The sequence below is a fragment of the Heterodontus francisci genome, chromosome 8 (assembly GCF_036365525.1).
Source record: "Heterodontus francisci isolate sHetFra1 chromosome 8, sHetFra1.hap1, whole genome shotgun sequence".
Lineage (NCBI taxonomy): Eukaryota > Metazoa > Chordata > Chondrichthyes > Heterodontiformes > Heterodontidae > Heterodontus > Heterodontus francisci.
The window spans coordinates 17,730,274-17,802,362 of NC_090378.1; the positions used below are offsets into that span (position 1 = coordinate 17,730,274).

The 72,089-nt window shown below is 42.9% G+C and overlaps 1 protein-coding gene across 2 annotated transcripts; it reads left to right on the forward strand.

Annotated features, from left to right (window-relative positions):
- Positions 1 to 8,404: 8,404 nt before the first annotated feature.
- Positions 8,405 to 50,119, forward strand: LOC137372668 (endophilin-B1-like). 2 transcript variants are annotated; one of them, XM_068036710.1, is made up of 10 exons: positions 8,405 to 8,525; positions 22,018 to 22,159; positions 30,219 to 30,347; positions 31,216 to 31,349; positions 32,103 to 32,195; positions 42,426 to 42,449; positions 44,208 to 44,297; positions 44,532 to 44,632; positions 47,060 to 47,291; positions 49,542 to 50,119. In XM_068036710.1, the coding sequence occupies exons 1-10, from the start codon at positions 8,463 to 8,465 to the stop codon at positions 49,647 to 49,649; spliced, it is 1,116 nt and encodes a 371-aa protein (XP_067892811.1). In that variant the 5' UTR covers positions 8,405 to 8,462; the 3' UTR covers positions 49,650 to 50,119. The 2 variants fall into 2 exon arrangements, with proteins under 2 accessions (XP_067892811.1, XP_067892812.1); XM_068036711.1 differs by lacking the exon at positions 42,426 to 42,449.
- Positions 50,120 to 72,089: the final 21,970 nt, after the last annotated feature.

A 72,089-nucleotide genomic window follows, 5' to 3' on the forward strand; every position in this document is an offset into this window, starting at 1 on the left:
GGTACAAATTGGAAGATTATGCGCTGCATGAAAGAACCTAACTAGCAATCCTTAAAGGGTCTGCTGGCAGTTGCTTATAAACAGCTGAGGATGGATTTAATCTTTATTTTCGTGAAGTCAGGGGCACCCATAAATACTCTCTGGCCTGTTGCAAACCCATGTGAGACCCTCCCGGACCTGCCAGCTGGATCAATGTGGAAGCCCGATGATTTCCCACACCCCGCAAACAACAGTAGCAGTGGGGTGCCGAATTGGCACTCATAACTTGCCAGAGGCATTTAAATGAGAACCAAACCAAAAATGGTTCGGTTGCCAGCTTTGGATGGGCAGCATGGCCACACTGCAGATTTTGTGTTCATTTTGGGCCGAGGTTGAAGATTGTCTCCAGCATCACAAACCACAGAATCAGGGGGGAGTTTTATGCACTTCCCCACAGCAGGTTTGGAGGCAGGGAGAGCATATAATCGGGTGTGATGGTGGCAGTAGTGGGGGGGGGAGGGGGGCCAATTGAGGTCCTTTGCTGGGCAATTAATCCCCAATTAAGGGCCTCTTCCTGCCGCAGCTGCAATTAGCCATGCACTTAGTGCCTGAAAGTGGGACCCAGCATCAGGAAAGAGGGACCCGCTGAGAACCACCCCCTGCCCTTACTGCTGACCCCCTCAGCCTCCTCACTGCAATCCTACCCCTGGAGACCCCTCCCACCCTGACCTACCTGTGGTTTGGATCCAGCGATGCTCCTCACCCTCCAGTAGATGTACCTCCAGCAGCAGCCACCGCCTCTGTGGTGGCCGGCAGCTGTCCAAGGGCAGGACTTCTGGCAACAGGATCCTTTATCCTGTGGAAAGCCCGCCGCTGTCCACTTAAATGTCTGATTGGCTCGAGATTCGGCAGGCCTTCTGGAGAAGAGGCAAAGTGGGGATCTCAGCTTCACTTTTTCCACACGTCGACACCCCAATTGCCAGAATAAAATTCCCTCGAGTCTCCTAAAGGTTACCGCAAAAGATTTCACGGGAGAATTTCAATCAATAAGATCACTAGAGCAGTAATCTCATTGTATGATAACAACAACAAATTAAATTTATATAGCGCCTTTAACGAAATAAAATGACCCACAGTGCTTCACAGAGCATTATAAAACAAAGTATGACACTGAGCCACAAAGAGAGATATTAGGTCAGATGACCAAAAAGTTTGGTCAAACAGGTAGGTTTTAAGGAGTATCTTAAAGGAGGAAAGCGAGGTGGAGAGGCAGAGAGGTTTAGGGAGGGAATTCCAGAGCTTACGGCCTAGGCAACTGAAGGCACAGCTATCAATGGTGGAGCGATTAAAATCAGGGATACTCTAGAGGCCAGAATTAGAGGAGCACAGATACCTCGGAGGGTTGTGGGGCTGGAGGAGATTACAGAGATAGGGAGGGGCAAGGCCACGGAGGGATTCGAAAACAAGGATGAGAATTTAAATATCAAGACATTGCTTTACCGGGTGCCAATGTAGGTCAGCAAGCACAGGAGTGATAGGTGAACAGGACTTGTTGCGAGTTAAGACACAGGCAGCAGAGTTTTGGATGACCTCAAATTTATGGAGGGTAGAATTTGGGAGACCAGCCAGGAGTGTGTTGGAATAGTCAAGTCTAGAGGTAACACAGGCATGAATAAGGGTTTCAGCAGCAGATGAGTTGAGACAGGGTGAAGTCGGACAATGTTATGTGGGTGGAAATTGCAGGATTAAATTCCCCATGATGTTGCCTATAACTGGTTGAGGAACAGAATCTTTTAATTATTATATGATGATGGAGTTGGCAGGTGGATTGCAGAAACTTGCTTCCAGCACCACCTACTGGGCAGGTCCTGCAACTATATTGTTACATGCAGCTGTTTACATGCAAGATTTCTATGCCTAGTGTTTACACTGGTATCATAGCATTCATTCAGCACAATAGGAAGTAATTTGGCCCATTGTGTCATGCTGGCTCTTCGAAAGAGCTATCCAGTTAGTCCCAATTACCCTGTTCTTTCCCCATAACCCTGTAAATCTTTACCCTATGATAAACATTGTCTAAAAATATGATTAGAAATTATGACTACACAAAGTTGAAAGGAAAGTGAATGCATACACAAGATTAATTTAGTTACACTCACAATTTTTAAAAATCTTTTAATGTAAGTTTTGAGGTGAGTGGTGGGGTTTCTGTTGGGGCTAAGTTGCAAATTTACAAACTCAGCTCCTGAGCTATTGATTCCAGCTGTCTTTGCAACTGTCTGAGACTGAACCAGTCTGGTCGCAACCTTGGTGCCAATTTTTGACCCCAAGATGAGTTTCCAACCACATCACTAAGAATGGCTACTTACACCTACATAACATCATAGAGTCATTTACAGCATAGAAGGAGGCATTCAGCCCATCTAGTCCACGTCAGCTTTCCGCAGAGCAATCCAGTCAGCCCCACTCCCCCACTCGATCCCCGTAGCCCTTCAAGTTAATTTCCTTCAAGTGTCCATCTAATTTCCTTTTGAAATCATTCATCATCTCCGCTTCCACCACCAGGTCATTACAACTCACTGCCCCCTGTATTTCTTGCCCAAAACCTTAAATCCTTGTACGATCAGTTAATGGGAACAGTTTCTCCTTATGTCATGGAAACCACACCTGTCAAATGAAACATATTAATTTTGTCATATTGAACATTAATTTTAAACTGTTACTGAACTGGAAAAATTAGCTTGGTTTGAAATACCACTGAAACATGACTGCTTATTTTGCATTCTAAAAGACAGTTGAAAAAAAAGACAATGGGAACTGCTCACTGATTCAATTAATAGAGATTGTTCTGGGCATTGGTGATCCAAATCTTGTCTGTATAAGAGATAGCACTACACCTCCCCCAAGAGCATTGAAAGCCACAAACCGCAGGAGCGGTTGTTCCAAATAAGTCACAAAACTATTCTGCTGGCCAACTTGGAGTTTTGAATTGTACTCATAGAACAGTTGGAAAAGAGACTGCAATTTAAAGACAACAGAGAAGGAAGGTCTCTCCCTCTCCCTCTCTCATGAAGTTCCAGGGGGGGTCCACTGAAGCCACCCAAACATCAAGAGAGAAGACTCCTGCAACTAAACAAGTTTGAAAGTGTGCACTGGGCCCCAACGAGAACTGCAAGACAACTACAGTCCAAGACTTTACATCAAACCCAAAAGCTAGGAACTGAACTCCAGCTATTACTTTAAACCTTTCTCCTTCTTTTTCTTCCTCTCCCTCTATTTGCATGTGTGTTTATCGCGTATACATGCGAACGTGGCCGCGTTGCATATTTCTAGTAATTTTAACCGAATTAGAGTTTTAAGGTTAATAAACTTACACCTTTCTTGTTTAATTCTAAGAAAACCTGTCTGGTTGATTTCTTGCCATTACAATCAGAGAACGGTGAACAAGGATTCACTGAGGGAAAACTTAAAACACGGTGTTTTAAAAGTTAAACCCTGTTACGGCCAAATCAGGCAAAGCCTGAGAGGGATCCCCTAGACCCCTTTCTCACGTGGTCATAACATTTGTCTAACTTATCTAAGCCTGTCATAACCTTATACACCTCTATCAAATCTCCCCTCAATCTTCTTTGCTCCAAGGACAAAAACTCCAGCTTTTCCAACCTAACCCTGGAACCATTTTGGTTCCTCTGCACCCTTTCAAGGACCCTCACATCTTTCCTAAAGTATGGTGACCAGAACTGGATGCAATATTCCAGTTGCAGCCTAACCAGAGCTTTATAAAGGTTCAAGGTAACTTCCCTGCTTTTGTACTCAATGCCTCTATTTATGAAGCACAAGATGCATTGCAATATGTCCTGTCACCTTCGAAGATCAATGCACATGCAACCCCAGATCCCTTTGTTTCTGACCGCTCTTTAGAACTGTGGCATTAAGTCTATATTGTCTCAACCTACCCCTTCTGCCAAAATGCTTCACTTCACATTTGTCTGTTCTAAATTCGATCTGCCACTTGTCTGCCCATTCTGATAGCCTATCTATGTCCTGTTACAGACTGTTCATATCATCCTCAGTTTGCAACTCCACACGTTTGGTACATACATATGAACATACAAACATACGCATTAGGGGCAGGAGTAGGCCACTCAGCCCCTCGAGCCTGCTCCGCCATTCAATAAGATCATGGCTGATCTGATTGTAACCTCAACTCTACATTCCCGCCTACCCGCAATAACCTTTCACCCCTTGTTTATCAAAAATCTATCTAACTCTGCCTTAAAAATATTCAAAGACTCTGCTTCCACTGCTTTTTGAGGTAGAGAGTTCCAAAGACTCACGACCCTCTGAGAGAAAAAAAAATTCTCCTTGCCTCTGTCTTAAATGTGCAACCCCTTATTTTTAAATAGTGATCCCTAGTTCTAGATTCTCCCAAAAGAGGAAACATCCTATCCACATCCAAACTGTCATGACCCCTCAGGATCTTATATGTTTCAATCAAGAAACCTCTTACTCTTCTAAACGCCAATGGATACAAGCCTAGACTGTCCAACCTTTCCTCGTAAGACAATCTACCCATTCCAGGTATTAGTCTAGTAAACCTTCTCTGAACTGCTTCCAACACATTTACATCCTTCCTTAAAGACGGAGACCAATACTGTACACAGTACTCCAGATGTGGTCTCACCAATGCACTGTATACTGAAACATGACCTCCCTACTTTTGGATTCAATTCTCCTTGCAATAAATGATAACATGCTATTAGCTTTCCTAGTTATGAACTGTACCTGCAAACTAACCTTTTGCAATTCATGCACTAGGACACCCAGATCCCTCTGCATCTCTGAGCTATGCAATCTCGCACCATTTAGATATTATGCTTCTTCTTTATTCTTCCTGCCAAAATGGACAATTTCACATTTTCCCACATTATTCTCCATCCTTGGACCAAACATGGACAAAAGAGTTGAACTCCAGAGGTGAGTTGAGAGTTACTGCCCTTGACATCAAGGAGGCCTAGTAAAACTGGAGTCCATGGGAATCGGGGTGGGGGGGAACTCTTTGCTGGTTGTAGTCATACCTACCACAAAGGTTGTGGTTGTTGGAGGTCAATCATCTCAGTCCCAGGACATCACCACAGGAGTTCCTCAGGGCAGTGTCCCAGGCCCAACCATCTTCAGCTGCTTCATCAATGACCTTCCCTCCATTATAAAGTCAGAAGTGGGATGTTCGCTGATAATTGCACAATGTTCAGCACCATTCGCGACTCCTCAGATACTGAAGCAGCTCATGTCCATATGCAGCAAGACCTGGACAACATCCAGGCTTAGGCTGATAAGTGGGAAGTAATATTTGCGCCACACAAGTGTCAGGCAATGACCATCACAAACAAGAGAATGTAACCATCTCCCCCTGACGTTCAATGACATTACCATCACTGAATCCCCCATTATCAACATCCTAGGGGTCACCATTGACCAGAAACTGAACTGGTCCAGCTACATAAATGCTGTGGCTACAAGAGCAGATCAGAGGCTGGGAATTCTGCAGTGAGTAACTCATCCCCTGTCTCCTCATAGTCTGTCCATCATCTACAAGACACAAGTCACGAGTGTGATGAAATACTCTCCACTTGCCTGGATGAGTGCAGCTCCTACAACACTCAGGAAAGTCGACACCATCCAGGACAAAGCAGTCACATTGGCACCACATTCACTACCTTCAACATTCACTCTGTTCACCGCTGACGTAGTGGCAGCAGTGTGTACCATATACAAGATGCACTACAGCAACGCACCAAGGCTCCTTTGACAGCACCTTCCAAACCTGCGAACTCTACCACCTAGAAGGACAAGGGCAGCAGATGCATGGAAACACCACCCACCTGCAAGTTCCCCTCCATACCACACACCATCCTGGCTTGGAACTATATCGCCGTTCCTTCACAGTCGCTGGGTCAAAATCCTGGAACTCCCATCCTAACAGCACTGTGGGTGTACCTACCTCACATGAACTGCAGCGGTTCAAGAAGGCATCTCACCACCACCTTCTCAAGGGCAATTAGGGATGGGCAATAAATGCAAGCCTATCCAGCGATGCCCACATCCCAGAAAGAAATAAAAAAATTGCCCGATCTTTGCCCACTCACTGAACCTATCTATATACCTTTGTAGCCTCCCTATGTCCTCTTCACAACTTATTTTCCTACCTATCTGTGTCATCAGCAAATTTTGGAATTCTACTTTGTATTCAATAATTCAAGTCATTCATATATAGCAAAAAAAGCAGTGGTCCTTGCACGGACCCTTGGGGAACACCACTGTCAACCATCCTCCAGTCTGAAAAACAACCATTTACCACAACTTGCTGCATTCTGTTCTTAAGCCAATTTTTTATCCAGTTGGACACTGACCTTCCTATTCCATGAGCCTCAATTTTGTTAACCAGCCTTCTATGCGATACTTTATCAAGTGCTTTCTTAAAATCCATATAGACAACATCCACGGTATTCTCTTCTTCTCTGTTACATTATCAAAATATGCAACTAGATTAGTGAAGCATGATCTGCCTTTTCCAAATCCGTGCTGGCTCTCCAAGTGCCTGTTGATTTTTTTCCCCCACATTTGCCACTCACTATTCCTCTGGCACTTCCTTCATCTCTAACCAAGATTATGGAAAGCCCTTCCACTATCTCCACCCCACTTCCCTTAGCAACCTGGACTTGACTAATGAAATGCACTCCTGTCCAATCTCCCACATTCTACCCTCCATAAACTTGAGGTCATCCAAAACTCTGCTGCCCGTATCCTAACTTATATTGTGCCAGTCATTTGCAGTGCTCGCTGACCTACATTGGCTCCCGGTTAAGCTACGCACCAATTTTAAAATTTGAATAGAAACCTAATATAAAAGCAATGAAGCTCAAAGTAAGCTCGAGGAACAGCACCTCATCTTTCGACTGGGCACTTCACAGCCTTCTGGACTCAACAGGGTGGACATTGAAAGAATGTTTCCCCTTGTGTGAAAGACTAAAATTAGTGGGACAGTTTAAAAATAAGATGAGGAGACTTTTTTTTCTCTCTGAAGTTCGTGAGTCTCTCTTCCCCGCAAAGCGGTGGAGACATCATTGAACGTTTTTAAGGCAGAGGTAGACAAATTCTTGACAAACAAGGGAGTCAAAGGGTTTCAGCGGTAGACAGGAAAGTGGAGTTGCATCCCAAACAGATCAGCCATAGTCTTATAAAATGGCGGAGCAGGCTCCAAGGGCGAATGACCTACTCCTACTCCATATTTCCAGCTGCCGCTTGTCCTCAGTACCTTGCTCTATGGCAGCGAGGCCTGGACAACGTATGTCAGCCGAGAGCGACGTCTCAAGTCATTCCATCTTCGCTGCCTCCGGAGAATCCTTGGCATCAGGTGGCAGGACCGTATCTCCAACACAGAAGTCCTCGAGGCGGCCAACATCCCCAGCTTATACACACTACTGAGTCAGCGGCGCTTGAGATGGCTTGGCCATGTGAGCCGCACGGAAGATGGCAGGATCCCCAAAGACACATTGTACCGGCCGTCCATGTCTCCACTTTAAAAACGTCTGCAAATGCGACATGAAATCCTGTGACATTGATCACAAGTCGTGGGAGTCAGTTGCCAGCGATCGCCAGAGCTGGCGGGCAGCCATAAAGGCGGGGCTAAAGTGTGGCGAGTCGAAGAGACTTAGCAGTTGGCAGGAAAAAAGACAGAAGCGCAAGGAGAGAGCCAACTGTGTAACAGCCCCGACAAACAAATTTTTCTGCAGCACCTGTGGAAGAGTCTGTCACTCTAATATTGCCCTTTATAGCCACTCCAGGCGCTGCTCCACAAACCACTGACCACCTCCAGTGCTCTCTCGAGACAAGGAGGCCAAAGAAGAAGATTCCGTATTTCCAGCTGCCGCTTGTTTGACTGGCATGCTAATTGATTTGCGAGTCTGGGCCCTGATCGGTTGTGCCGGCGTGCATGTCCAGCCACTGATTGGTTGTACCAGTGTTTTTTTTCATTCATGGTATGTGGGCATCGCTGGCAATGCCAGCATTTATTGCCCATTCCTAATTGTTCTTGAGTCCAGATGTTGATTGGCCGTGCCAATGTGGGAGTCTGGACTCTGGTTGGTTGCCACTGTGTGTGCGTCCGGGCGCTGATTGGTTGTACCTGTGTGCGAGTTTGGGCGCTGATTAAATACACTGCAGTGAGTGTCCGGGCGCTGATTGGTTGCGCTGGTGTAGGACTCCGGGCGCTGATTGGTTACGATGGTGAGGGGGGCCGGGCGCTGATTGGTTACGATGGTGCGAGTCGGGGTGCTGATTGGTTACGATGCGGAGTGGACCCGGGTGCTGATTGGTTACGATGGTATGTGGTCTGGGCGCTGATTGGCTGTGTGTTAGAAGGGCGGGGCTGAGTCGGCTGGGCTCGAACTGCTGCCGCTGCTTCCAATATCGGTTGCGTCGCAATGGACTTCAACGTGAAGAAACTGGCGGCCGATGCTGGCACATTCCTCAGTCGCGCCGTTCAGGTAAAAGCGCGGCGGTGACTTTACAAGTGACGTCTTTGGGACCGGGAACAAGCCCGGACCAGCGGGTCGATGATAACCGGTGACCCCAGCAGGCAGAGTCAAGGGGGCGAGAGGCTTGACAGGCCCAGGGCGGCAGGAAGCCAGAGCCCAGGGCCTCTTACTCCCGGATCATTGCCTGTGAAGTGGGAAATAATAATAAAAAGGCCCCATTGAGCATGTCGGTACTAGGCGGCGCCCAGAGCTCAGCAGCCTGGGGTGGGGTGTGGTAGAGCCTGCTCAATCTGCCATGGGGATTCCCTTTTCCAGTTCCTGGGGTTGTGGAAATGAGGCAATCTTTACAACACCAGATTACTTTCACTTCGAAGACAGGCAACTGTATTTGAGACAGTAAAAAAAATCCCCACACACTGGAGGCACTTCAAATACAAAACAGAAATAGCTGTTATGTCGGGAAGGACAGGTTCAGGGATGTAGTCACTTTGTCAGACCTCTGAAGAAGCATCCACACCTGAAACATTCACCTGTCTTTTCTTTTTGTCTTTTCATAATGGTTAGTGAGTTCCTATTTCCAGCATTTTGAACTTGTAGTTTTCCAGTATTTATAGTTTTTATCCTTTTAAATTTTCTTCAGGGTGCAGTTGGATGTCATTATGGGAGAGTTTTGACACTTGAGTTTTTGATGGACTGAATGACCTTTTCTCATCCTGGACTACTTCTCATTTAAAACTCATGCCTCTAAATTGCTTGTCAAAAGCAGGGGCTTTTGTGTGTCTAATGATAGCGAAAGTGCACACTCACACCAAAGTTGCTGGTTAATACACAGCAGGTCTGTCAGCATTTCTAAAGAAGAGGAAGCATTTCCAGAATTCAGTTGTATTATTGCAAAGAATCTCCATTTAAAAAAAAAAAGTGAAGATGATACATTTGCATCAGTAGGGATTATAGCACATGATTGTAGCTTAATATGTTACATTGTGTAGGATGTACCCGTTGGGGTAGAAATTAACCTGGGCCCATATTTGGGTGAGAGCTGCTGCTCTGAGCCAGTCTGAAAGATCTGAAATGGGACCTCAGGCCTCATCTAAATATTCAGGGCAAAGTACTGACCTGTGCTTCCGCAGGCAGCTCACCCATCTCCAGATCGAATTTTGAGCCCTTTGCCTTGTCGACAGCCCCCCTCGAGTAAGTTCCCAGAATGGTTTAGAGCAGGGATCTGCGGGAACAGGACTGTAAATTTGAGAGGAGCATTGCTGCTCCTGGCTGCACAAAAAGGTTATTTGTTTTAAAAAGTCAAATAAACCTATGATTGGTGGTCATTGAAGAAATCTGGGTAGGCAGGTCTGATACCTGCACTGTTCATCAGTTACTAATTTTGTAAAGGATTTGTTTAATAGTTTTATGTCTCCTAATTAATACCTTCAGGGTGTCTAAATGTCAGTTTTAGGCAGCTGCCTCGGACCCGAACAAAAATGAGCCCCTCAGATTTTGCACTGAAACACTGTCTGTGCTAATGGGGGCGGGTCATCCTGTTGGTAAATTAGTATGTTTTACATCTGAGAAACTGGTGCAGTGCAAATCCATCTCTCTCCCATCACCTGTACAAAATTAAATTACTGGAAAGCGGGCTTAGATGTGAGATTCGTTTTGATCTGCTTTCACATGTAGTTGGCTCCTGAACTTCATAAAATCACAAATAGAACATTTGCCAAATTTTCTACTGGCTTTGTGAAAGGGTACTGTTATAGTAGCTCTTTGAATAAAAAATGACATGCATTTATATAGCGCCTTTCATGACCACCAGATGTTTCAAAGTGTTTTACAGCCAATGAAGTACTTTTTGAAGTGTCGTCACTTATAATCTAGGAAATGCGGTAGCCAGTTTGCGCACAGTAAACGCTCTCAAACAGCAATGCGGTAATGACCAGGTAGTTTGTTTTAGCGATGTTGACTGAGGGATAAATATTGGCCAGGACACTAGGGATCACTCCCCTGCTCCTCTTTGAAATAGTGCCATGGGATCGTTTATGCCCAGCTAAGGGAGCAGATGGGGTCTCCGTTTAACATTTCATCCAAAAGACAGTACCTCCAATAGTGCAGCACTCCCTCAGTACTGCACAGGAGTATCAGCCTTGATTTTTCTGCTTAAGTCCTGGAAGTTAGACTTGAACGCATAAACCTCTGACTCAGAAGCGAAAGTGTTACCAACTAAGCCAAGACTGTCGCACACTAATTAGAAAAGTTAAATCCAGAACATTTATTTAAAACTTATCCTGAGAATAGACACGTTCAGGCTAGTTAAAAGTAAATGCAAGAATGGTATCAGGAAATTTTTCAGAGAGTAATCAACATTTGGAGTAGACTTTGGAGTACAGAAGCGAGGGCAGAAACCTCGATGCATAGTTTGTGATTGAGTAGGTGGGGGATGTCTGTAGGTTTACTGTATTGCTACCTTCATTTGTATCTGTGTGAAGATCTTGGAAATGGTGCAATACCTCCAGCTGGCTGTTTTGCAGTAAATAGTGTGATATGTATGCAAATTAGATTGTCAGTCGGAGGTGTCTCCCCTCCTCTCAAAAGTGATAACTTGTGTACAGTTGTGTGGCTTTTCGGAGTCATTGGGTACCTCACTTAAGTGGGCTTCCTTCTTGAAACTAGACAATGAAAATCAGAAATATAAACAGAAAATGCTGGTAATACTCAGCAGTTCTGGCAGCATCTGTGGTGAGAGAAACAGTTAACGTTTCATACCTGAAATGTTAACTGTTTCTCTCTCCACAGATGCTGCCAGACCTGCTAAGTATTTCTACCACTTCATGTTTTCATTTCAGATTTCCAGCATCTGCAGTGTCTTGATCTTATTTGGGTGAAAATGAGTAGGTTTGTCGACCATCACAGATGAGTTTGATTGTTTCCTTAACTGATGCGCTCTCACTTTTTTGCAAGGTATGTTAAAGTCAAGGGAAGGAGTCTGCTGTTTTTGTTAAGTGCACCTTAGGAGGGGAGGATCTTTAAACACGTAGGTTAACACAACATTCACTGCTAGCTGCATAAAGATAAATGCAGGACAATCAGAATGAGTGATGCATAGCCTTCACCTGGAATTGAGGAACTACTAGGTGTGCGAAGGACCCTCAGATACTCATGACCTGCAATGTCCAAACCACCTCAGATGATGGGAAATAAACCAAACCCTCATTCCCTGTGGTCCAACTGAACTTTGTAGGCCACAGTTTAATAGCTTCAAGCCTTATACTTGTTCCCAGTGTATGTTCAGCCAACAACAAAGTATCCCCATTGCTCCCCAATCATCCCTAGAGAATAAAGATAATTCCCAGCTTTTTTTTCTACCACAAACCATGTTAAATTCCCATCCCCTCACCACCAACAAGTACCTCATGGATTTCTTTGTCACTAAGAATAAGACCACTGTTCAACTGCCTCTGCTCTTTCCCAACCAAGCCAGTCATCCCCAACAGCCTTCCCCTGCCTTAGCCAGGAATCAGCACCCCTCTTCCATATCTCCCATTGCCCCCTCTGAATTATTCTTGTTCATGAGATCCTCCTCCTGCTCCCTTGACTACATACCAACTAAACTGATGACTACCCAACTTCCCTTCCTGGCCCCGGCAAGCTCATTGTAAATCGCTTCCCCTCTTTCAAAACTATTGTCATCACTCCACTCATCACTGCCACCTCAGTAACTGGCTGTGCATTATTCCACCTCATCGACCATGACCTTTTTGCATCCTTTGACATGTTCGAACACACTGTCTTCTTGCAATGCCTCTTCAATGTTGTGCTGCTCAATATTGTTTGGTTCTACTCTCAGGTATACATTTATCAACAGAATATCTCCAGCAATGGTTTCCCTTCCTGCCCCTGAAATATTACTTTCAAAGCCTATCAGGATCTCCATCCTTGATCGCCACCTCTTCCTCATCTACCTGCAGCCCCTTCCCAGCCTCCTCCACAGATTGGGTCAGCCTCCTCCACAGATTGGGTCAGCCTCCTCCACATATTGGGTCAGCCTCCACACGCATCCTGCAAATGCCCAGTATTACCTCTCCACCATCTCTCTTAATTTCTCCCCTACCTCTGTGTCGTGAGACTGGTGTTCCATCCTGTCCTGATGAGTCACAATTCCCTTCAGCTAAATATTGATAAGTAAATACAGGCAGGACCAAAACCATTGTCTTCAGTCTCTACCACAAGCTCCATACCCTTGCCATCAATCCCATTCATCTCCCGAGCAACTGCCTCAGGCTGTACCAGACTGTTCGCAATCTTGGCATCCTATTCATCCCTGAGCTCAGTTTCTGACCCTGTATTCTATCCATCACAAAGACTGTCTACTTCCACCTCAGCCTCTGACTAATCGCTGTTGAAACACTGATCCATTTTTTGCCACCTCCAGACTCAACTATTCCTGTCCAGTCTCGATCCTCAGTCCTCCATAAACCTCTGCTTATCCAGAACTCTGCTTCTCTCACCCTGCCCCACATAAGCCCTGCTCACCTGTGTTGGCTCTTGGTCCTCCAATGCTTCAAATTTAAAATTCACATTCTTATTGTTTAATCCCTTTGTGGTTTTGACCCTCCTCTAGCCCTACACAACGCCTACCCCAAATTCTCTGTTCCCTGGTCTCTTGTGCACGTCCTCCCTCCACCATGGCAGCTGAGCATTGAGCCACCTTGTACCCACACACTGGAATTCCTTCCCTAAATTCCCACTGTCTTTCCGCCTCCTGCTCTTTCTTTAATACGCGCTAAAAACTGCCTGTCACCCCCTCCTCAAACCTCCTTTGAGTTGGCATGTTTTTCTTGCCCTTCTCTGTAGCGCCTCGGGGTGTGGTCTATGTTTATAAATGCAAGGTGTTGCACCATGGCATTCTGCGAGCAGCATGTATTAAAATGCATAATAACTTCATAAGGCAAGACATGTTTTGAAAATTTAATATCAATAAAATAAGATGGCTCTCAGAATTAGGAACAGAAAATATGCTGTCCTATCTAACTTGTTGACTCATAGAATTAACTGCTGTTTTTTCTTTTGAAATGCTGATGGAGCAGCTGTATATTTCTAGCATTTTCTGATTTTATTTCAGATTGTCAGAACGCACTTTTCTCTCTGCTTGTTGGTTGTTAAGCGTGCTTCTGCTTGGTTATGTTGGTTCAATTTTTAACAAGCTCTGTTGAAATTGTAGGGTGTGGTGAGCTTTGCACTTGTGGTTTATGACACAATCTAAATTTTTGTGTTTGCTTTGCATTCATGGTTGAAACCAGACATCTGTTAATTCTCTGTATACTGCATCTAATGTTCAAGCTTCAGTGTGTCATTCATTCTTTAACCTATCCAAGTTATGCTGTTAACACAAGGGAAGCTTGACCAGGGTTATCAGCTTGTTCAGTTTGTGGCATTTTTCTTAGATCCTGCGCAGTTCCCCAGAATGTGTCCAGGCAACTTACTCCCACTTTTTGTCCAAAGTCACTGCTGTCAGTGGAAGGTTCTGTATGTGATTTTTAATGATTTATTTCCCCAGATGGCCTATTTTGTGTGCAACATGGAAGCAAATAGGTTTCTAACCATGCTGCTGAGTGGTACATTGCGTTAAGCTGCATAATTGGACTGAGTAGCTATTTATGTAATACATTTTACTGTTGTGGCATGATATGAATATTTTAGCTCATTTTTCCTCTTTGCTATAGCAGCTTCCCGTGGAACTAAATATTTGGTGAGAAGAATATCAGTTAGTCCTACACACTCAAACTGAGTCTTGGAGTTTTGCTACTGTGCGATTAATCAAAGGACTTGGGCACATGGCAACAGAGTCCAGTGAGAGTATGTTGAACTATGGAATGTAATCATCATCCCATCACTGCTAAAATGCTATTCTCAGTGTAACAGTCTACTGTCTACAGTCAAGCTGTGATTCTGCAATTTTTAAATCTAGCAGACAGGCTTGAAATGCAGCAATATCCTTTCCTTGTTGAATCAACATATTAATTTAAAGTTGAGAGTACCTTGGTGGCTAATGTGAATCTGAGTCTTTACCTTTGAAAATACTTTGACGGGGAATTTTATGCTCTTCCCCCAGGGCGGGTTTGAAGGCGAGGAGAGCATAAAATTGGGAGGGATGGTGGCAGGGGGTTTCCCGTCTCTGTCAAAATTTAGTCCGGAGCAGGAATTCGGCCCCTATTAAGGGCCTCTTCCGATCGCAGCCACAATTAACCATGCAACAGACGACCCAGTCCCCACCCGGGAAGCACGGCATAGAAAACCGTGCGGGCTGCTTCCAGGTCCATTGGTGGCGGTGGGGGAGGGGGGGGTCATTTCAAGGCACAGTGCCTGAACAAGGGACCTGGCACGGGAAGGGAGGAGGCCCACTGAGAGCCACCCCTGCCCATGCTGCCAACCCATCCCGCCTGAGGCCTGGTTCCAGCGACGCTCCTCAGCCTCTGGTAGTTGCTCCTCCAACAGCAGCCACAATCTCTGCGGTGGCGCTGCAGTTGCCGGCCTCTGATTGACTGGCTGCTCTCCAACGACGGGACTTCTGGTGATGGGTTCTTTGATCCTGTCGAAGACCTGCTGCTGTCCACTTAAGTGCCTGATTGGTACTAGATTCAGTGAGCCTTCCGGAGACGAGGCGATGCGGGGATCTCCGCGCCGCTTTTTCCAGACATCGAGACTTCTCCCACCAGGATAAAATTCCCCCCTTTATGTGGAACTGCTTGATTTTCTGTGAATAAAGGGAAAAGTGCAATTTTTCTGATGAAAGGTCATGGACCTGAAGCATTATCTCTGTTTCTCTCTCCACAGATGCTGCCTGACCTCCTGACTATTTCCAACGTTTTCTGTTTTTATCTAGATTTTCAGCCTCCACAGAATTTTGAATTTCTTTAGGGAGAATTTTTCTTTTTGTGTAACTATCTACTTGCCTTCCATGCTCATTCGATATACCCTTTTTTCTACCTATCTTACACTTTTTTTTGTCCTTTGACTCACTATATTTTCCCCTCCTTTTTAAATTCAGTTACATTTCCCAGGGCTGGGTTCCCAGTTGTGATGTGAAGGGTGAGGGAATTCTGACCTGGTAATTTTTGGCAGAGCAAAATGATTTGGATTTGGCAAAGGAGAGAAACTAACATAGAACCTTGGTGTGTGGCTGCGTCTGGTGGGGGGGTGGGGGGGGTGATGGGGGCAAGGAAATATGGGTTTGGCTAAATGAGTGATAGGAGGCTATGCAAGAGATTTTATTTGAAAATCACGCCCAAAAATTAAATAAATTAAAATAAGAAGCTAGGTTAAGAGAAATGGGATCGATGAACTGAGTAAAATCTTGGAAGAAGTTCTGAAATTGCTTGGGCTCTAATTGATCTTTTGATTTTCAATTTGGATAACATCGACTAAACTGTTTTGGTGAAAAGGCCCCACAGTGTCATATTTTAGCATGAATTGTGTATGATGATACAAATTGCTATTGCTCTTGTGAAATCATTCGCAGATGGGTAGTTTTCATAGTAGTTGAGGATACACAACCTATTACAGTTTATACTTAAATAGCTGCTTAGCCCAGATGTCTCTTCAGCAGAAAAATACTTCAGATCACAGACAGCCTTCGAACAATATCTCTATTCAGTTAGCAGCGGCTGTCTCCTAATTTCACCAGTCAGTAAATCACAAGATATATGGGCAAGCTGTACTGTTAACTCTTTCGCCTAACAAGGTAATTCTGCTCAAATACTCCAGGGTACATATGTGAACATGAGAGACAATAGAAACATAAAATTAAATTAGAATATGAGACATCCTATCATTAAAAAGTTATATAATCTTCTGGTACAGTGACTGAATGTTTCAGAAACATGGGTTGCTACCACTATTTATCCTCTCCACCAAATGATGTCTTTTTCTACATGTACTTGGAACCTTAATTTTTGTTGGCCTTCACTTTCTTCACCCATTTATTTTTCTACTTACTACTTTCTGCCAGTATTTCTGCCCTATTTTGTAACTTCTGTGTCACTTATTCCTGCCAATTGTTCTGTCCTAGTGGTATAGATAGACTTTTTGGTATTTTACTGATGTAGCATTTACTCTGCTCAGATGAGATTGTTGCAAAAGAATTTAATGGCAACAGGATATGAGATTAACACTGACATCCAGCATTGGGCTTTCAAATATCTATGGGCAGGAAACCTCGAGCATCCTTGAAATCCATTACATTATATCAGTGTTGAGTCATTAATGGTTCTCTATTGAGTTTACCATGGTGGCAAATGTTATCATCACAATAGGCCATTACGATAATAACTGACCTGCCAACTTTCCTGGTGTGACATACAGGAAGTGCACGTTAGACTAGAGATGAAAATTGCCTTCTGACATAGTTATTTGCAATTTTAAAATGCATTATGCTTTCAAACCTCTTTACCCTCCCTCCCATTTGCCGTTATTTTTCCTTTCTGGAGTTTCTCAGTATGTCAAATCACAGCAACAAAGAAGGATTTATACAGAATGTAGTTCACGTCAGTCTTGTTCTGGTGAAAGTAATAGGTATAAAATGTTGACAAACTTTAAAGTGTTTATTTTTCAAAGGAAAGGCAGTGTTTTTCTGTAATTGCTACATCTGGGTATGCAGAATTTTATGATCAGTTTTATTTTCATAGCCATAATGGAGGGAAAGGAGAAAAGATTGTTTCTATGTCTGATGATGCTCACTAGCCTATTTAAAAATTGCTTTTTCTTATATTCATTCATGGGATGTGGGCTTCGCTGGCAAGTCCAGTATTTATTGCCCATCCCATGCTTTGGATGTTTGCTATCAGCTGGAAGTTTTAGCAAGTTAGATGAATTCTGTGGACCTTAAATTGATGATTCTGTGAATTTTGACAAGGTTTTTTTTATTAAGCCTTGTTGCATAATGCTGATATTAGTGTTAAGTATTGTTTTGATCCAATGACCTTCATGCATCTGTCGCCTGTGTGCAGATTCATGACTAGGGGCTCCTAGGTTCACAGCCCTTACCCGGTCGCCAATTCTCCATCGCCATAAATTTTTTAACGTGGGAACCTTGGGGTGCTGTCATTGTCCACACGATCTTGATGGGTTGGTGGTCATATTTCAGTGATGTGCTGAAGCATGATGACCCAGACCACCTTGCCTTTGCAGCCGCCTTCCACCTTTGCAGCCCATGAGACACACCGTCTTCCTTCATCTGTTGTGCCATTGAGGACTTTTTCAAGCCGCCTTCAAAACCTGGACCCGGGTCAAGCAAGGCTGTGTGATAGCCCCCATGCTATTTACAATCCACCTGACAGTGTCTTTTCACCTCATCAAAGATCAGCTGCCTTCTGGTGTGAGTATTAAATACTGCCTAGATGGAAAGTTCTTTAACCTCAGTCGCTTCCATGCCAAAACTAAACTGACCCCAATAGACAGACATGATCTACAGTTTACGGATGACTGCAGTGTCGTTGCCTGCTCTGCGTCAGATTTGCAAGCCACTCTCAATCTCTTCAATTCAGCAAACAAGAGACTCTGCCTGTCCTTGAGTGTTGCCAAAACAAAACTCAAATACCAACCCACACACCTAGTCAAATATTCCACCTCCCATATATGTTGAAGGAGAGACTCTGGACGATATTGAGCACTTCCTATACCTTGGCAGCCATCTCTCTCAAAACGCCACCATTGACGAGGAGATCCAACACTGGATCAGCTGTGCCAACTCAGCCTTTTACAAACTACAACAGTGGGTGTTTGACAACAAAGACCTCCGCAAGTTCTCAGAAGTCCTAGAATACAGAGCAATTGTCGTCACCACGTTCCTGTACTGCAGTGAGCCCTGAATATGTATCAGAGACACAAGAGCACGAGAGAAATTCCATCAGCAATGCTTCCGCTGCATCCTCTGGATTCAATGGGAGGACCGTCAAACAAATGCTAGTGTCCTTGAAACAAGCTGCACAACCATTCAGGCAAAACTCCTGTAAAATCAATTTCAGTGGACTGGACACTGTGTCCGGATGACCAAAAACAGTTGCCCCCACCAGGTCCTGTTTTCTCAATGCTCAAAGGGGAGGACAAAGAAAATGCTTCAAAGACACTCTGAAGTTCTCTTTGAAACATGGCAGCATTGACATTGATGACTGGGAGGAACCTGCTACCAGTTGTTCAAAATGGCGACAACGTCCATCAAGCTGCATCGTGCCTCGAGTCCAAATGCCTTAATGATGAGGCAGAGCAGCGGCCCTGTTACCACAATGGAAGCACGCCACGGAAAACTGTGCAGGCTGCTTTCTGGCTTAGGGGGTGGTGGCTGGGGAGGCATAATTCTTTGCTTATGTCATGCAGACCTCCACCTGCCACGAATGAGGCATATTAATTTCACCACAGGGACGTTAAATTTCAAATTGTTGCTGGGAAGAAGAGAAGGCCTGTTACAAGTGGTTGCCAGGCCCCTGGTTGGAAAGACATTTTTGCATATTAACAGACAGTGTTGGAACAAAGGAGTTATCCCCTGCTCCAGTACAATACACAGAACAGATCTGGTCATGTGACCACCCTGCTGGCCAACTTGGGAGTTTTATAAAAGCAAAATACTGCGGATGCTGGAAATCTGAAATAAAAACAAGAAGTGCTGGAACCACTCAGCAGGTCTGGCAGCATCTGTGGAAAGAGAAGCAGAGTTAACGTTTCGGGTCAGTGACCCTTCTTCGGAACTGTAGAGACAGTGTTTGAACTGGCAGAAAACTCTTGGCTCCTGGATTGAAACAAAGTGATTCCTGACAATGCAACCAGCTGCTGACATCAGGCTGCGCCAAGATGCGCACATGCGCAGATGGGCTCCTGCTCTCTGTGTGTGCGTGGCATTCCGACTTGCCAGAACTGGTTAGCGCACGCGCCGACAACGTCATCACATAACGTGTACATCATGCAACGTGCCTGGTTGGCTCCGCCCTCCGCCCCCCCCCCCCCCCCCCCCACAAGCCGCGCTCTCGGGCCACTCCTCTCCCCGTCGCGCTCTCCCAGGCCACTCATTTTTTTGGGAGCTAAAAACTGTGTTTAAAAAAAAAACTGTTACAGTAAGAACAAGTGAAGGCTGAAAGGGAACCCGAGACCTCTTTCTCACCTAGCCTGAACACAGTTCACTTTTTCTTCTACTGTTGTCATTTTCAACCAGTTTCAGCATCTACAATAAAATGGAAAACAAAATATGAATTATGCTTTCATATGCTGTTTATAGTTTGTTTCTACAGTGTGCATCAAAGTTATTACCGTTTAAAGTTGCACAGGGACTTTATAAACACCCTGTACAATCTGTTAATGCAGTAGAAAGTTACAGTAGAATAAAGCCTGGCACAGGTTTAAAATTAAAACCCGACCCGGGCTCGACCCAACAACAGCCAACCTGAACTCAACCCGGGCCCAAGTCCTTTAATTTTTTTAAATGCCCATCCTGACACGAACCCGACACATGTAGTCTGGTGGCCATGCTTTATTGCAGAGTGCAGAATCTGGACTGAAGATTATTTCCCGGAGCAAGGCAGCACCCGACCCGAGCCCGAATGCTGGACCCGGAAGAGAGACCCGACACTTGTCATCGGGTCTGGTCGGGTTCGGGTCTGGAAGCCACACTTTACACTAGACTTCATGTAGTAATGTTTTCTGGTAGTAACACTGTAGGTTCCTCCATCAAACAGCTGCTATTACTGTGGAATATGGCACTTGGGGAGGTGGTGGTAGAATTAAACTTGCTCCCTGGAAACTTTACATTCAGCATTTGCATTATTCTAGAAGAAACACAATTGTTTTTCTGGTTTTTTTAGAGCAAGGTCATGGGAACATTCGATTTCTCAGTACCAGAAACCAATTCTGAGCAGTGTTGCAGTAGGATATCAGTAAGGCTGCATGCACTCTTTGTGAACTACAGAAAAACGCCAAACAGTTATAGATACAATTATAGATTTTCTTTCAATCTTTTGTGTCTGGAGGGAGAATTTTGAAGGACTAGTGGTGAAAGCAATGCAAGGCAAACTTAGAAGCCTATCATTGAAGACAAATATGTATCGGTTTGTTCGTTTTTTTTTCCATAGTGTATTGAAACCAATAAGTTAAAATGAGCTCAAAGATGTTACTCGGGCTTCCTAACATATGCATGTTAAGTGTTATGCATATATATCATGTCACGAACAGGTATACAAAATAATCAAAAAGGCTAATGGAATGCTTGCCTTTATATCTAGAAGTCTAGTATACAAGCGGCTAGAAGTTATGCAACAGCTATACAAAGCCCTGGTTAGGCCTCATCTGGAGTACTGTGAGCAGTTCTGGGCACCACACATTCAGAAGGATGTATTGGCCTTGGAGGGGGAGTGTAGCATAGATTTACCAGAATGATACCTGGACTCCAAAGGTTAAATTACGAGGAGCAATTACACAAACAAGGGTTGTATTCCCTGGAATTTTGAAGGTTATGGGATAATTTCAAGATATTAAGGGGAACTGGTAAAGAGAAACTACTTCTGCTGGTTGGGAAGTCTAGACTAGAGGATGTAGCCTTAAAATTAGAGCCAGGCCCTTCAGAAGCAAAATACTGCAGATGCTGGAAATCTGAAATAAAAACAAGAAATGCTGGAAATACTCAGCAGGTCAGGCAGCATCTGTGGAGAGAGAAGCAGAGTTAATGTTTCAGGTCAGTGACCCTTCTGAACTGGTAGAGCCAGAAATGTAATAGGTTTTAAGCAAGTACGCTACAGCCTGCCAGACTGAACATACCGTTTGCCTTTGCTCCATGACCTTCTGGTCAGTTATTCTCTGACCTTGTCCTATCAACACCCCTTTTGTTATTTCTTGCCCCACCCCTCTGCCAGTTCTGATGAAAGATCACTGATCTGAAACGTTAACTCTGCTTCTCTCTCCACAGATGCTGCCAGGCCCTGCTTAGTATTTCCAGCATTTCTTGTTTTTATTTCAGGAGTGAAGTTAGGAAACACTTCTTGCATAGGTTGGTAGAAGTTTGGAACTCTTTCACAAATGGCAATTGATAGGTCATTAATTTAATCTGAGATTGATTTTGTTTGTTAACTAAAGGATTTAAGGGATATGGGGCAAAGGCATATATTTGGAGTTGGGTCACAGATCAGCCATGATCTCATTGAATGGCAACATAACAGGCTCGAGCTGCGACATGACCTGTTCCTGTGTTCCTAACAGAATCTTTCAGGTCATTTGGTCAAATTCTGTAGTTGCCTATAGTTTGGTAGGTGAATTTAGATGGTTCCTGGATAGGTGGACAGTTGTGTCTTAGAAGTACAGTTGACAATGATTTTGCAATCCTGCTTGCTATCTTTCCAGCTGCAGAATGGCATGTAGTTACTTCCAAGTATAACACACTGGAATCACAATGTTGTAAAACTGAAGGTTGTCACACCATTTTGTTTTTGCAAGTGTAAGTTTGAATTTTGATTTCCATCTAATTAGTCTGCTTCAGTTTACAGAGGAGAAGTTGGGCCAAGCTGAGAAGACAGAGTTGGATGCCCACCTGGAGAATCTGCTAAGCAAAGCAGAAAGCACAAAACTATGGACTGAGAAAATAATGAAACAGACTGAAGTGTTGTTGCAACCAAACCCAAGTAAGGGATAATTTTATGCTGTGTTGTACTACATAAAATCCCCCAAGTACCAGCAATTTGGTGTCAAATGCAAATAAAATAACCTTCGAACTCAGTTCATAGAATATGTAGAAGTTGCAACATTGAAATTGGACAATCGGTTTAACTAGTCCATGTATGTTGCAAATTCAAGTGTACGATAAAGGCCTGATCGGGTCTGCAAATGAGACCCGACCTGAGCCCGACAGAATCCCATCCGACCCGGCCCGAGTCCTTCCATTTTTTTCCTGCGCCCGACCCGACCGTCAGATAACTTAACTTCAGTTTTTCACTTTGTTCCTTACCTGTACAAGCTTAAAATAACTCTAACAAAACCACCTTTAAAGTCCAAAAAGTAAATTAACATTAGAGTCACTTACCTGAGGTGGTGATAGAGTGTGTCCGATCGACCCGAGCCCGAATGCCAGACCCGGAAGTGCGACCCAACCCAAACCCGACACATGTCGGGTTCGGGTCAGGTAGCAGGCCTTCAGTGTCCGGGCTATTTTACGTACATTGAATTTTTTTACGTCGTACATTTTAATAGTGTTGCAGGCTGGATGACTTAAATCCCTTTGGAAAGCCAATTTTCATCCTTCCCATTAATGTTTATGCCAAATTAGACTACTCTTGATTTTTAATTTGTTACTAATAGTTTTAGAGTGAAGTTTTGCGAATCATGTAATTTGTTTTCCTTTTTTTGTATTCTGACATTGCTTCTTGAATCTTTAACTTTTGTATTTCTTGCGGGAAGGAAGAATTTAATTAGCTAAAGGGATTTGCACTTTCAGGATTCCAGATTGCATTAAGCAGAACACCTGAATGTTTTGAAACTGTAGAAGACTCCATTACTGAGAGCTATTGGCTTTATGATTTTTCAAGGTGACAGCTTTTGTACACTTTGGTACTTCCATTGCGCTAAAGTGAGAGAACTAACTGCAATCAGATACTTTGGCTTCAGAACAAGTTAAATAAAAGAATGTTCTGTTAGTAAAACTCCACACTTTATCACTGTTAACTATTGAAGACTTCTGAAAAGATGTATTGAAAATTTTAAATGTTTAGCTTAAATGTTTAAAAACTGCCAGTGTTTTAACTATCTGCAAACCTGCCAATAAGAAATGTAATATCCAAAGAAAGGTCATTTTTCTCAGTCTTGTAGCACAACCAACCAACAAGATAATGGTGAACCTTAACTACACTTCCTCACACCCTACTTTCTTTAAAGCCTCTGTTCCATTTTCCCAGTTTCTCCATCTCCATTGCATCTGTTCAGACAATGCAATCTTCCATTCTAGCCCTTTCGATGTGCCTTTTTTCCTCAACGGAGGATTCCTCCAACTGTGGTTTACAGGGTCCTTGACCATGTGCGTTCCATTTCACGCACATTTGCTCTCAACCTTTCCCCTTCCTCACAGAACCATGATAGGATTCCCCTTGTTCTCTCCTTCCACCCCACCAGCCTCCGTATTCAGTGGATCATCCTCTGCCATTTCCACCACCTCCGGCATGATGCCACCACCAAACATATCTTCCTACACCCACGCCGCCCCCCCCCCCCCCCTCCCACCATCATTCCGAAGAGACCGTTCCCTCTGCGACACCCTGGTCCACTCCTCCATCATCCCCAACAACCCTTTCCCTTCCCACGACTCCTTTCCATGCCAGCGCAGGAGATGCAACACCTGCCTTTTTACCTCCTCCCTTCTCACCGTCCAAGGCCCCAAACACTACTTCCAAGTGAAACAGCGATTTACATGTATTTCTTTCAATTTAGTGTACTGTATTCTCTGCTCACAATGCAGTCTGCTCTGCACTGGGGAGACCAAACACAGATTGGGTGACCGCTTTGCAGAACACCTTCGAATCGTCCGCAAGTGTAACCTCAAACTTCCAGTGAGCCTGTCATTTTAATTTTTCACCTTGCTTCTGCTCTGTCTGCAGCTTCCAGCAATGTTCCAGTGTAAGATCAGGAAGATCACCTGATCTTTCGATTCAGCATTCTACAGCCTTCTGCACTCTACATTGAGTTCAACAATTTCAGATCGCAACCTCTGCCCCCATTTTGCTTCCTTTTGTCTTTGTTGGTTTGGTTTTTCTCTCATTTTTCTTTTTTTTGCTTTTGGATAGCAGCTGGTTTTGATTCTGCCATTCACACCTCCTCTAGACACATCCTTTCTGTTTCTTTACTTGTCCTGTTACCAAACCACCATCTACCTGTTTGTCAGTTAATCTCTCCTGCCTTGCATCCCATCACAGACCTTCTCTTTTCTTCCTTCGACCACCCCCACCCTGTATACTTGCTTAAAATCTGTTACATCTCTTTTCCCAGCTCTGATGAAAGGTCATCAACCTGAAGTGTTAATGCTGTTTCTCTCTCAGGTGCTGCCAGACCTGCTGAGCATTTCTAGAATTTTCTGTTTTTATTTCAAGATTTCCAGCATCCACAGTATTTTGCTTTTGTATGATAATGATGAACATTTAGCTAGAAGCTACATATATTCATACGTAGGGACCTGTCCTCTGCAGGCAAAAGAAACATGTCTAGGCATTCTGACCTTTTGAATTAAAAGCGTGGGGGACAATAGCTGCCTGGTGCATTCACCATGGCATTGCCTTGACCAGTTAGCATCGACTTGCCAGCCAATCAGCGCCCTTTTCTCATGCAGTATAAATTGTTGCTCTGTTCTGATGAGGGCAAGATGAAAAGCTTCGACAGCATGTTTTTTTTTCAGCAATACTCAAGTTCTGTACTAACAAGCAACTGTATATTTTTCTCCATATTTTGGTGAGCGAATATCAAATTCACTGTCCTTCATATAGCACGTATGATCTCTCACTAAACCAGGCTTCATTGTAAACATGAAAAAATGTTTACTTAAATATCTCATTCTGCAACTTTGTTTCTACTTAAACCTCATGTATTTGTCCTGCTTACCCACTGACTTGCCTAAACATTCTTGTTCTCTCCAGAATGTCACTGAAGAGTAATTATGGGTCAGTGACTTTTTTCTTTAGCTGTAAAGTAGGGAGTGTTGACTTTTTTTGCTAGAATTTCAGTCAAATGTAATTGTGTCTGAACTGCCTGTTTATTTGAGGTGTGCACAATGCCCAACAACAGCCTAGATGTTGTCCTTCCAAACTTTCAAATGAGACTTAAAAAGCATTTTATGTTCAGATACAGGTCTGTTGTAATTGGATGCAATGGTGGGAGCAAAATGAGGTGATCAATTAAGGGTGTTGCAAAGTGTTGAAACCTATTGGCTTAAGTGTACTTTGTTTAGTGTGTGGGTATCAATACCCCAAATAAGCCTTTGTAGAGGTGCTGTTGGTCATAATGCATAGTCTTAGCTTTTTTGCACACTTGAATGGTAGATGCCTAGTTAGGATACTTAATGTATTTAACTAGGCATGAAAACTAAGCCATGTTGCAGATCAAAATGACAGTTGTTGATTGCAATAAATGTAACATTGAAACATAGAAAATAGGAGCAGGAGTAGGCCAGTCAACCCTTCGAGCCTGCTCCCCCATTCATTATGATCATGGCTGATCATCCAACTCAGTAACCTGTTCCCGCTTTCACCCCATACCCTTTGATTCCTTTAGACCCAAACATACAATGTTTTGGCCTTAACTGCTTTCTGTGGTAGCGAATTCCACAGGCTCACCACTCTCTGGATGAAGAAATTTCTCCTCGGCTCAGTCCTGAAAGGTTTACCCCGTATCCTTAGACTATGACCCTTGGTTCTGGACTCTCCCACCATCGGGGACATCCTTCCTGCATCTACCCTGTCAAGTCCTGTTAGAATTTTATAGGTTTCTATGAGATCCCCCCTCACTCTTCTGAACTCCAGCGAATATAATCCTAACCGACTCAATCTCTCCTCATACGTCAGTCCTGCCATCCCAGGAATCAGTCTGGTAAACCTTCGCTGCACTCCTTCTATAGTAAGAACATCCTTCCTCAGATAAGGAGACCAAAACTGCACACAGTATTCCAGGTGTGGCCTCACCAAGGCCTTGTATAATTGCAGCAAGACATCCCTGCTCCTGTACTCAAATCCTCTTGCTATGAAGGCCAACATACCATTTGCCTTTTTTACCGCCTGTTGCACCTGCATGCTTACCTTCAGCGACTGGTGTACAAGAACACCCAGGTCTCATTGCATATTCCCCTCTCTCAGTTTATAGCTGTTCATATAATCTGCCTTCCTGTTTCTGCTACCAAAGTGGATAACCTCACATTTATCCACATTATACTGCATCTGCCATGCATTAGCCCACTCACTCAACTTTTCCAAATCATCTTGAAGCACCTCTGCATCCTCCTCACAACTCACCTTCCCACCCAGTTTTCTGTCATCTGCAAATGTGGAGATATTACATTTAGTTCCCTCATCTAAATCATTAATATACATTGTGAATAGCTGCGGTCCTAGCACCGATCCCTGTGGTACCCCACTAGTCACTGCCTGCCATTCAGAAAAAGACCCATTTATCCCTACTCTTTGTTTCCTGTCTGCCAACCAATTTTCTATCCATGGCAGTACACTACCCCCAATCCCATGCGCTTTAATTTTACATGCTAATCTCTTATGTGGGACTTTGTCGAAAGCATTCTGAAAGTCCAAATAAACCACTACCACTGCCTCCCCCTCCTCAACTCTACTAGTTACATCCTTGAAGAATTCTAGTAGATTTGCCGAGCATGATTTCCCTTTCGTAAATCCATGCTGACTCTGCCCGATTCTACCACTGTTCTCTTAAGTGCTCACTATAAAATCTTTGATAATGGACTCTATAATTTTCCCCACTACCGACGTCAGGCTGACTGGTCTATAATTCCCTGCTTTCTCTCTACCTCCCTTTTTAAATAGTGGGGTTACATTAGCTACCTTCCAATCTGTAGGAACTGTTCCAGAGTCTATAGAATCTTGGAAGATGGCCACCGATGAATCCGCTATTTCTAGGGCCATTCCTTAAGTACTCTGGGATGCATACCATCAGGCACTGGGGATTTATCGGCCTTCAATCCCATCAATTTCCCCAACACCATTTCTCTACTAATATTGATTTCCCCTCTCTCTCATTAAGCCCTGTGTTCCCCAACGTTTCTGGTATGATAGTTGTGTCCTCCTTTGTGAAGACAGAACCAAAGTATGCATTTAGCTGGTCAGCCATTTCTTTGTTCCCCATAATAAATTCCCCTGTTTCTGACTGTAAGGGACCTACATTTGTCTTCACCAATCTTTTTCTCTTCTCATAGCTATAGAAACTTTTATAGTCAGTTTTTATGTTCCCCGCAAGCTTGCTCTCATACTCTATTTTCCCCTTCTTAATCAATCCCTTGGTCCTCCTTTGCTGAATTCTAAACTGCTCCCAATCCTCAAGTCTGTTGTTTTTTCTGGCAAATTTATATGCCTCTTGCACATCATTGTTATGGAGACTGCACTTTACAGAATGGATCTTTGAACAAGGCTAAAGAGTGAATAATACCTCCATTACCACTCCCTCATGTTTTCAGACCAAATATTGACCATGATCAGCTTTGTAGTCTGGTAGTACAGAAAGAGTGCCTGCCTTTAGATAATTTACTTTTTCCATCTGTGTCTGTCAGTTCTGATGCCAGATGTTGAAAGTATCCATAATTAAGATTTTTTTTTTAAGTTGACTGTCAGGCAGTTCAAGAATGCCAGTGTTAAACTCATTGTTAGTGTAATTAAACCTCCCGTGGACTCCAGGAAAGATGCTGCATTCCCAATATAATCAACTTTTCATTTTTAACATCAACTCAAATAGAAAGAATAGTACTGTTGAAGTTGATGAAGCTGAAAACTCAGCTAGAAATCCCTATATTGCTACTAAAAATGTAAATCTGCCATTTAGAATTTAAAATCCTAATGAAATGCATTCATATTTGTCAGTGAGATTTATAAACAATGGTTCTGTCTTTATATATGTGATATTTATCATTCAAAATTAGATTTTTTGGTGAATTTTATGCTCATTGAGGTGATGTATCTTAGTGCTATGGAATAGAACCTTTATCATTCTGTGCACATGTTGTCTGACATGAAGCACTCTCAGTTAACGTGCAGCACAGTTTGAACGTGTGAAACCCCATCTTCTCTTCTTCTTTGGCCTCCTTATCTCGAGAGACACTGGGTAAGCGCCTGGAGGTGGTCAGTGGTGTGTGGAGCAGCACCTGGAGTGGCTATAAAGGCCAATTCTAGAGTGACAGACTCTTCCACAGGTGTTGCAGAAAAATTTGTTTGTCGGGGCTGTTACACAGTTGGCTCTCCCCTTGCGCCTCTGTCTGTTTTCCTGCCAACTGCTAAGTCTCTTCAACTCGCCACACTTTAGCCCCGCCTTTATGGCTGCCCGCAAGCTCTGGCGAACGCTGGCAACTGACTCCCACGACTTGTGATCAATGTCACAGGACTTCATGTCGCGTTTGCAGACGTCTTTAAAGCGGAGACATGGACGGCCGGTGGGTCTGATACCAGTGGCGAGCTCGCTGTACAATGTGTCTGGGGATCCTGCCATCTTCCATGCGGCTCACATGGCCAAGCCATCTCAAGCGCTGCTGACTCAGTAGTGTGTATAAGCTGGGGATGTTGGCCGCCTCGAGGACTTCTGTGTTGGAGATACGGTCCTGCCACCTGATGCCAAGTATTCTCCGGAGGCAGCGAAGATGGAATGAATTGAGACGTCGCTCTTGGCTGACATACGTTGTCCAGGCCTCGCTGCCATAGAGCAAGGTACTGAGGACACAGGCTTGATACACTCGGACTTTTGTGTTCCATGTCAGTGCGCCATTTTCCCACACTCTCTTGGCCAGTCTGGACATAGCAGTGGAAGCCTTTCCCATGCGCTTGTTGATTTCTGCATCTAGAGACAGGTTACTGGTGATAGTTGAGCCTAGGTAGGTGAACTCTTGAACCACTTCCAGAGCGTGGTCGCCAATATTGATGGATGGAGCATTTCTGACGTCCTGCCCCATGATCGTTTTCTTGAGGCTGATGGTTAGGCCATATTCATTGCAGGCTGCCTGTGTGGAATTTGCAAGTTCTCCCTATGTCTGCGTGGGTTTCCTCCGGGTGCTCCGGTTTCCTCCCACATGCCAAAGACTTGCAGGTTGATAGGTAAATTGGCCATTATAAATTGCCCCTCGTATAGATAGGTGGTAGGGAATATAGGGACAGGTGGGGATTGTGGTAGGAATATGGGATTAGTGTAGGATTAGTATAAATGGGTGGTTGATGGTTGGCACAGACTCGGTGGACCGAAGGGCCTGTTTCAGTGCTGTATCTCTAAACTAAACTAAACCTGTCGATGAGACTCTGCAGGCATTCTTCAGTGTGAGATGTTAAAGCAGCATCGTCAGCAAAGAGGAGTTCCCTGATGAGGACTTTCCGTCAGTGGTGTTCAAACTAAACTTTGGAAGATCACCCAATATTGCATGAGTGTAACAACATCAGAGCTGTCTTCTGGCCTCTTCAAGTGAGGTTGGCAGCTAGTGTTGTATTAAGGTTAGTTTTGTTTATATGCTCATGCCAACAAATAAATGAATTGATAATACTCAAACTGGTCATTTTATATAGGAACTTTACAACCAGCAGACATTATCCCTTTTAGCTTGGGCTGGATTGAACTCAGGTGCCAGATGTAAAAGACCAGAATCTAATTCAATGCTGCTAGGTGAAGGTATTAAGGAATATGGAGCTAAGGCAGTTAAATGAAGTTGAGGTATGGATCAGCATGAGATCAGTACGGAGGGCTGAATGGCTTACTGCTGTTCCTGTCTACCATCCAGTCCCACTTGCAAAAAAAAAATCAAATGTTGAAATAAAACAATTGCTCTGTTTGGCCACCTTGAGCAATTGTGATGAAATTCTTCATTACCGTTAAAATAGAAATTGGATGCTTTTGCTGCTTGTGCGCAGCTGCAGAAAATGGAACCTCATTTTGCAGTCTTGTGATCTATTAGCACATGATCTCTAAATCAAATTTTATTTCCTCCTATCCTTTCATTTTTAGATGCTAGAATCGAAGAATTTGTGTATGAAAAACTGGATCGGAAAGCACCACCTCGTATAAATAACTGTGAACAGTTAGGCCAGTATATGCTTGCTGCTGGAAATGAGTTTGGTCCTGGAACTGCATATGGTAAGACAATTCAAGCATTTAGACAAAACCTAACTTCCTTTTGCATTTCTAAGTGCAGTTTTAAAATTGTAATTTATTTCCTTAAAGAAGTGTTTCAACCATATAATCATTGACTAAAATAATTTCACAATGTGCCCACAGGCACAATGGACCAAATGGCTGCCTCCTGTACTGTATGACAGATGGGTGTGTCACACTTTTTTTTAAAGTATAACTTTTAGCCTGAACACAAGCTGTTTCATGATGAACTTCAGCTTTCTCACCTCTTGGAATTGAGGTAGAAGATCAGCCATGATCTTGTTGGGTGGCGGAGCAGACTCAAAGGGCCAAATGACCTCCTTACTGCAGCACTCTCACCAGAGTTGAACCTCCTTATGCCATCTTGTGATCTGTTAGAAGAGTCAACCAATCTGATTGATTTGGTTGTTATTCTTTAGGATGACTAAGACACAGCAGTCCATGGGCTGTCAATGAAACTGTTGTTTCCAATTGGCCAGTAATGACTAACTTTTAGTTGTACATAATACTGGTCTCAAATTGCTGGGATTTGTGCAGAATTTACTTTTTAATCAAGTTGAAATGTTTTGGTTACCTGGCAGTAAACACCTGCTGGAGGAATCTCCATTCTGCTATGATGGTCAGGTCATATTTTCAACAGGTAGGTAAGTAACAGAACTGCATCAAACTGCCTTCTGATAGCAGATCTCTGTGTGTCCATAATATTCCAGCTCCAGGGAATATAATTCTCCCATCCTGCTATATAGCTCTAGCACAACAGCAGAATTGTATTGAAATAGAAATTAGAAAAGTCCCTTTTATAATCGGGCAAAAGGATAACCTAAGTAATTTTGAAACTTTTTCCCCACAGGCAGTGCTCTGATTAAATGTGGAGAAACTGAAAACCGAATTGGTGGTGCAGAAAGGGAACTAATGCATTCGTCAGAAGTTAACTTTTTGGCACCCCTTAGGAACTTCCTGGAAGGAGACTATAGAACAATATCTGTAAGTTGAAGCCACTTCCTCTTGACTGTCACTGCAGCTTTGTTGCTTAATGTATTAGTTATGCTCAGTCTTTCAACTTCAGAGTCCTGAGTTTTTTTGAGGATGTGAAATTCCCCTCCTTCCTGGCACGTGTACACATCCCGTAGTTCCGTAGGTGAGCAGCTTCAAGAATGGACAAGAGATAACTCTCTGACTTTCCTTCCTTGCTTTTCATCCACTTTATTAATATAGAATCAACCCTGCATTCTGCTGTACTGCATTATAGACTTCAATTTAAAACTTAGTTGAAAATTGAACTCTGAGTGAGGTTGGTTACAAGAGAATTAAGCAATTGCAGTTGGCAATTTTCTCCCATCTTGTCCAGTTGCTGTCAGTAAAACATGTAACAGGCATAACTAGCTAGAAATGTGACATGGAAACCTTAACTGAATTTTCCCCTTTGGAACCTGCAGATGTTTAGACTAATTGTAACATCTGTTGCAACCCCAGCTAACTCAGCACAAATGTGCAGCCTTCTCTTCTTTGTGACTCAATTGCACATTTCTTCTTGTAGCCATTCAGTTTTAGTAGCTAGCTTATTCAGTGTTGTGTCTGACACTGAGTTTGAGGGTGAAGAACGGCTGTGTAGACCAGCTGTTTTCTACATCAACATTAACAGAGTGAGAAGACAGCTCTGGTTGTGCACTGAACAGTTTGTTTCAATTAGAATTATGTTTTAAGACGTTAATGTTCAGGATCAATTGATGCTTTCAGAAAGAACGTAAACTCTTGCAGAATAAAAGACTGGATTTAGATGCAGCAAAAGCAAGACTGAAGAAGGCAAAAGTCTCAGAGGCCCGGTCAGCGGTAAGTAAAGCACATAACTTGTGTAATTCAGTGCGTAACCTATTATATGTTGCCTGATGTAACTTTCAAGTCCAGGTCTACTTTGACGAAAAGCTCCCAACTACTGATGCCTTGTTGTATGCATTAAAAATAATTTGGAAATTTGAATATGAAACAAATACAAATGATCTCAGGAAATAAATAATCTTAAGTCCAATTTTTGTATGGCAACAGGTAATTTGTTTTGTAAGTTTAAGCATGCAAATTGGGAGAGCTGTCCCACTGATAGTCAAGCAACAGCCTGACATAATCATACTCATGGAATCATACCTTACAGACAATGTCCGACACACCACCATCACCATCCTGGGTATGTCCTGTCCCACCGGCAGGGCAGACCCACAAGAGGTGGTGGCACAGTGGTATACAGTTGGGACGGAGTTGCCCTGGGAGTCCTCAGCAGTGACTTCGGAACCCATGAAGTCTCATGGCGTCAGGTCAATCATGGGCATGGAAACCTCCAGCTGATTCCACCTACTGCCATCCCCTGCCCCCGCTGCTTCCCGGCTGATGAATCACAATTGGAAGAAGCACTGAGGGTGGCAAGTGCACAGAATGTACTCTGGGTGGGGGACTTCAATGTCCATCACCAAGAGTGGCTCAGTAGCACCACTACTGACCGAGCTGGCCGAGACCTAAAGGACATAGCTGCTAGACTGGGTCTGTAACAGGTGATGAAGGAACTAACGAGGGAAAAAACCTACTTGACCTTGTCCTCACCGATCTACCTGTCGCAATGTGTTGATGACAGTATTGGTAGGAGTGACCACCGCACAGGTGGAGACGAAGTACCGTCTTCACATTGAGGATACCCACCATCGTGTTGTGTGGCCCTGCCACCATGCTAAGTGAGAGATTTCAAACAGATCTAGCACTGTGGGCCATCAGCAGCAGCAGAAACGTATTCAACCACAATCTGTAACCTCCACTCTACCATTACCATCTATCCAGGGGACCAACCCTGGTTCAATGAAGAGTGCAGGCAGGCATACTAGTTGTCACCCTGGTGAAGGTACAATGCAGGACTACTTGCATGCCAAACAGAAGCAGCATGCGATAGACAGGTCTAAGTGATCCCACAACCAACGGATCAGATCTAAGCTCTGCAGTCCTGCACATCCAGTCATGAATGGTGGTGGACAATTAAACAACCAACAGGTGGAGGAGGCTGCACAAATATCCCCTTCCTCAATGATGGGGGAGCCCAGCACATCAGTGCAAAAGACGAGGCTGAAGCATTTGCATCCATCTCCGCCTCCTTCTGAAGTCCCCAGCATCACAAAAGTGCCAGTCTTCAGTCAATCCGATTCACTCCACATGATATCAAGAAATGGCTGAAGGCACTGGATACTGCAAAGGCTATGGACCCTGGCAACATCCCAGCAATAGTACTGAAGACGTGCTCCAGAACTAGCTGCATCCCTAGCCAAGATGTTCCAGTACAGCTACAACACTGGCATCTACCCGGCAATGTGGAAAATGATTCCACCTACTGCCATCCTGTGCACAAAAAGCAGAACAAATCCAACCCAGCCAATTACAGTCTACTCTTGATCATCAGCAAAGTGATAGGGATCATTAACATTGCTATCAAGCAGCACTTACTCAGCAATAACTGGGGGGATTTGAGAAAGCATTTTTTCACCCAGAGGGTGGTTGGAATCTGGAACGCACTGCCTGAAGAGGTGGTGGAGGCAGGAACCCTCAACATTTAAGAAGTATTTAGATGAGCACTTGAAATGCCATAGCATACAAGGCTACGGGCCAAGTGCAAGAATATGGGATTAGAATAGTTGGGTGCCGTATGGCTGGCACAGACAGGATGGGCCAAAGGGCCTGTTTCTGTGCTGTATGACTCTAATAACCTGCTCAGTGACGCTTAGTTTGGGTTTTGCCAGGGCCACACAGCTCCTGACCTCATAACAGCCTTGCTCCAAACATGGGCAAAAGAGCTGAACTCAAGAGGTGAGAGTGACTGCCCTTGACATCAAGGCAGCAACAAGTATGGCATCAAGGAGCCCTAGCAAAACTGGGGTCAATGGAAATCGGGGAAAATTCTCCACTGGTTGTAGTCATTCCTAGCACAAAGGAAGATGGTTGTTGTTGGAGGTCGATCATCTCAGCTCCAGGACATCTTTGCAATAATTCCTCAGGGTAGTGTCCTAGGCCCAACCATCTCCAGTTGCTTCATCATAAGGTCAGAAGTGGGGATGTTTGCTGATTGCGCAGTGTTCAGCACCACTCATGACTCCTCAGATAATGAAGCAGCCCGTGTCTAGATGCAGCAAGACCTGGACAATATCATGGGCTGATAAGTGGCAAGTACCATTTGTGCCACATAAGTGCCAGGCAATGCCCATTTTACACGAGAGAATCTAACCATCTCCCCTTGATGTTCAATGTAGCATCGCTGAATCCTCTCAACATTCTGGGGGGGTTATCACGACAAGAAACTGAACTAGACCAGCCACATGCATACTGTAGCTACAAGAGCAGGTCTGCGGCAAGTGACACACCACCTGTCACCCCAAAGCCTGTCCACCATCTACAAGGCCCAAATCAGGATTGTGATGCGATACTCTCCACTTGCCTGGATGGGTGCAGCTCCAACAACACTCAAGAAGCTCAGCACTATACAGGACAAAGCAGCCTGCTTGATTGGCATCCCATCCACCACCTTCAACATTCGCTCCGTCCAAAAGTGAACGCACAGTGGCAGCAATGTGTACCATCTAGAAGATGCACTGCAGCAACTCACCAAACCTCCTTCCAAACCTGGAGGAGGAGACCTCTACCACCTGGAAGGAGTAGAGCAGCAGATACGTGAGGACACCACCACCTGCAAGTTCCCCTCCAAGTCACAGACCATGCTGACTTGGAATTATATCGCTGTTCTTTTGCTGTAGCTGGGTCAAAATCCTGGAACTCCCTTCCTAACAGCAGTGGGGTGTGCCTACACCCCAAGGACTGCAGCGGTTCAAGAAGGTGGCTCACCACCACCTTCTCAAGGGCAATTAGGGATGGGCAATAAATGCTGGCCTAGCCAGCGACACCCACATCCCATGAATGAATTAAGAAAAAGAGATAGTGAATTGTGATACCTTTCATCTGTGCAAAGTTTTAAGTTAATATCAAGTTAATGTTTTAAGTAACTGATTCAAAGTATAAGAATGGATTTCTCTTAAAGACATTGGGATTATTTTTCTATTGTGTAAATATAGTACTACTGGAGATGTTTAGCATACAGTGAACAATTTTGGTGTCCGCCCTCGCTCGGTGGTAGCATTCTCACCTCTGAGTCGGAAGGTTGAGAGTTCAAGTCCCACTATAGGGGCTTAAGTACAAAACCTAGTGCAGTATTGAGCGAGTGCTGCACCCTTAAAAGTTGTTGTGTTTCAGATGAGATGTTAAACTGAGGGCCCCATCTGCCCCCTGAGGTAAAAGATCCTATAGCACTATTTTGAAGAAGTGCAGGGAAGTTTCCTCCAGTGTCCTGGCCTATATTCATCCCTCAATCAGCATCACTAAGCAGATCAACTAGTATCATTGCTGTTTGTGGAACCTTACAGTATGCAAATTGGCTACTGCATTTCCTACATTACAACAGTGGCTGCACTTACTTGAAAAGTACTTCATTGCTGTAAAGTGCTTTAAGGACGTCCTGAGTTTATGAAAGATGCCATATAAATGCACAATGTCTTCCAATGCACAAATAATGTGCAGATACACCATGAAGTGCTGCCAGATGCAGCTTCAGTGTCTATTCTGTTTCGTTCCCACTCTGAGCTGTGCAGAGCAAAAGTTGTAGGGACATGGAGAATCGGAGGGGCGCGTCATGTCTAGATGGTCCCAAGCTGGCCATTTGCTTCCCCTCCAGCAGAAGCATCGGGACCAGATGGACTAAAGATAGGGATGATTTGCAAACAAAAGTTAAGTGTGACCTTGGGTAGCAGGGTTTGAATTGCAGTGTACCTCACACTTTAGTATATTCATTATAAACTGTCTTGTCTCCATGCATTGAGTTTTGTATCTTTTTTCAATCAAGATAATTTTGCAAACCAAGTTTATGAAACTTTATGTAATGTAGCCCTTTAATCCCTAGTATCGTTCTGGTGAATTTGGCAGAGCAGGCTTGAGGGGCTGAATGGCCTGCTCCTGCTAATAAGTCCTATGTTCTGTAACCCCTTCAAGGCCTTACTTTTGGTGCCAGAAACTGAACATACTCCCAATGGGGTCTGATCAAGCCTTTATACAACTGAAGCATTGCTTCCTCCCTTTTATATTCGAGCCAAGTTGAGGTAAAGGCCAAATTCCATTAGCCTTTTTTTGTACCTGTGCACTAACTTATCGTGATCTGTCCATGTAGATGCCCAAATCCCTTTGCTGCTCCACAGTTCCTAGTTTCTCACCACTAAAATGATATTCCCATTTGTCTGTCTTAGATTCAAAATGGATGACCTCTTGCTAATCCCTGAGACATTTAGATTTTGCAGTGGCTAATTGAACCCAAGTTCAGCTGAAACTCTAATGTGAAGGAGTGTATGAAGAAGTATAGTCTGGGTACTGTGGAAGGCCCTGTAATGAAGCACTTTAGAAAAATCCAAGGATAATTCGTAACTCAAGTTGCAATGGATGCATGTAATGCTTGTGCTACAGTCCTTGAAATTACTGGATTTTTGGCCTTCACTGCACACGTACGGGTAAACTGGGTGGGGGTAGACGAAGAGAGGAGAAAGCGTGTTGATCTTCCTTGGCAGAGATCAGTGCATGGCAGAGAGAAGAGAAAGATACAGAAACGAGATTCCAAGAGGTTTTTCAGATGACATTTGCCACATATAAAGATTCAATTTTTCTTCTGCCTGCTACATGTCTCACTATTTTGGACATGCTATATAAGGATTAGCTGTATCACTTGGTACAGAAACTTGCACTTGTAGCACCTTTAACATAGCAAAATGTCCTGGTGGATAGGGAAATGTAATGGAGTGAGCAGTCACCCAGGAATAGGTCGAACTGTTGGTGGAGGTGACTGAAAGGTGGTCTTCACAAAAAATAGTTTTGCTAGGTTTTTGGAAGGTGGGAGATCCAGAATCCAGGGATTTAATGAAGCAACGAAGGGAAGAGAAAGGAAAAATGCAGTAGGTCATAGTTCGAGTGAAGTATAGGAACTGGGGGATGCAGGGCTGGAGAAAGCTGCAGAGATAGGCCATGGGGGCGATTTGTAAATGAGGATAACCATTTTGAATTTCTCACATTCAAGATGGGAAGTCACTGGAGGTCAGATGATGCAGGAGCTAGCCCTAATCGCATGACTAAAAGTGAAGTCACTTAGGTTGAAGGAAAATAGAATCTTTCCAATTGACAGCAATTTTCCAGTCATGTTAGATGCCAGTTGTATCTATGCACATTTTATTAAACTTTGGTGTCCTCATTGCTGTGATAGGTAAATATGGAAAAAGCTGTCTCGAACTTAAAATTCTGCTGTCCATTTACTTCAATTGTTACGGATCAACCCATTTAAGAAGTCCAATGATCCAGCGAGTGTTCCTTAAAAGTGTTACTGACTAGTACGACCTTTGGAGTGGGTAGTTCAGTGAGTTGATATGGTATTGTTTCATCTCTACAGTCTGTATTAGAATTCATCTCTGGCTGATTGACGAAAGCCTTTTTCCTTCTGTGTCCAAAACTTATTCAAGACCCTGTAGAGCCAAGAGTTTCCAGCAGAAAGCAGAGGTTTAAGCTTTGCAGTCCAGATAGAAGACAGTTTAAAGGGACCTCAATGAAGTATAAAACAAATAGCATAGATTGGTTTGGTAAATACAGATTATTTCTTCAGCAGGACCAAGGATATAGAGGGAAATTAATGAAAAGTAAATTGAGAACAAATAGCAGGCAATACACATTTACTCTAGAGTGAAAAATATTTGGTATAATCTACCAAGCGAGGTAATAGAAGCAAAGACATTAGGAATATTTTAAAGCGTATTTAGATTCCAACAGTGCAGTCATAATACTTGAGGGATGAGACTTGATGAGTCTAAGTCTCTGACTTTTGTTGCATTTTATTAGATTTTAGTAATGCTGGACTATATGGGAAATAGGAATTGCTGATGCAGTGTAGGTTTTTTTTAATCTGAAGATTAAAGCATGTGGTTGGAGCACAGTAGAGACCAGTCTGCACTTGATGCATGCTCTACCTGACCTGGAAGTGTTTAGCCCTGATGAAAAACATTCCATTTCTCAACAACAGCATCTTTCACCTTCAGTGCTGAGGTTAAACAAAAACGCTACAATTTCGATACTGAATAATGGCTTAAGTTATGACAGAAGCTTAACTGCATTAGTGGGAGGTGAACAATAGTTTTAAAATGTTAATTGACGAATGGTCAAAGGGTAATAGATCTGTAATCATGGTGTGATTTTTATTTTGACATTACATCGATCAGAGTGATGTATTTATGTATATTTTACCTTTAATGTGAATGAGGATGCTGCAATTTAATTCCATTGATTGCATTTTATAGTAGCTGCATGCAGCTAGTTCGGGCCCAGACCATGATGAAATCTGGGTTAACACCTTAACACAAGGCTAATCAGCGCATTGACCTAAGTATACAGATCACTGGTTCTGGGAAGTTGGCAGATGTCAGTTACCAAAGCAGTCAGGATGCTAATAAGTATCCTGGGACTAAGCAGAGAAAAAAATCAGCTGGTTACCACGCCAGATTGTTATCGCCTTCTGATTGTGAATGACTGTTTGTTTGAGAAGAGAGTCGGGCTTGGCTCTGATGCCCTCCAGTCAAATAGCTGGCCAGTGCTCACCATTTAGGTTCACATGAATGACTAGTTGGGCAAGGTACTGCCACTTGTGGAACTCTACCCAGCAAGCATTAATGCCTCAGATGAGAAAATAAATTTGACAGTTTCTAAAACAGCACATAATTATGCCATACGATATAAAAATTACATTCTTAGGACTTCTGACTCCACTGTCCATTTAAAACATTCAGTAATTTACAGTGTGCACCTCTTCAACTTTACAGCTTAAGCTATTGCAGTTGGCTAATATGAATGTCTCTTGTCCTTATCTACTTTACCTGAATGTTCTAGCAACTAAACGCTTGTGAGGCTGAAGGAGACAACTTTATGGTAAATTTCTCTTACATGCTCAACTTGCTGCATGTAACATGGCTGAAGGTTTGTTAGCCTTGTGTGTTTTGACTTTATATTTGAATGCTTACTCTTGCTATCACAGCCCAAGGTGATCCTGAGTTGACAAGATTGTACTTGTTACCTCCGGTAAACTGATAAGATAGATTCAAAGTAGAAATTCTCTCATTTTGAAGTGTTTGTTCTCCTATTTTACTGGACTTTATTCTAGTTTTTTTTTTTGTTTTTTCCTTGGGGTTCAATATTTTAACTTGTCTTCCTCTCTAACATTATATGCCTCCAGTATTTCTGTGGGTGGGTTTGTGCATTTCAGCCCTAAGGTGCTACAGTGAGTAGAGAATGTTGAAATGAAGCTTTCTACTTCTCATATGCACTACATTTTGAGGTGTCTCTAAATATTAAGCTGATTCCACAATTCCCAAACGTGTATATGCAAGCATTTGTTTTAGGATTGAGCGGCAAAATCTACTTTTTGTTTTGTCCTGCTAAAAGAATTTCATTTTTATTTTAATTCTAAGTCGTATGTTCTGGCTGTAATTGAGTGAATGCCTTTTGATAGCAAGGGGAGGTATAGCTGTCTTTGTTGTGTTTATTCCATCACCATTTCTGACCCTCCATGTCTTCTGAAATTGTATAATTTTGGTATTCTGTAATTATATAATTTTGGTATTAACCCTTTCAGTACTGCATGTTCTCATCAAATTTTCTTAAACATTTGCAAAAGTTGCTCACAAAAAATATTACCAGCATTGGAGTCATGTGCAAAATTAAAATATTCACTATCTTTTGGAGAGCCTGTGATTTTTGGTCATCCTTGACTGTACTGAAGGAGGTTTTTAACTAGAAATAAGACATGAAGTTTAGCTCTTTAGTCACAAAGTATGGACAAAGCTATGCTTAAGTATCTGCAATTCAAAGTGAAAACATTTTGCATTGCACTGTTTTAAATTTTTGATCTAACCCAACTGCTGCCTAAAACTGACAGCAGTTCTTGATGGCCTTTTGGGTGTATCAGTAAGATTGTTTAACATTACTCCTCAAATGCTTTTTGATTTCTACACATAGTGGAAACTGTTAGCAAGAAATCTAGTGGTGAATGTAGCAGGTTTTTTTTTGCCTCCCTTCAGAATTGTCATGCTGGATCCCTTTCCTGGGGTTGTGGCAAAACTGCTTTGGATCTCACAGCTATAAAATCTTTAACAGCAACCAGGTCACTGCTACTTCCCCTCGCTGAAACGCTCAACTATCCCACTGGAGGATATACTATCACACTGTTGCAAGCCTTGCATGTTTCCCAAAGTTACTTTTTAACCATGTTTTATTGCTTACTGTCAGCTAGTGTTTGCTGGGAGGGAAATGAGTTTTTACAAGTTGTCTGTACCTCCCTGTAGAAAATGCCACTTCTCTGTTTGCTGCCTCTCTGCTTGCCTTCCTGCTTTGTGGACAGCTGGCTAAGACTGAAAATTTGCTGTGTAAACATATAAACCCACATGTTGTAACACTGTGGTGTAATGTTATCAGCATTTATACTCTGAATGAAGTGCTTCAATGCACTACCTGTAAAATAGTTGTCAGTATTACATAAAATCTACAGCACAATAATGGGCCATTTGGCCCAACTGATCTAAGCCAGAATTTGGACTCCACATGAGCCTTCGCTCATTCTAATTACCTCTTCCCATGCTGCCCCCCTTCTATTCCCTCATAAATGCAGCATGCTGTCTGCTTGAACCACTCCATGTGCCAGAATATTCTACATTCTCACCACACATGTAAAGAAATTCCTCCTAAAATCTTTGTTTTGCTAGTGGTTATCTTATATTTATGCTCCTTTGTTATGGACTCACCAATAAGTACAATCAGTTTCTGCAGATCCACCATATCCAATCCTTTCATAACTGTATTGGTATTTAATTTCTAAATTTTTTTGACATCACTAACTATCTTGAAGTCTTCATTATTGGTTTGTTGACTTAGGCAACTATTGAGAGATCAGTGGTATACTTCATAATTTCAAGAGATGCTACTGAGAGTTCTGAACAGCTGTTTAGGAATTCTTGAAATATGTTTTGATGAGGCAGTAGTATTCAGGCTTTCAAACATTTTGACTCCTTTTCAACCGTTTGCCATAATTTTATGGTACAGAATAATTTTGTAATACTGACAGAGGCTTCTTGTACAGCATTGGACATTTTTAAAGGTTTCGCTTTGGAAGGCCCACCAAGATGGGAATTCAATTTCATTACCATTTTTGTGTTGGACAAGACCATGAGATAGCTGCCTCAGAGAGGATTCTCTTTGACAATAGGTATCTTCCTACAAGATCATTTGCTTGAACAAAAGAGATGATGGAAATCCATTGTCTGGGCCCATTCTCCCATTTATAGGAAGCTGGTGTGGTAAATCACAGCAGTTTAGATCGGGGATTTTTTTGAAGCCTCTGTTTACAGTGCTATCTGTCTTTGGGCACCCAGGCCTATAGTTTCTGCTTTCCATGCTATAGTGGATCTTCACTTTAGCATACTGTTATAATGTACACAGTCCTTGGTTCCTGAGAACTATTATGATGGGTATTAATATGCCTTACTGATTTTAGGCAATATTGAAGGTTTCCCTTTTTTGATACTTCAAAAGTAGGATTTTATTTGAATTTTCAAAATCTTGGAAAACAGAATTTTAGTATTTTGTTCAAAATATTCAGAATTTAGGAATCATGTCATTAAAAATTGAAAATAACCTAAATCAAAGTGTGACACAAGTGACGTGGATCATAGCTGAAGAGAATTTGGTGCTAACCTGAAGTTCAAAACTAGTGTTCAGTTTAAGAGCATGCAACAGTTGTGCTCCAGTTCAATTGATTTTTGTCTTCATGGGTATATTTCATTGTCATGTTTCCTGTGTTGTTGGGCAGTAATTAGCATAATACACCTGTATATCGATCATCAATTTTATATAAAATCTGTGCATTCCACAAATATATTGCAAATTAGTGACTTTGTTGTTTGTTTAAATGCTTAACAGCTTTGGGCAGAGGAGGTGACAAAAGTAAGTAAAAGTAAAGCTGTTTTCTTGTAGCAACAAACTTAAAACCTATAACGTGTTTAGGGCATAGTAACTTGGTGTGATTAATATTTGAATTGCTTTTCTTAAAAAAAGAATCTTGATCTGGTATTTGTGTAGCAGCCATTAGTAAATACTGACTTCAAATTATTTTGAAAACATACCAATAATTAGCTCTTTTAGGAAAAGGTAGTCCTGCTGTTGTAAAATGGCTTTCTCTTCCCAGTGCAGTATACTTGTAGCAGTGAAGGAGATTCAGGATGCATTGCGCAGAAATGCCCATATAATCACAACTGAATCCCTTGCCTTTTGGATTATAGGTCTGTGTCTCTTCCACGCCCCCTCTGATGTAGGTGAGCTGCACTGAAACATCTACCAATCTTATTGTTGAGTCAGGCATTAGTAGGCTGCATGAGAGTGGCATAAGCTTGACTTTGCTAAGGGCTAAAGTTGGGAATTTTCTGTTTGGGGGTGGGGGGGGAAGAAGAGAGAGAAAATCTGTTTTTGAGCACACTAACAAATAGCATCGACATACTAATTGTGTGCTGTACAATCTGATCTAATTTTGAAATTCTAAAATGGATTGCTATTCAACCTATTCCCTTCACTGCAACAGTTGTGATGTTGTGTAATTCAAAGGAATTGATGTAAAGTCAAGATGTGCACTTAGGGTTTTAATCGTGCTTGATAATCAAATTCTCAGTTATAGATACCCATGAGTTAGCATGTGTATGCAGTTTACTTCCACGCAATATAAGTAAAAATTGGAACTTGAAGCTATTTGTTCTGTACATATTTCTTTTGGACAAATCATTTTAATTGATTCTTAAAAGTGTAGTGTTATCCATGTTGACAGTGAACATTCCACAAAGTCTACAATAACTACATTTTAGATCAACGGTCTTTCAAATTTTTCAGTGTTGTGGAAATCCCTGCAAGGCTTGACTTTCTTCTGGGGGCCCCCCAAACTTGCAAAAGACAGTTATTTAAAGGAAAACTGTGCTATTATTGCGAAAACATTTATTAATATACAGAAACATTATTCTAGTCAGTGAAGTGCAGAAAGCTACAAAAATGTGGTAACTGATGGTTGAAACCCAAAAACCCATGGAGCCCCATTTGAAAGCTTGTGTTTTATGTAATGTTTCATATGATTAAAACAGCAGAAAAGTTTTTTTTTGTTATTGAATTTGTAATTGAGTAAAATGTGGAAAAACCTGTTAAGTGAATTAATATAAACTGTTAGAATTTTATTGCTAAGTTTGAGGGGACAGTCACCATTCATTTTTGCTCTTTAGTCAATTTCAAATTTATGCTTCTAAATACATATTTTTAATTTGCAATAAACTATATATTGGTTAATTGTACAGTCAGTTTGTTGAGCAAACATTTGTAGTAGTGGAGTCCAAGTGCAATTGTTGTCCTTCCATAACTCAAGCATTTAAAGATGTAACACAAGTCAATACTGTAAGTGTTTGGTTATTGCTGCCATCTTAATTTAAAATATTAAATCATAAGTTTTTTTATGTGGGGTGTTAATTGGTCAGGAAATAATTAGATTCTTACGTTTCTTATTAGATTATTGCACTGCTTTGTGGTTTAAGATTTTTTTTGGCAAGCAGAATTTTTTAGCTATTGTCTGATTTTTAAAAAGTAGAAATGCTTTTTCCCCCCACCAAAAGATATTTACTACTTCAAATGCCTGAACATTTATTTACTCCTGTGATGTATCCTCCTACACAGGCTGAACAGGAAATGCGGATTACACAAAGTGAATTTGACCGCCAAGCAGAGATCACAAGACTTCTGCTTGAAGGAATTAGCAGTACGCATGTAAGTCTCCTCACCCTTGTCACTGGCCTTACTGAATTGCTTATTCATTGTGCTGTAGTCTCATCCAGTGCCTGCTGATGTCCATTAACAACCATTTGCGAAAACCTGACTGGTAATTGCATGTACCATTTCATTCTAAGCGCGGTAATTTGTCTTTTAGCTCTTAGATGATTTAAAAACTAAATAGCCTGATTTAGTAACCTTTCACCAATGAATCTCTTCTCTCCCCCACAGGCGCATCACCTTCGTTGTCTGCATGACTACGTTGATGCCCAGTTGACATACTATGCTCAGTGTTACCAGTATATGGTTGATTTACAGAAGCAACTTGGAAGGTAATAAAGGATTTAGTTGGAAAAGCTCCTTTTCCCATTTAGTTGAAATTGAAGTCTTGAAATCCTCGTTGGGTCACGTGCAAAATTCAAGCTTGCTTTTCTGGTTCGGAAAGGCTGAAGAGAGGCTTTAACCATCCTTTTTGTTGACTGTGAGGATCTGTAAATTTGAGGTTTAGCTGCAGCCGAGGCTTCCCTGGGACTTTGCTGGAGAGGGAGAGAGAGACGTTCCTGCCTTGGAGTTCAGTTACTATCTGCTTTCTGAGGCTCAATTCACAAAATCATGTGATATGACCACCTCTTTGTATCTGAAACAGAATTTTTCGGAAGGATTTGTTGAAATGCAAAGTTCTCCTCTCAAGCTGTGCAAACATACTGAGAGAGAGAGAGAGATACAGCACTGAAACAGGCCCTTCGGCCCACCGAGTCTATACTGACCATCAACCACCCATTTATACTAATCCTACATTAATCCCATATTCTCTACCACATCCCCTCCTACATTAATCCCATATTCCCTACCTACACTAGGGGCAATCTTACAATGGCCAATTTACCTATCAACCTGCAAGTCTTTGGCGGTGGGAGGATACCGGAGCACCCGGCAGAAACCCATGTGGTCACAGGGAGAACTTGCAAACACCACACAGGCAGTACCCAGAACTGAACCCGGGTCGTTGGACCTGTGAGGCTGCGGTGCTAACCACTGCGCCGCCCCCTTGGTAGGGGGGCTTGGCTCTTTCAAAGTCAATGGGTGTCGATGGCTTTTGACGATCAACATCGACAAAACCATTCTAGGTAATTTAATCAGAGAGCACCTCTATTATTCTGGCTGGACTGGGTAATCACCTCTCTCTTCCGGGTGGGTCTTTAGTTTTTCCACATGCAAATTCTTAGTCATCTTGGCTGCTCTTCTGTTTTTTTAAAAAGTTATTTGAAACCATTTCAGTAAAGGTTTCAGGAAAAGTTCCATGTGACGAAATTAATATTTTCCGTTTGGCATATGGGATTTCCACCACACTTTATAAAACACTGATTCGGCCTCAACTGAAGTATTGTGTCCAATTCTGGGCACCACACTTTAGGAACGATGTGAAGGCATTAGAGAGGGTGCAGAAAGGATTTGAGAATTGTTCCAGGGGTGAGGGACATGAGCTATGTGGATAAATTGAAGAAGCTGGGGTTGTTCTAAGAGAATAGAAGTTTGAGAGGCGATTTGATAGAGGTTTTCAAAATCACAAGAGGTCTGGTCAGAATAGATAAGGAGAAACTGTTCGTTTTTCTGGAAGATTCGAGAACCAGAGGATACTGATTTAAGGTGAATGTCAAAAAAACCAAATGTGACGTGAGTGTGGTGGAGGCAGATTCAATTGTAGCTTTCAGAAAAGAATTGGATAATTACCTGAAGAGAGAAAATTTGCAGGGCTACGGGGAAAGGGTTGGACAAGTGGAGTTGCTCTTGCAGAGAGCCAGCATGGACACAACAAGCTGAAAGGCTTCCTTCTGTGATGTAACCATCCTATGCGCCTCTCTCTCTTTTTCTCTCTCTCTCTCTTTTTCTCTCTCTCTCTCTCTTTTTCTCTCTCTCTCTCTCTTTTTCTCTCTCTCTCTCTCTCTTTTTCTCTCTCTCTCTCTCTCTCTTTTTCTCTCTCTCTCTCTCTCTCTCTCATTCACAGTCAATGTTGACCACTCACTCTAGTCTCATTTTAAGTCATGGCCCCTCCTATCCCCCTCCCCCTCTCTCTCTCTCAGCCCCTTGTCCTCCCTGTGTCTCCTCCCCCCCCCCCCCCCCCCAACACTGATTCGCTCTCTCTCTCTCACTCGCTTAGCCCCTTGCCCTCCTTACTCTCCCTTAAAATATTGAAGACTCTATCGTTTTTGTTTTGTTGGAAATCATGACTCTCATTTAATGAAATGTTCTTTCAAACTGTTAGCACTTTACTAAGCGTATCCGTTGTTCAAGCAGTTCATTATTGTGTGGTCATTAGCAGGTCCATGTGATGTACATTAACATTTCATAAGACAAGATAATACAAGGATGGTCTGGGAGGTTTTGTTAATATGTTTGTTTTGATGTCAAAACAGCATAGATAATCTGGAATATGATCTGTAGCTGGGCTGATCTGATTACAGCTACAAGGGAGAACCTGTTCTAATATCTAACTCATCACTTGTGAGTTATGGTTAGCGCCATGAGCAAGAAATAGATTCAACGGTATGTTGCAAGTTAGACAGGCAAAATGATGTAAATCAAAATTTAATACAAAATATGTTGATACATGGCTTCTGGTGATGTCACTGATTTCCACTCTCCCACATTATTTGTTTTCCCTTGTGGCATCTTCCTGAAATACTGAATATTTAAAGGGGGTGATATACCTCCATATATTGTTGTTCCTCTGAATTAATGCTTAACATTTTATTTTCTAGTTTTCCAACCACATTTTCTTCCAACAACAGTCAGACTGCCTCAGCTTCCCTTTCACCTAATACTGTGCCCACGTGTTCTGCATCTTCAGTCCCGTTATGCATACCGAACTGTCCAATAGCCACAGCTGGTACCACTGACTATAAAGTGTCAACTAGTGGCACCAGAAAGGCACGAGTTCTTTACGATTACGATGCTGCAGACAGCAGTGAGTTGTCACTTTTGGCTGATGAGGTGAGTAATAAAGTGCCCAAGTGTGACTGCTGTGTTTATGAATCCACACTCTAATTGAACAGGGTTTCTCTATTTCATTATCTTGGCCCATACCCCATCTCTCCTGATAACAGATATTGCTCCATAGGGAGAGGTGGGCCTTTCATGCCTCATCCAAGTGACCATTATTCATTGGGAGCGGGTATCTTAACCTTTATTTGTTACTGTTTCTAACATAAGGATTTTGAGACTAGTTTTGGCATTTATACTGTTGCTAGACTGCTAGGGCCTCCTTAGTCTGTGTGGCTCAACTGATAAATGTCTTATTCAGCTGAACTTTCAAGGAACTGAGTAATTTTAATTGATCAAATTCGAGTGTCTAAATCACGCATCTGCCTGTCTCTGACTCAACTGGAGAGCAGTCAAAATATGGAGCTTAATTTTTCAGAGGGAAATTCCTAAAATGGTATCAAAGGATAGGGCGGATTGGGGGTACAAATTAAACTGATCTGAATTGATGGTGCTGTTCTTAACCCTTGGACATAACTTTCACTGCCATTCCCCTCCCGAATCCTTTCCTGTTTCTGCCTCACTGATTAGCTTTTTAGAGATAATTTGATAATTGCCATGGAATGCTCTCAACTTTACTTCAATTTTGTGTGTTTGAGATAGTAGTCCTGTATGATAATTATCTGTGACTAGTTAAGTGTAGAATGCGCAGTAAAACAGTGCTTAACAGCGTTTATTTTCTGAGATGTATGAGTATTTGTAACTGAAGTAATAGAGATTATTAAATTCTGAATGGTACTTCAGCATAAGCTGCTGCCTATAGAACTACATTTATAATTTGTTGAATACTGTAGAGCAAAGACAATTTGAACATAATTATTGATCTAACGCTTTACTGCACTTCCAACTATAACTGCATGGGAATATTAGGTACTCCAACTGAAATTTTGACATTTCTGGTAAACTCCGTATCCCAAAACTCTTGATTACACTCTTGGTTAGTCGTTCTGCATTCTAATTTTGAAGAATTGCCTGCAAGTGTGACCTTATTAGCCTACCCGCTTTTAACTTTAGCATCTCTCTGCCCATTACACCTCTACTAAGAAAACAGTGGGAGAAATTGGCTTCTTATCGACCTTATTTTAGTTCAGCAGCAAAAACCTATCTACAGTGCCTTTAGTGTAGAAAATATGCTGAGCCGGGCAGAAAAATGAGGATAAATAGATCAATGATCACTAAGCCATGAAAGGAGATTTTAAGAGATGAGAAAAGGAGAGACGGAGAGATTTAGAGCAGGAGTTCAAAGAGTAGCGCCAAAGCACCTGAAGGCTTCATTACTAGTTGTGGGCCAAAGACGGATGGGAATGCACAGAAGAGCAGAATCTGAGACGCAAGCATGCAGAAAGGGATACATGTCTAGAGGAAGTTCCAGATGTAATGTGACCCAAAGAGGGATTTGTGAAAGGTTAATTCTAAATCTTGGGTTGGGGCTTGGGAACCAGTGTCAGCTGCTGAGGGTGGGGTGATTTGGTGAACAGGACAGACAAAAGGCAGGTGAGTTTTAGATAATTTGAGGCTGATGGAAGGTGAAGGATGGGAAGCTACTGAGGAAGACATGAAAGAAATTGAGTCAGTGATGAAAAAGGTAAGTAAGCATTGCAGGCTTATAGTAGCAAGGGTATAGGGTGTTATGGAGGTGGACATATTTGGTCATGGTGATGGATATGGCATGTGGGGTCTGAAGGTCAGCACTCGGTGAAAAAGAACACCATGATCTGGTTCAACATGATCAAGTGGCTGAGAGTTGGGGTGGAAATGATAGTTAATTGTAACAGGTGTGGGCTGTTATGGATATTGTGCATTTAAGGAGGGGATTCTAGTGGAACAGAACTGCACCTGGTGTTTTAAATATCTTTTACAGATTATTATGTTGCATTGCTATGAGTATTTTATAAGAACATCTGTGCAAAAGTTCACTGTTTGATGTACAGACCTGTTGAATAAATATTCTTTGACACAATATCTAACCTTCAGCATACAGTGTTTATAGGTGGAATGTAATTTTAATTCCTGTTCTGTAATTTAGATGTTTCTCTCCACTTTCTCCCTCGCTCCCTCGCTTTTCAACCTTCTCTTTCCTCTCCCACTTTCCATTTTTCACCTAAGTCATTTTCCCCTCCCTCTTCCCCATGTTGCTTTCTTCTTTCAGCTCTCTTTTCTCTGCTACAACTAGTGGATTGATAGACCTGGTTTCTGTTTCAGGTAATAACAGTTTATAGTATCCCGGGAATGGACTCTGACTGGTTGATGGGTGAAAGAGGAAATCAGAAAGGAAAAGTTCCCATTACATATTTGGAGCTACTAAACTAAATGTGTATCTATCTGAGTCTTTCCTACTGGTTGTAATTGCAATATATTTAATTACAGCTAACTTTGTATAAAGGAATTTATGAAATGTCTTCCACACAAATGGTCCCTGAAATACTAGGGATCAGTTGAATTCCATGTATGGCAAAAGTTGCATGTTGGCCACAATGATCATCAAAGCGAATATATAAACCCTTGCTTTTGAAAACTTTGAATATTTTTGTGCCATGAATATTATTTGCTGCAAGATATCTGCTTCATTTTCTATTTAATATTTCATTAACTAAAATAACTTGCATACTTTAGTGGTTGGAAATGCATTTCTTAATTAAACCAACTTGAATACAAAGTCCGTGTATTTCTAAAACTTTCTTATTACCAGAAACGTGGAATTTAGCTTATAAATTACATGTGCTTGACTAAATGTTAAAGTTGATGTACAGCATTGTCAAAATAAAACAAATTGCCAAAAATCTTGTTTCTGTTATGATTTTGCTGCTTAGACTTGAGAACCACTGAAGTAGTACATTAAAGTGTCCTGTTAGTGAAGCCGTGGGGTTGTATGTGGTTTGGGTGAAAATGCTTAGAATGGACCACATTAAGAAATTTCTCCCTGCACTGGCTTCTTCAGTCCTATCCTTTCTGTTATAGGAAGCCACTGGCAGCACATGGCTGGCTAGCTGATTTTAAGAGGGGACACTGTGGTGTTTTCCTTTAGCTGGGGCCACTGGCCCTTTTATCGACACTGACCTCATTTGAAACCAAAGATACTTTGCTATCAGCCAAACTATTCGTCCTGGCATTGACTATTTCTAAAAGAATGGAGAAGTTGAGAGACAGCTACATTAATACTTCAGATTTCACCCCCTGGCAGTTCCATGATGCACCTGCCAAAAGGTAAGTGAGTTTTCTTTCAAACTTGAGCTCCTGGATCAAAACATCCCATGCAAGGTAGAGATATTTTTAAAATCAGGAACATTCAGTCCTCTAGAGTCATCACTGCTATCCCTAGTGCTAGCAGAAACTCGAGATGGAAAAGTGACACCATTGGGGAATGCTGTGCTCTTCGCTCAGTGATAGAGTGTCGTGTTGTGTGTCAAGCCAGAAAAGCTATGTAGACTTTGAGCTCTGTCACCAAGTTTTACACAATACTGGTATGTGATGGTTGGAATCAAGGTAGATGTTAGATTACTAGTGTCAGCTTATTTTGATTCTTCAACTTTCTTCCAGTGGTGCATGGTTGTGTGTTGCTCTGGTTATTGCTCTTAAGATCTCAGTGCGGCCTCCTCCAGGCAAAGAATGAAGGGTGCGGTTCCGAACAAAGTTTTGGGTGCGCTTGTGCTGATGAGTTTCTGTGAAACAGTTTCTGCCTCACCCTGACCCCAACAGTGTAAATTGTCTGACAGGGCCTGATCTAATTCTGGAAAGAAATGATCGATTCTATGGAGGGGCTTGTATCCTGCTCAAGCACCGCACGGTGTGATGTCAAACCTATTTTACTAAATGCTCCATTGAATTTCCTTTCTTAGCACTTTTTAATATCTGCCCCAATCAGTCAATTGCAAATGGAATTTGAATAGATATTAAAAATGATTGCACAATTAATCAGGCATAAAAAAAGCAAACTGAGCACGAGTTCATTTCGAGAAGTTATGTCAAACTTGTATTGAACCTTGGTTAGATCACAGTTGGATTTCAGCAATTCTGCATATTATAAAAGGGATATATAGCCTCTGGAGAAGGTGCAAAATAAGATTTACAAAGATGATGCCAGAACTGAGCTGTTATAATTCAGGAAAGATTGAACCGGCTGGGGCTCTTTTCACTAGAAGAGAGAAGACTGAGGGATGACCCCAGGGTTTGATAGGGTAGACAGAGAAGATATTTCCATTTGTGGGTGGGGCCATAAATACGATCATCACTAATAAATCCAAAAGGGAATTCAGGCGAAATGTCTTTACCCAGAGAGTGGTGAGAATGTGGAACTCGCTACCCACCAGGGAGTAGTTGAGGTGAATAGATGCATTTAAGGGGAAGCTGGATAAACACAAGGGAGAAAGGAATAGAACAATATGCTGATAGGGTGAGATAAAGAGTGTGAGAGGAAACTCATGTGGAGCATAGACCAGCATGAACCAGGTGGGCCAAATAGCCTGTTTCAGTGCAGTAAACTCTTAAAAGTTGAAGTGTTTGGAGGGTGACTGTTCTCCCATCTGCGCTTTCCAAACATTTGATTTTTATTTAACAGCAGGAAGGGGAACTTTGTGCACGTGCATTTTGCCAGGCTATGTAAACAAGCATATAAACAAAGTGCTGGAAATACTCAGCAGGTCTGGCAGTATCTGTGGAGAGAGAACTGTGACCTTAGGTAAGAATAGTGTAAATCTGTCTAAAACTCTCAGTCCAGAGTGGGACAATGTCACTTGATCACAATAGCAGCACAACGGTAAATTACTTTGAGGGGAATTGTCCCAGATAATTTTGTTCTAATCCCAGTGCAGCTAATTTGTATGTGTCGACTGAACTTGTTTCCAAGGTCAGGAAGGCCATACCTATAATGGTTAATGTAATATTCTAGTTAATTGTTTAATGATCTGTTGCTAGTAAATCCAAAGCTATAATGCCAGACATTGCTCCTTTGTTTTTAGCTTTACTTTCATGTTGAAACAGTTTTCCAAATCATTGCTTTGTATGTAATTGTGGCAGCTTGCCAAACAACCAATCTTGTTTGGAATTCTTTTTGAAGGGATATTTGTATCTAATTGTTCCCAAATAGGCAACAGTCACTGTCCAAAATAATTGGTCCCAGTCCGTTACTGGGTCAAACATCAAATTAACAAACTATTTGTTCACATTGTTTTCTATTCCACCTATGTAGAGAGAACAATTTCCTTTGCTGGGGGAGTCCAGAACAAGGGGGAATATCCTTAAAATTAGGGTTAGGCTATTCAGAGATGATGTCGGGAAGCACTTCTCACCAACAGTGAGGGAAATTTGGAACTCTGTCCCTCTAAAAGCTGTTGAGACTGGGGCATCAGTTCATAATTGCAAAACAGATTTTTGTTAGGCAAGGGTTATGGGCTTAAGGTTACAATAAACTGTAATTAAATGGATACCTGATGAGATGGAGCAGAACAGGAATGTATTGCAGGTAATGAGACCACTATCTAATGAGCAAATTAATATACGACAACCTTTATTTTATATAGCGCTTCTAACATAGTAAAACTTCACAGGAGCATTAAAAAAACACAATTTGACAGAGACAAATAAGGAGATTTAGGACAGATGGCAAAAAGGTTGGTCAAAGAAGTAGGTTGTAAGGAAAGATTTATGTTTACCTACATCAGAAAAAAAAAACTTGCATTTAAATGGTGCCTTTCACAACCTCTGGATATCCCAAACTCTCAGCAATGAAGTACTTTTTGAAGTGTCGTTTGTAACGTAGGAAACGTTGCAGCCAATTTGCACACAGCAAACTCCCACAAACAGCAACCGATATCTGCACTTTTATGTTGATTGAGGGATAGAGGTTGGCCAGGGCACCAGGGATAACTACTTTTCTTAGAAATATAGGGATCTTTTACATCCATCTGAGATTTTTTAAAAATCACTCCACTCCAAAATTCATCTTGTGTAAAATGCTTTTGTGATGTAAGTGCTTTACAAGTAAGTGTTCTAGTATATACAGAATGAAATCCAGGAAGTTAGTAAATTATGCTCAATGGAGGAAATGCACAGAGTAGCCTTGTCACTAAGTAAAGCAATGCAGTTTGCTAAATCTATCCATTGGAGAGCAAGAAGGGGGAGAATAGGCACAGCTGAAACTTATTGAACAACTATGTACAGTGTTGACTAATATTGAGCATGCTGTCTTAGGCAATGTAAAATAACATAGAATGATCTATAAACATTCATCAACCAGGACTATTTAAAGTTAGCTGCAACTGGGAGTGTAAAGTTTGGTCGAGCCATTTTAACTGCTGCTGTTGCTCCTACAAGTCGGACTGAGGGAATTGCTGCTAATAAGAGATCTATGAGTCATAAAGAGAAATGAATAAAGTTCCCAGGATGGAATGCACTAGGTCGGTCTTCCCCTGAAATGGTCGACATCCAAAAGCTTCAATGTGCCAAACTCTCTCATCCCTGCAAGGTATGAATCCCTAATTTCCACAGTAGGATCAAACGTTCTCCCATGTGGGAATGGGGTGTGGATTGGAAAGAGGAATCAGGGGTATTTAATGGGAAGCTAAATAAGAAAAAGACATTAATTTATGCAGCACCTTCCATGACCTCACTAAGTCCCAAAGTGCTTTACAGCCAATTAAGTACTTTTGAAGTGTAGTCACTGTTGTAATCTAGGAAACGCAGCAGCTAATTTGTGCATAGCAAGCTCCCACAAAAAGCAATAAATGACCAAATAATTTTTTAAGTGATATTGATTAAGTGCTAAATGTTGACCAGGCCAACAGGAGAACTCCCCTGTTCTTCAAAATAATGCCATGGGATCTTTTACATCCACCTGACAAAGTGCCTTTGACAGTGCAGCACTCCTTCAGTTCTGCATTGGCGTGTCAGTCTAGATTTTTGTGTTCAAGTCACTAGGGTAGGACCTGAACCCACAAACTTCTGACTCAGGCAAGAATGCTACTAACTGAAGCAAGGTTGATACTGATATGAGGTTAATCAAGACAAGGTAATGGAGCCTCATCTGGTGAAAAAAGATACACAACTTCAAGGATCCAACAATTTGGTCAAAGTTTACCAGAGTCAGGCCTTCTTGTTTATGCCAGGAACACAAAAACTGCTGTTCACATGCACTTCTATGTTCTGTATTGGACCAAAACCTCAAATAGTGATGGAAAGCTTCACCCCTTAATTCTCCTGTCTGTTGAACTCACTTCCAACAATTGAAATAAAGACGTAACTGTCCCCGACTAAATTAGGGTTATTATAGCATGCATTTGGTTATGGAAGCTTACTGCCTTGTACACTGTATTCCAGTCGAATTTGCTGTCATTATATTGTGGTAGTAGGGACAAAGTGATGAAAATTTTTATTGCTGTATTTGGGTTGCTGTGCAACCTAAGGTACACGATGACATGATATATGCTTACAGAGAAACAGAATTCGGTAAATATACAGGAGATTACTTCGAAGCAATGCATTTTTTTCTGCCTGCTTATTAGCCAAACCTCCAGCCAACCCAACAAAATACTTAAAGGGATAGACAGGGTAGATGCAGGTAATGTAGTCACTGTTGTAATCTAGGAAACGTAGGTAGATGTTTCCCCTGGTTGTGGAGTCTAGAACCAGCGGGCACAATTTCAAAATAAGGGGGCAACCACCTTGGAGAGAGGTGAGGAGAAATTTCTTTATTCAGAAGGTTGTGAATCTTTGGAATTCTCTACCCCAGAGGGCTGTGGAAGCTCATTCATTGAGCTCGATGGGCTGAATGGCCTACTCCTGCTCCTATGTTCCTAAAACCTGGAAGTGAACTGCCGCGGTGTATGGAGCAATTTTGGTGGGATTGTCTTTTTCAGGTGCTCCATTTTGAAGTGAGAGTGACTGCCCTTGACACAAGGCAACATTTGACCGAGTATGGCATCAAGGAGCCCTAGCAAAACTGGAGTCAATGGGAATCAGGACGAAAACTCCACTGGTTGAAGCCCTAACTAGCACAAAGGAAGATGGTTGTGGTTGTTGGAGGCCAAGCATCTAAGCCCCATGACATCACTGCAAGAGTTCCTCAGAGTAGTGTCCTAGCCCAATCATCTTCAACTGTTTCATCAATGACCTTCCCTCCATCATAAGGTCAGAAGCGATGAGGTTCGCTGATGATTGCACAATGTTCAGCACCATTCACGACTCCTCAGGTACTGAATCATCCCATGTCCACGTGGAGCAAGATCTGGACAACATTCAAGCTTGGGCTGATAAGTGGCAAGTAACATTCGTGCCATACAAGTGCCAGGCAATAACTATCTCAGAGAATCTAACCATCTTCCCTTGACATTCAACAGCATTAACATCACTGAATCCCCTACCATCAACATACTGGGGGATACCATTGACCAGAAACTTAACTGGTCCAGCCATATAAATACTGTGGCTACAAGAGCAGTTCAGAGGCTAGGAATCCTGAGGCGAGTAACTCACCTCCTGACTCCCCAAAGCCTGTCCACCATCTACAAGGCACAAGTCAAGAGTGTGATGGAATACTCTCCACTTTCCTGGATGTGTGAGCTCCAACAACACTCAAGAAGCTCGACACCATCCAGGACTTAGCAGACCACTTGATTGGTACCACCTTAAACATTCACTCCTCCTCCACCGGCACAGAGCGGTAGCTGTGTGTACCATCTACAAGATGCACTGCAGCAACTCACCAAGCCTCCTTCAGCAGCACCTTCCAAACTCGTGACCTCTAACAGTTAGAAGGACAAAGGCAGCAGATGCGTGGGAACACCACCACCTGTAAGTGCCCCTCCAAGCCACGAACCATCCTGACTTAGAACTATATTGTTGTTCCTTCACTGTCACTGGGTCAAAATCCTGGAACTCCCTTCCTAACAGCACTGTGTGTGTACCTACCCCACATGGCCTGCAGCAGTTCAGGATGGTGGCTCACCACCACCTTCTCAACGGCAATTAGGGATGAGCAACAAATACAGGCCTTGCCAGCGTTTCTCACATCCCATGCAAGAATTAAAAAAATTAATCAATCTAATTGAAGTCCTGTATCTATACACAATTCCTATTATGTGCTACTTACTACATGTAAGTATCTTGTTTTCTTAAGTCATGCTTTTACCAGAAGCGGTGGCGGTGAGAGCAGGAACAGGCAAGAGGAGCCAGGATATAAAGAGCGGAGACTGAGACCAGAAGCGGTGGCGGTGAGAGAGGCTCTGTTCAGTGGAACTGTAGACCTGCTTGACCAACAAAATTGAAGTGTGACGTCACAGGAGAGCTGGTAAGTGATTGGTGGATATTTCTTCTGTGTCTCTTTTTTGTTTTGGCCAAGTGATTTAAATCAGGCGACGTCATTACAGGATAAGAGTATACTTAAATATTTCTTTTTTTTTAAATACTGAGATCTAAATTAATTAATTAAATCGAATAGAGATGGCTGGGCAGGCGATGTGTTGCAGCTGTAGTATGTGAGAGCTGGTGGTTGCCGCTGTGATCCACGGTGGCCACATCTGCAGCAAGTGATGGCTGCTCGAGGAACTTCAGCTCAGAGTTGATGAGCTGGAGTCCAAGCTGCAGACGCTGCGACACATCAGGGAGGGGAGAGTTACCTGGACACTGTGTTTCAGGAGACAGTCACACCCCTTAGATCAATTACATCAAATTTGGACCGTGGTCAGGGACAGGAGGGTGTGACTGCGAGTGAGGCAGGTATGGGGATCCAGAATTTAGATTTGCAGGAGCCTCAGCCAGTGCCCTTATCCAATAGGTACGAGGTTCTTGCTCCCGGTGTGGACGAGGGCACAGACTGCAGGAAGGATGAGCAAACTGACCACAACACCGTGGTTCAGAGTGCCATTCAAGTGGGGGGAGAAAAGAGAAATGTTGTAGTAAAAATGGATAGCATAGTTAGGAGAATAGATACTGTTCTTTGCAGCAAAGATAGTCCCGAAGGCTGTGTTGCCTACCTGGTGCCAAGGTTAAGGACATCTCTTCTGGGCTAGAGAGGAACTTGGAGTGGGAGGGGAAGGATCCAGTTGTCGTGGTCCACATAGGTACCAACGACATAGGTAGGACTAGGAAAGAGGTTCTGTTGAGGGACTATGAGCAGCTCGGGGCTAAATTAAAAAGCAGAACCACAAAGGTAATAATCTCCGGATTACTACCCGAGCCACATGCAAATTGGCCTAGGGTAAATAAGATTATAGAAGTAAATGTGTGGCTCGAAGATTGATGTGGGAAAAATGGGTTCCAATTCATGGGACACTGGCACCAGTATTGGGGAAAGAGAGAGCTGTTCTGTTGGGATGGGCTTCACTTGAACCATGCTGGGACCCGTGTCCTGGCGAATCGTATAACTAGGGTTGTAGATAAGGCTTTAAACTAAACAGTGGGGGGGATGGTTTAGTTTAAAAAGTCAAAAGGTAACGAGAGAGCAGAGGTGCAGGGTAGTGAAGGGGCATACATTAATCAGAGAGTGACAGGAAGAGAATACAAGCAGAAATTAGAACCAGAGTAGGTAAAAATAGTAAAAAGTCAAAGCTTAAGGCTCTTTATCTGAATGCATGTAGCATTTGTAACAAGATAGATGAGCTGACGGCACAAATAAAAATAAATGAACATGATTTGATAGCTATCACTGAGATGTGGTTGCAGGATGACCAGGACTGGAAACTCAATGTTCAAGGATATTCGATGTTCCAGAAGAATAGGCAGAAAGGAAAAGGAGGTGGGGTAGCTTTGTTATTAAAGGAAGGGATCAGTGCAGTTGTGAGTAATGATATAGGTGTAATAGATCGTGATGTAGAATCAGTTTGGGTGGAAATAAAGAATAGCAAGGGAAAGAAATCATGAGTGGGAGTAGTCTATAGGCCCTCGAGGAGTTGCCTCTCTGTAGGACAGAGTATTAATCAGGAAATAATGGAGGGGTTTAGGAAGGGCACAATTATCATGGGTGATTTCAATCTGCATATAGACTGGACAAATCAAATTGGCAAGGCTAACACGGAAGACGAATTTGTAGAGTGCATCAGGGATTGTTTTTTAGAACAATGCCTTGCAGAACCTACCCGGGAACAGGCTATTTTAGATTTGGTAATGTGTAATGAGGTAGGATTAATAAGAGATCTCGTAGTTAAGGACCCTCTAGGGGGAAGCGATCATAACATGGTAGCATTTCAAATTCAGTTTGAGGGTGAGCAACTCGGGTCTCAAACCAGCGTCTTCAACTTAAACAAGGGCAATTACAGAGTTATGAAGAAAGAGTTGTCTAAAGCGGGCTGGGAAAATAGACTACAGGGGAAGTCAGTAGATGAGCAGTGGCAGGTTTTTAAGCAGATATTTCATAACACTCAGCAAATATTTATTCTGGTCAGAATGAAGGACTCAATGAGAATGATGAATCACCCGTGGATAACAAAGGAAGTTAAGGAGAGTATCAAATCATAAACAAAGGCGTACAAAGCCAGGAAAGCTAATGGTAGGCCAGAGGATTGGGAATTTTTTAGGGAACCAGCAGCGGATGACTAAAAAACTAATAAAGAGGGAGAAAATTGATTATGAGAGTAATTTGGCAAGAAATATAAAACCAAACAGCAAGAGCTTCTATGGGTATATAAAAAGGAAGAGAGTAACTAAAGTAAGTGTGGGGCCCTTAGAGGATGAGACTGGGGAAATAATAACAGGGAACAGGGAAATGGCAGATAATTTAAACCAATATTTTGCATCGGTCGTCATGGTGGAGGACACTATAAACATCTCAACAATAATAGATGAGCAAGGTGTAAATGGGAGGGAGGAACTTGTAACAATCTCTATCACGAGGGAAAAGGTGCTGGAAAAACTGATGGGACTAAAGGCAGACAAGTCGCCAGGACCTGATGGCCTGCATCCAAGGCTTTTAAAAGAAGTGGCTGCAGAGATAGTGGAGGCATTGGTCGCAATATACCAAAACTCACTGGATTCCTGTAGGGTACCAGCAGATTGGAAAACCGTTAATGTGACACCCCCTATTCAAGAAAGGAGGAAGACAGAAAGCAGGAAACTACAGACCAGTTAGCTTAACATCTGTCATTGGGAAAATGCTAGAGTCCATTATTAAGGAAGAAATAGCAGGATATTTAGAAAAACATAATGCAATCAGACAGAGTCAATATGGTTTTATGAAAGGGAAATCATGTTTGACAAATTTGTTAGAGTTCTTTGAGGATATAACAAGCAGAGTGGATAAAGGGGAACCGGTAGATGTGGAGTATTTGGATTTTCAGAAGGCTTTCGATAAGGTGCTACATAAAAGGTTATTGCACAAAATAAGAGCTCAGGGTATTGGGGGTAACGTGTTGCCGTGGATTGAGGATTGGCTAACACACGGAAGGCAGAGAGTCAGTATTAATGGGTCTTTTTTCAGGTTTGAAAACCTTAACTAGTGGGGTGCCACAAGGATTGGTCCTAGGGCCTCAACTATTTACTATCTATATTAATGACTTGGAGGAAGGGACAGAGTGTAGTGTATCCAAATTTGCAGACAATATAAAAATACGTGGGAAGGCATGTTGTGATGAGGACACAAAGAATCTGCAAAGGGATATAGTTAGGTTAAGTGAGTGGGCAACAACTTGGCAGATGGTGTTCAATGCGGGGAAGTGTGAGGTAATCCACTTTGGTAGGAAGAATAAAAAGGCAGATTATTATTTACATGGAGAAAGACCACAAAATACTGCAGTACAGAGAGATCTGAGTATTCTTGTACATGAAACACAAAAGGTTAGCATGCAGGTGCAGCAAGTAATTAGGAAGGCAAATGGAATTTTGTCCTTTATTGCTAGGGGGTTAGAGTTTAAAAATAGGAAAGTCTTGTTACAACTGTACAGGGTGTTGGTGAGGCCACACCTGGAGTACTGCGTACAGTTTTGGTCCCCGTATATAAGGAAGGATATACTAGCATTGGAGGCTGTTCAGAAAAGGTTCACTCAGCTGATTCTTGGGATGAAGGGGTTGTCCTATCAAGAACGGCTAAACAGGTTAGGCCTTTATTCATTGGAGTTTAGAAGAATGAGAGGTGATCTTACTGAAACATATAAGATTCTAAGGGGGCTTGACAGGGTAGATGTTGAGAATATGTTTTACTGGTGGGGAAATCTCGAACTAGGGGACATAGTTACAGAATAAGGGGGCACACATTTAAAACTGAGCTGCGGAAGAATTTCTTCTCTCTGAGAGTGGTGAATCTCTGGAATTCTCTACCCCAGAGAGTTGTGGAGGCTAGGTCACTAAATGTATTTAAGGAGGAGGTAGATAGATTTTTGAAATCTTGGGGAGCCGAGGGTTATGCAGAGCAGGCCCGAAAGAGGAGTTGAGGCCTGGGTCAGATCAGCCATGATCTTATTGAATGATGGGGCAGGCTTGAGGGGCTGAATGGTCTACTCCTGCTCCTATTTCTTATATTCTTATGCCATTGCATTTTGATGATTGAATCAGATTAAAAACAGTAAATCAAAAATGAAGATGTAGAGAATGTAACCATAAATAAAGGAAGTGGCCACAAAAGAGAAACCATCTAAAGGATGATCAAAAAGAACCAATCAAACCATTCAATACTTTAAAAAAAATCATTTTGTCCATTTTTCAATAATTGAAATTTCTAATGTCCAAAAATATTATTAAACAATAAAAAACAAAAGTCTGCATACTTCACAACATTAACCACATCCATTGAATTATTTTTAACACCTTCATTAAAGTTTTTACTTCAAAGCTTATGGTGAACCTGTGTAAAACACTGGTTTGGCCTCAACAGGAGAATTGTGTCCAATTCTGGGCACCACACTTTAGGAAGGATGTAAAGGCATTGGAGAGGGTGCAGTAAAGATTTATGAGAGTAGTTCCACAGATGATGGACTTCAGTTACGAGGATAAATTGGAGAAGCTGGGGTTGTTCTCCTGAGAGAAGGTTGAGAGGAGATTTGATAGAGGTGTTCAAAATCATGAGGGGTCTGAACAGTATGGAGAGGGAGAAACTGTTGCCATTGGTGGAAGGGTTGAGAACCAGAGGAAAACCAATTTAAGGTAGTTGGAAAAAGAACTAGATTCAATATGAGGAAAAGCTTTTTTACGCAGCGAGTGGTTAGGAACTGGAATGCACTGGCTGAGAATGTGGTGGAGGCAGATTCAGTCATGGTTTTCAACAGGGAATTGGATAATTTTCTGAAGAAAAATGATCTGCAGGGCTATGGGGAAAAGGTGGGGGAATGGGACTAGCTGAGTTGCTCTTGCAGAGAGCCAGCATAGACACGATGGGCTGAATGGCCTCCTTCTGTGTTGTAACCATTCTGATTCTATGAAAGCCTCAGTCTATCTCAAAAGCAAGTTATCTCGGCACAAAACAAGGGCAAAAGCAAACTTGCCAAATAGAACAATGAAAACAAATTCAACAAATACTCTGATTTTTGGCCTTCTGAACTCATAAAATTCTCAAATATATCATTAAACAGCAAAAACCAAGTCTTTTTAAAATATGTAGCAATTTGTGACAGTTTCCCATCTTTCAGATTATGTACCCAAAGGTAGCAGAGTTTCCGAGTGGTTATTTTTCCACCTAACAGTGGAAATGAGTTGCCAACTCTATATGCCTATTCTGAGCACGTGCAGTTTGCAGAATTTCTCAATGTTCATTGGTTTAAGGGAATCCCTGAAGAAGATGAAGTGATTTATGTGTCCCTGGATCGAGTCTATTTCAGAAAAGCATTTCAGGCATTTTACTGAATTGTGGCAAATGCTGCTGCACTAGTTACTGTGACCAGATGATGGCGTCCAAAATGAAACAGATTGATGCCACTGTGTGGATTAAAGATAAAAAAATAATTCAGTTCTGCTGAAGGCAATATATCCTGCGATCAAGCAAGAAAATCTAGGGCTCAAGTAAGAAAAGGGTCTTTTCTGGTCAGTAGGTTGAAGGTTGCAGAGTATGTAACAGAAGAAAACTGAAAGGAGGAATCAATTGAAAATACAGTGCAGAACCAGGCAGATGAATGTGGGGCTGAGGAGCCCTGGCATGGAGCAACACAATTAGGGGGCAGGACTGATGGAACAGATCCTTTAAGCTGGACTATGAGACTTGCTTCATGCTATTTGCCTATCACTGGCTTTAAATTGTGACACTTGCCTGGATGGGTGCAGCTCCAACAACACTCAAGAAGCTCAACACCATCCAAGACAAAGCAGCCCGCTTGATTGGCACCCCATCTACAAACATTCACTCCCTCCACCACTGACGCACAGTGGCAGCAGTGTGTACCGTCTACAAGATGCACTGCATCAATGCACCAACGACGTCCAAATCCCATGAACGAATTTTTAAAAACTGGAGTTGACATACCACTGCAGGTCACCAACGCTAGTCTGTAGTCTCTATTTAATATTAAACATTTTAATCAGAGTGCATTGCATTGTAAAGCAAAACTTGCATCAAAAGAGATTACTGCAGAATACTGTGGTGATGGGGGGAAGGGAGGAAGCTCTCTTAAATGAGCAAGGCTGGAATTGTGCTCCTCTGGGGAACAGTAAGCTTGGTCTCTTGAAGACAGTTAAAGGGCTGTTACTTTTTTGGTGAAATAGGGTACAAAAGTATATTTTTCAGGTGCGTTCTCAAGGTTAAGGGAATTGTAGGCCTTGGGAATATTGCTTTAACACTGCATTGTCAAATGCTGCTGCACTACCTGCTGTGAGCAGATGGTGGTGCCAAAAATGTGATCTTACTCGAACAGTGCGATATTTTCCTTGAAAAATATTAAGTAAGCAAGGACATGCAGTGTTCCATTAATGCTGCGATGCTGTGGTGTTTTGTTCAGAATACAGGCCTAAATAATGGCAACTGGTTACAAATAGGTTGCAAAGGCATCCACACGGTTTGGGAGAAGGACAATTCTGCGTACTAAGGGCCTTTTCAAAGGTGAACCCACCTCCACAGGTATGAAGCTTGATATCAGAAAGTTCTGTGGAATGTTCAGCCACAGATTCGAAAGGGTCTTTAAGTAAGGCCTCTTGACCAGTACATTATTCCCGTACCTCATTCCAGGTGTAACACGACCCCACCACTGTGACCTGTAGTTTAGAGTGGTTTGTGCCATAATTAGATCTACCAAATCTCACTTATTTCCAGTGAGTCACCAGTTGTTTAAATAAAATGCCACCTGTGTCTCTACGTCAGAAAAAAAAAGATCTGTTCACTTCAATGGGTTTTCAGTCTGTGTGTTTGCCTTGGGGATTCGCAGCATATCCACTGATCTGACTGAGGCATGACTGCATTGACAGCTGAAGATTCAGCAAATTCTTCAAGGAAACACGAACGTGTAGCAAGATGCGTGTAAAAGAAAGAGGCCTGTGCTTTGAAACCTGCTCATTGCTCAATGATCACCCAGCAGTGAACTGCAAGGCAGCATCTCCAGCTCAGGGTTCAAATGATGGTCGAGATGCCTATGAGGCTCAATGCGTGTTGAGGGGATGTGGCTGCTGCAGGCCATCTCCTGGTGACAGCAGTGTTCCAGGTCCCGCCTGCGTATTTCACTCCTTCGGAATGAAGGCAGGGATTTTATAACAGACATTTATTGAAGCCAGTCACTTGTAGGTAGCAAACAGATGTATCAGTTAAATAATTGCTTGGTCCTGTTTCTCTCCCTCTCCTCGTGATGCTGGCTCTGGTTGGGGGCTGCGTGGGAGATGGTTGGGGCAGATTGGGTCACAGTTTCTCAGATATCAGCAGTAGTCCTCTAGTGCCTTGTCGAATCTTTCCCACAGACACATTACACTTGAACCTGATCCTGTTCTTATCTGCCCTACTGTCCTCATTGGAAAGGAAAACCAGGTCAGGTGTAAAACAGGCGGAAAAAGTTAAAATCAATCCCATTAATAATAAAGCACATCATATCACAATATACAGAAGCAAAATACTGCAGATGCTGGAAATCTGAAACAAAAACAGAAACTGATAAAAGGTCACTGATCTGAAACTTTGGGCTGAATGTTACCCTCGTCGGATGGGAACCCGCCTCCGCCTGGCCTGGGGCTCCGGACCGTCAATTACGGTCCCCAGGCCTTTAATTGGTCTGAGGCAGGACTTCCACTTCATTATGGCAGGAAGTCCTGCCTAATGGAGCTGCCAGACAATCAGCGGGCTGGCAGCTCTCTGTCCCAGCAGCGCCAAGGGAAGCGGTGGCCATTGCTGAGACTGCAACCCAGCTGTAGATGTCGGGGAGCCCCGGAGAACGGGTGAGTTTTTGGGGCCTCTCTGGGGGAAATCGGTCAAGCCCCAGCAAGGCATAGGTGGTCGATTGGGGGGATGGAGGGCGTGTTGGGCATTGGGAGGCGGTTGGGGCATCGGGGGCTGCCCTTTGTTGGGCAAAGGGTGCCTGATCAGGATGGCCCCCCGCCCAGGCCGCCAGAAAGCTGCCCACTTTTAACAGTTGGGTTTTCACGGGCAGGGCCGCTTGCCTGCCAATGGTAAAATCCCCGTGGCGGAGGGCGGAGGCCTTTAAGTAGCCGTTAACTGGCCACTTAAGGGCAGTTTTTCGCTGCTGCCGCCCTGCGTAAAGTGGCAGCGGAGGTGGGAGCAGGTCAGGAACGGCCCCCCAAGCCACCCGCTCCATTTTACGCCACCCACTCCCACACCCCCCCCCCCCACCACCCCCCACACCCCCGCCACCATCTCGCTCTTTGGGGGGCGTAAAATTCCAGCCGTTAACTCTGTTTTTCTCTTCACAGATGCTTCCTGACCTGCCCAGTATTTCCCAGCATGTTCTATTTGTTTTTCATATCACAATATACTGCACTTAATTGAAACTGATCGAACGGTTTGTGTGAAGTTTTTCCATGTTTATGGTGAAGTTTTATGGCAGGGGTGGAGTTGGGGTGAAGGGGCTTATTTGGCTGAGCTCCCATTCACAGGCTCCATAGGCCTATGAGTTAATCTACCCTTGGCCATACCTGGCCACATGACGCATTTGTCTTTATAGCAGCAGTTACTGGATAGAGCTCCGGAGTTAGGAGCCCTGGTTCCGATTCTTCCCTGCCTTAGACAATTGTAGCATTTGGCTTGCACTCTGGCTAACACCAAGTCACTTAGCACAGTGATTGAGTGCATCTAATGCAATATTCAATATTGTTCTGTTAAGAACTGGTTCTAATTATGTGACTGTGTCGTTATTGGAATTAGGAAGATGAGCACCGTCTGGATGATACACTGATGGTGTTTGGCCTAGGGTGCAACGGCATCATATGATAGGCTAGTGTGGCTGGAATTTTACGCAATCCACCAGAAGCCACACCTCCCCCCCCACCCCCACCCCCACCCCCACCCCCCACTACCTCCCCTCCCCCGGGAGTTACCAACTCTGCTTGGGCGTATTTCTGGAGGTTTCCTTCATCCTCCAAGCAGCCAGCCCAGTCATACAGGCATCTTTTCCCCTATCTGCAATAGTTTTATAATTAATAAACCAAAGCGTTTAAAGAATATTTTAACTCGTGTTGCTGCTGCAGTGTCCAATTATTAATCTTTTTAATTACTGGAGACTCCAGGTTAATCTTGGAGAGTTGGCAACCTCCGCTCTCACTTGAAGAACAGCTATTTGGGGTTATGTATCCGAGAGCATCCAGCACCCTTCAAACTGTAAACCAGCAGGAAAACAATATCCAGGAGAGGAGGAGGGGACCAAACTGGCACATGAAAAGAGGAAAGGGAACACATTAAATAAAATCAGTCTCTTAACTGTAAAAGTTGTACTGAGTCTGCAGCATTTAATACAAAATCTCTCATCAGGACTTGGAGATACAGTGATTTAAAACATTCTAATTCTACCTTTGGGAGTTCAGATTCAACCCAGTCGCTGTGACGGTCCTTCATGTAATGAGTAGCAGGTATCTCCAATCGTAGACCCATAGCACAGAACTCCCCCTGTTTCAGCACAGATTCAGTGCTGAGAGATAATGTAAAGGTTTCTGCTTACACAAAGTGAAGCCAGCTCATCTCCCAATTTGGCCAGTGAACACCCACAGTAAGACCGTTGTTGTCATTATCCAAGACAGCCATAATATTTATAAGGGGGTGTGGAATACAATGTCAAGGAGGGAACGAAATCTTTGTGAAGATTATAAAAATTATAAAATAAAACATGATATATCTGAGGAATATTATAGGGGATGCAGAGACCAAGTGGGCCCACATCAGAGACGCCATCTATGACTCAGCAATGACCACCTTTGGCAAACGTGTGAAGCAGAATGCAGACTGGCTTCAATATCACTTTGAAGAGCTGGGAACTGTCATAGCCGCTAAGCGCATTGCACTGCTGAACTACAAGAAAGCCCCCAGTGAGTTAACATCCGTAGCACTGAAAGTAGCCAGAAACACTGCACAAAGAACAGCCAGGCGCTGTGCAAATGACTACTGGCAACACCTATGCAGTCATATTCAGCTGGCCTCCGACACCAGAAACATCAGAGGAATGTATGATGGCATTAAGAGAGCTTTTGGGCCAACAATCAAGAAGATCGCCCCCCTCAAATCTAAATCAGGGGACATAATCACTGACCAACGCAAGCAAATGGACCGCTGCGTGGAGCACTACCTAGAACTGTACTCCAGGGAAAATGTTGTCACTGAGACCACCCTCAATGCAGCTCAGTCTCTGCCAGTCATGGATGAGCTGGACGTACAGCCAACAAAATCAGAACTCGGTGATGCCATTGATTCTCTAGCCAGCGGAAAAGCCCCTGGGAAGGACGGCATTACCCCTGAAATAATCAAGAGTGCCAAGCCTGCTATACTTTCAGCACTACATGAACTGCTTTCCCTGTGCTGGGACAAGAGAGCAGTACCTCAGGACATGCGCGATGCCAATATCATCACCCTCTATAAAAACAAGGGTAACCACGGTGACTGCAACAACTACCGTGGAATCTCCCTGCTCAGCAGAGTGGGAAAAGTCTTCATTTGAGTCGCTTTAAACAGGCTCCAGAAGCTGGCTGAGCGTGTCTACCCTGAGGCACAGTGTGGCTTTCGAAAAGAGCGATCCACCATTGACATGCTGTTCTCCCTTCGTCAGATACAGGAGAAATGCCGTGAACAACAGATGCCCCTCTATGTTGCTTTCATTGATCTCACCAAAGCCTTTGACCTCGTCAGCAGACATGGTCTCTTCAGACTACCAGCAAAGATCGGATGTCCACCAAAGCTACTAAGTATCATCACCTCATTCCATGACAATATGAAAGGCACAATTCAGCATAGCAGCGCCTCATCAGATCCCTTTCCTAACCTGAGTGGCGTGAAACAGGGCTGTGTTCTCGCACCGACACTGTTTGGGATCTTCTTCTCCCTGCTACTCTCACATGCGTTCATGTCTTCAGAAGAAGGAATTTTCCTCCACACAAGATCTGGTGGCAGGTTGTTCAACCTTGCCCATCTAAGAGCGAAGACCAAAGTACGGAAAGTCCTCATCAGGGAACTCCTCTTTGCTGACGATGCTGCATTAACATCTCACACAGAAGAGTGTCTGCAGAGACTCATCGACAGGATTGCGGCTGCCTGCAACGAATTTGGCCTAACCATCAGCCTCAAGAAAATGAACATCATGGGACAGGACGTCAGAAATGCTCCATCCATCAATATTGCGACAACGCTCTGGAAGTGGTTCAAGAGTTCACCTACCGAGGCTCAACTATCACCAGTAACCTGTCTCTCAATGCAGAAATCAACAAGCACATGGGAAAGGCTTCCACTGCTATGTCCAGACTGGCCAAGAGACTGTGGGAAAATAGCGCACTGACACGGAACACAAAAGTCCGAGTGTATCAAGCCTGTGTCCTCAGTACCTTGTTCTACGGCAGCGAGGCCTGGACAACGTATGTCAGCCAAGAGCGACGTCTCAATTCATTCCATCTTCACTGCCTCCGGAGAATCCTTGGCATCAGGTGGCAGGACCGTATCTCCAACACAGAAGTCCTCGAGGCAGCCAACATCCCCAGCTTATACACACTACTGAGTCAGCGGCGCTTGAGATGGCTTGGCCATGTGAGCCGCATGGAAGATGGCAGGATCCTCAAGGACACATTGCACAGCGAGCTCGTCACTGGTATCAGACCCACCGGCCGTCCATGTCTCCACTTTAAAGACTTCTGCAAATGCGACATGAAGTCCTGTGACATTGATCACAAGTCGTGGGAGTCAGTTGCCAGTGATCGCCAGAGCTGGCGGGCAGCCATAAAGGCAGGGCTAAAGTGTGGTGAGTCGAAGAGACTTAGCAGTTGGCAGGGAAAAAGACAGAGGCGCAAGGGGAGAGCTAACTGTGTAACAGCCCCGACAACCAATTTTATCTGCAGCACCTGTGGAAGAGTTTGTCACTCTAGAATTGGCCTTTATAGCCACTCCAGGCGCTGCTTCACAAACCACTGACCACCTCCAGGCGCTTACCCATTGTCTCTCGAGACAAGGAGGCCAAAGAAGATTTATCATAATACAAATTGAAACTGGTTAGCCTGATTAAAATAGAAGAATTTCATCTGAATGTGTAAAGCATTCCATGAGCAATAGTGAAAAGAAATGTTTACCTCTTAATGCTAATGGGGCAGGATCTGTGCATGTGAGGGTCCTGGGAGAGCAACAAGCTCACAAGGTAAAGCCTGGAGAGATTTTAACGCCCGAGCCTCATTTTAATATAATATTACAGTCAGTCAGTGGGAAAGGAATACCGAAATCCCCCACTTCATTTCAACTGTCCCCACCCTGCCTAGTTTCCACCAGGTGACGTGAGTTAAAATTGGGACCATTGTTGCAGGAGCCAACATGAATTCAGAAAAATAGGATCTAGCCTGACCAAATTCCTTGATTTCTTTGGAGTACCCAGTGTATGCAAGCAAAAAGTATGCAGCAAATTTCTGGAAGTAAGATTATTATTTTAAGCTTAAAGTGGAGGTTAAAACCTGGGAATGGACAAGGAATTGGTTGAAGATTAAGATGGAACAGGTATTTGTTGCAGCAGTTAAGTCAAGATGGGGTCCGGGGGGGCAAGTGTTGAATGGGCTGCCCCACAGATCAGTGTTGGAATTGCTAGGGTTCCTAAGTTACGTCTGGGATATTTATTCAAAAGCTCACTGCAAACTGATTAAATTTGTCTTTGTTACTAGATTAGAAGGGGCAGTTGAAACAGCTCAGGGATTACAAAATATGTAAGTAGGCTGATCAATGACAAACTAGATTTAATATGGACAATAAATTACTGCACACATAAAGAAAAAAATATTGGCAGCAGAATTACTGCATGACTTGTGTTGAAATATCTAAGGGCGATGTTGAAAGAGACCCAGAGGCTTTGGATGATTCAATTTTCAGAATATCCGGTTACTACGGAGTAGTAACCAACAAGAAGCATACAGAATACTAAACAATACAGGCAGTAACTGTAGGATACATGTCGGATAAGGTCACACTGAAATTCTTCAGTGCGCTAGTCTGACCCAACTTCAAATACCGTGTCCATTTCTGGTCACCAAGCCTCAAGAGAGAGACATTCAGGAAGTGGTGAACCTTTAGAGAATGCCCTTGAGATTGATCCCAAGTGTTATAGGATTCAGTTATAAGCAAAGTCTAGAGAAACCTTGAAAAGCTACAGCCAAATGGTTGACCTTTGAAAGGTACCTAATGTAGTAGACAGTATAGAAATGATAGATCTAGAAACGATTACAAACTGAAATAGGACATGTTCAAACGAGGGAAAGGTAAATGTAGGACTGATGCCTTCACGCAGACTAATCAACACATGGAGTAGACTTCTGGATAGAGTGGTGTGTTGAAAAACTTGGACTCATTCGAGAGACAGATGCTGTGATCAACAGGGGTGGTGTTGGATCTTGTTGCATGAATGAACTTGTTACAAGCCTAATGTCATGTAGGCCTCCACCTGCCAAGAATGAGGCACACATTATTTCACCACATGAACAGTAAAACTTAAAATTGCTGCTGGGAAGAAAAGAAGGCCTGTTACAAGGGGTTGCCAAGCCCCTGACTGGAAAGACATTTGTATAGTACCAGACAGTACTTGGAACGGACAAAGGGACCACTTCCTGCTCCAATTTAATCCACAATGGACTTTTGATTACCAGACGTTGAAGGTGGAGAGGTTAGCATTCCAGGTTAACTGCTAAGATGGCCGAATACACAAACCGACGTGGTCAGACCAGTTTAGTCACATGACTAACTGACCGTTGGAGTTTTTTGAACTTAAACTTACCACAGAGAATTTCAACTCAGAAAGCTGTTTTCTCCTCGACTGGGAATATCTCTCTCCTGTCTGCTCCCATCTCTTTCTCACGGAACTGAAGACACATTGAAGACACATGAACCCCAAGAGAGAAAAGTCTCCTACAGTGAACAAGGTTTAAGGAGAATACTGGGCCCCAACAAAAAGCAAGAATTACCTATAAAAGGTCTACAGTGAGCTTCAAGCACAGTACAGTAACAAAAAGCTCTTCTGACATTGCCTCAAACCTCTCCATTTTATTTTTCTCCTGCTCTCTTCTGTCTCTATTTGCATGTGCGTATCATGTATGTATGCTAGCATGGGGCGCGGCGTGTATTCGTAGGCGTTAACCGAATTAGAGTTTAAGTTTAAGGTTTAATAAATTTCACTTTTCTTCTTTAAACCTAAAAATGCCTGTTTATGCTCATTTCTTTGCCTTATAATTGGCAAGTGGTGAACAAGGATTCTCCAAGGGGGAGCTCAAAACAGAGTATGTTTAAGATTAAACCCTGTTACAATAAGACCAGGTGAAGACAATAAAAGACCCCAGATACCTTTCTCACTTGGTCTTAACAGGAATTTGGGTGCCAGCATCCGGAATTTTACCCACAAACAAGAGAAATTGGAAGTGGGAAGCCAAATTGCTCTCAATAAAAAAGAACAAGATTAATACAGGTTTTCTTGTGGTTGTGTGTGATTGAATACTAACATATCTGCAACTGTAGCTGGTAGCTGTCCAAGCCAGGGTGAACTAACTTGGGATAAGTTAAAAGCACTGTCTAAGGAGGAGTTGAGGAAAATGGCTGAGCGGTGTGTGATCACTGTATGTGGCAAGGCTAGGAAGTTTGAACTCCTCAGACTAGTGGCCAACCATTTTTCCCTTGAATCTGAAGAAGCAGAAATAGTGTTAGAAGTAGATCCCGAAAGGGTACTGCTAGCAAAGATACAATTGGAACAAAGGAATCTTGAATTAGAAGAGAGGGAACGAGAAAGAGAGAAAGAGAGGCAGGAGAGGGAGAAAAAGGGAGCCTTCCAGAAGGAACAGAAAGGGAAAGAGAGAGCCTTCCAAAAGGAATGTGAAGAAAATGAAAGTCAGGAGAAGAAACGAGAGACAGAGAACAGAGAGAAAGAAAGTCGGAGAAGGAACAAGAAAGGGAAGGGAGAGAGAGAGAGAATGAATATTCCAGAAAGAATCCAAAGAGAGAGCACTGAAGTGACTTGAGTTAACTAGGGGGTGACAGAGTAACCCCAGTGAAAGCATGGCCAATATGGAGGAGCATAATTCAGGGCTGGGTACAAAATTGCTAAAAACTGGTTCAATTAATTCCAAAATTCAATGAGGAAGATGTGGAAGAATTTTTTGTGTCTTTTGAGAAACTGGCAAGGCAGCTAAAATAGCTAGCTGAGACCCGGTCTCTCTTATTGCAAAGCAAACTAACCGGAAAAGCCCATGAGGTTTATTCCTTGT

Bases quoted from the DNA above. Each gene is read 5' to 3' on its own strand.
- LOC137372668 (XM_068036710.1), top strand. From the start codon at position 8,463: ATGGACTTCAACGTGAAGAAACTGGCGGCCGATGCTGGCACATTCCTC. The intron at 30,348-31,215 runs GTAAGACAATTC...TTTTCCCCACAG, and splicing joins TGGTCCTGGAACTGCATATG to GCAGTGCTCTGATTAAATGT. The intron at 32,196-42,425 runs GTAAGTAAAGCA...AATGCTTAACAG, and splicing joins TCTCAGAGGCCCGGTCAGCG to CTTTGGGCAGAGGAGGTGAC.